The sequence below is a fragment of the Podarcis tiliguerta genome (assembly GCF_965153285.1).
Source record: "Podarcis tiliguerta genome assembly, chromosome: 1".
NCBI lineage: Eukaryota > Metazoa > Chordata > Lepidosauria > Squamata > Lacertidae > Podarcis > Podarcis tiliguerta.
Window position 1 is genome coordinate 120,533,819 of NC_139534.1, and position 71,882 is coordinate 120,605,700.

The 71,882-nt window shown below is 46.1% G+C and overlaps 1 protein-coding gene across 1 annotated transcript; it reads left to right on the top strand.

Moving 5' to 3' along the window:
• The first annotated feature begins 16,066 nt into the window (after positions 1-16,066).
• On the top strand, positions 16,067-45,024 carry TNFAIP2 (TNF alpha induced protein 2). Its single transcript, XM_083436439.1, has 12 exons — positions 16,067-16,192; positions 21,470-21,851; positions 24,578-25,217; positions 28,267-28,381; positions 30,227-30,349; positions 32,938-33,038; positions 33,707-33,805; positions 35,496-35,616; positions 37,732-37,854; positions 39,411-39,566; positions 42,390-42,511; positions 43,701-45,024. The coding sequence occupies exons 2-12, from the start codon at positions 21,479-21,481 to the stop codon at positions 43,837-43,839; spliced, it is 2,112 nt and encodes a 703-aa protein (XP_083292565.1). The 5' UTR covers positions 16,067-16,192; positions 21,470-21,478; the 3' UTR covers positions 43,840-45,024.
• Positions 45,025-71,882: the final 26,858 nt, after the last annotated feature.

Below are 71,882 nucleotides of genomic sequence, written 5' to 3' on the forward strand. Positions count from 1 at the left end.
GGGAGAGGATGTGGGTTCCCTGAATCCAAAGCCATCCTCTTCCCTCAAAATGCTTCCAAAATGGGGGGCAAACTACACTGGCCCTGCAGTAATTGTTTCCCTCCTGCTGGACTCAACAAGATGGAAGGAATTTTAAAAATTCTGAACAGGAACGAAGAAAGGAAACCTGCTGTTGGAGTCAGCCAAACATTGCATAGGTTCTTTTCCCATCCACTTTTGGTTTCGTTTGTTAGGTTTTCTTTCCCATTCTTGTCTTCATTCTGTAAACTGTGGAATATGCTGATCCCATCTTGTTTCTCATTGGCCCTCACCAGCTAAGTTCGCTGTTGGAGGGAGCGAGAATGAGGATTGTATATTTGAACCCATAACCGTTCTTCTCCCTGAATACTCTGAGCAGCTGACACAAAGTCAGGAGGACAGGACAGGAAATGGGTATTACTGACTCCTCAGGAAAATTAGATTAGCCCTGGCAACTACAGGGGAAGCCAACCCATTGACAAAGGGGAACGGAATAAACATAATTCTCCTTCTTGGCTGGCTGTGAGGGAACAGAAATACAAAACAACTAGACTCTGGTTGTCAATTATATTCAAAGGATTTCCAGTGCTGTAAATGTCAGCTTTAAGAATGAGTTTAACTCGTTGCAATACCTTGAATAAATATGGTGGCGCTCCTTATTGCCTGTGCTTGGAGAAATGGCATTTTGTGTAATAAACTTCATTTGTGGTAAGTATTAAACTCCACGTCAAGTGTCAGAAGCTAAGAAGAGATTGCATATTTTTTTGTGATGGCTTTGGCTAAAGAAATAATATTTATATGGTCCATCTAGTCCGGCATCCTGTGGTCAAACAGAGGCCCTTGGGAAACTGGCAAGCAGGATTCTTCCCTCCTGTGGCTTCCAGCAACTGGTTTTTAGACGCATTACTGCCTCTGACCATGGAAGCATGACACAGCCATCAGGGCTAGCAGCCATTGAGAGCCTTATCCTTTATGAATTTGTCCAGTCTTCTGTTAAAGCCTCCCAACTTTATGAGTCGCCCCATGAGGTAGGCTTCTAGGCCTCCACAAGTGACTCCCTGGTCTTGCTTCTGCTAGCAGGCCTTTATCTATCTGTCGCTCTGCTTTCTCCACCCTGCTCTCCATCATGTCGATGCCACCATTATGTCAATGTCTTAGGCCCAGCCCAGACTCCAGAGTGGCCTTCCTGTTGACGTAGGAAGAGAGGAAGCTGCCTTATCCTGGTCCATCTAGCTCAGTAATGAATATCCGCAGTCACTAGTAGAGGCTCTCCATGGTTTCAGAGCAGGAACACTCCCAGCCCTACCTGGAGATGCCAGGATTTCACCCAGGGCCTGTCAGTTTGCATTTCTTAGTACAGAAAGCATTGAACTGATGTGTAGAGATCTTTTCTATTCTACTTAATTCAAGAGGGTTCTGGAAGCTTCTCTGCGTGAAAGAAACAAGCAGAAGGTTCATGATGTTTGGGTTATTCCTTCAGAGAAGCTGAGTACAGCTGGCTTAAACTGGTTCCATTATCTCTTCTGTCAAGGTCATGCTGACTATAATAATAGGCCAGAAGGAGCCTCAGTTTCACATTTTCTGTTTGTATCTCTTTTCGGTCTGGTGTGGTGTTCTGTACAGTGGAACCTTGGGTTGCTAACATGATCCGTGCGGGAGGCACGTTCACAACCCGCAGTGTTCACAACCCACAGCGCGTGTCTGCACACACGCAGGTCGCGATTTGGCGATTCTGCACATGCGCAAAGCGCAATTTATGCTTCTGTGCATGCGCGAGCGCCAAAACCAGGAAGTAACCCGTTCCAGTACTTCTGGGTTTGGCGCGGTGCGCAACCCGAAAACATGTAACCTGAAGCGTCTATAGCCCAAGGTACCACTGTACGTAGTGTTAAGGTTTAGTCTTATTGTAAGTTATTGTAAGTTTAAGTTAAGTCTGCTGCAACCGGATTTCTTATGGACAGTGCCAATCCTGACTGTACTGGACTTGTGACCATCATGCTCATTTGCCTTCAGTAGCAGTAAAGCTCTGCTGGATGAAATATAATTACCCCTGGTCTATTTGGGAGGGGGGGGGAATCCTGCAACGTGTTTAAGTTGTTACTCTGCTAACTATACATTAGAGTTCTGCTCTGAATCAATATTGAGTAGAATTCTGATGACAGGACCTTCTTCGTGAAAGGCCACTTCACCCGACCACTGAGCCCTTCCTCCAGTGTTATATCCAGATCCAGACCCGGTCCAATATGACTGGCGCTTCAACTCCTTTAGATGGTCTGCCGTTTCAGGACCACGGCCAGGTGCATTTTTATTTCCGCAGGGCATGTGATTTCCCACAGTACAAATGCAACACTCTTAATAGAACAAGGGTATTTACAGAGGACTCCACATATGTATATATATATATAGGGACGCGGGTGGCGCTGTGGGTAAAACCTCAGCACCTAGGACTTGCCGTTCGCATGGTCAGCGGTTTGAATCCCCGCGGCGGGGTGCACTCCCGTCGTCCGGTCCCAGCGCCTGCCAACCTAGCAGTTCGAAAGCACCCCCGGGTGCAAGTAGATAAATAGGGACCGCTTACCAGCGGGAAGGTAAACGGCGTTTCCGTGTGCTGCGCTGGCTCGCCAGATGCAGCTTGTTACGCTGGCCACGTGACCCGGACGTGTCTGGGGACAGCGCTGGCTCCTGGCCTATAGAGTGAGATGAGAGCACAACCCTAGAGTCTGTCAAGACTGGCCTGTACGGGCAGGGGTACCTTTACCTTTACCTTACCACAAATGCATGTTATGAAGGAGCCCTCCGCCTCCTGCTCATTGCTAAGCGACTCTCCCATCTTTGCCAACCATCTTTCACCGCTCCCTCGCTGTCTTCCCCCCTCCTCCTTCCCTTTTCCATTGTGATTCTAAATTCTCTAAAGGCCCAACACCTTTCTGCCAGGAATACTTTCTCGTGGATCTGGCGGGATTCCCCAGCCAAAGCTGTGTAGCCCAAACAGGATTCTGTGACCTTTTTGAATCAGCACTTGGTTTTTCTCAGCTCTAAATTTAGGTTTCCCTTACCACCACCATCCTCAGAATGCAGGCCGGACTTTGATAGTTATATAAACAGCAGCATTTCGTCGTACATGTGTTTTGAGTGTTCAAAGACAGCAGGGGAAGTTACTGAGTGAACTATGTCGCAATATTAAAATTAGCATTCAGTATTTAACATTCAAATTTGTTTCCGGCACAGGGGCAGGTGACTTAGGAAAGTTGAAAGTGAAATGGACTTTGCTGCGTAACTATTTTCAGCAGGGTTTCAGGTAACATAGTGTCCTCAGTTGGGAGGGCAAATGCTTTCTAAACAGCAGCCAGAGAGCATAATTCTACTTACCATTTTGAAAGTGCTTTAGAACAGTCAAACTGCATAATCTCAGTGACCATTACAAAAGCCCTGCAAGGTAGTGCAGTATTATATGGCCCTTCTGTAAAACCTACATTAAAATTAACATAACTAACCCCCCCCCCAAAAAAAAACCCAGGACTGGTGTTGACAACATTGTTTTTATTTTATGCATATCAGCATTCATACTCTTGAGTGATACGGCCATGGAGTGTTCAGCTTCTACAGATAGATAGATTACTGGCTTTCTAACTAGCTAGGACAGCTAACAAACATTATATATCTCAGAAAAAACAACTGGATGACTTGTTTATAGAAAAGTGGAGCATCTTGGTGATGTAATAAGACTCAAGAAAATGTCCAACCATTCTACTAAAGAGCAGTATCTGATATGGTTACACTTACTGTAAGTCTATATTTATTTATGCTTACACTTTGTTATGTTTTCCTGCTACGAGATGACTTTTTATGCCTGTGTTTGTTCTATATCTTGCATTTCTATATAAAGAAATAAATTTTAAAAATGAGTGGAGGGGTTGCTTGTTCCACTTGTGTTCATTGCCCACTTAGTTTTTGATTGGATTTGTTTTCAGCGCGAAACCCAGGCTTAAAGGGCTCTCAAAGGCCTACCAAGACGCCTACTTCCTAGTGAGTGGAAGACACTTACACGGTGGTGTTATCACAGGGGCAAGAGTCCATTGCCTCTTCTCCTCAGAGATGTCACAGTGACTAACCAACCGTTGCCAGTACATTCGACACCACATTCCCCATCGGGTTGGGCAGAAGCAAGTGGTTGTGTGCCACATTTGGGGGCGGGGGTGGAGTGCAGCTTGAAAGGTTTCCACAAAACACTCCAGGCATGTACAAATGCCCGAAGGGTGATTAAGATCACAGAACAGTGAGAGGATGGGAAGAGGACCAGGCTAAAGGCCTTATTTAGCACAGCATCCTGATTTCTATAATGACCAAACAAATAAATGCCTGCGGGAAGCCCTCAAGCAGAACTTGCAGCTGGCAATGGCACGCTTCCACCCCTGGCATTCTCTCAGAGTCAGGCTGCCTGCAGTCCTGGAAGCAGCATTTAGCCATCCCCACTAATTATTATTATTATTATTATTATTATTACCCCACCCATCTGGCTGAGTTTCCCCAGCCACTCTGGGCGGCTCCCAATCAAGTGTTAAAAACAATACAGCATTAAATATTAAAAACTTTCCTAAACAGGGCTAGGGCTGCCTTCAGATGTCTTTTAAAGAGAAGTTGGCTGCCTATTTCCTTCACATCTGAAGGGAGGGCGTTCCACAGGGTGGGCGCCACTACCAAGAAGGCCCTCTGTCTGGTTCCCTGTAACCTCACTTCTCGCAATGAGGGAATCACCAGAAGGCCCTCAGCACTGGATCTCAGTGCCCGGGCTGAACTATGGGGGTGGAGACACTCCTTCAGGTATACAGGACCAAGGCCGTTTACAAGCCATTGGCAGTTTTATCCCAAATGGAGTTGTCTCACCACCTCTTGAAATTGTGTAAGTTGGTGGTCATCTTGTGGAAGCAAGTGCTATCATTTGACTATGCAGCAGAGGCCAGCCTGAGGGGGGCAAGTGGGGCTCTGTTTCACCAACCTCAGTTTGCCTGCAGTTATCTCTCTCTCTCTCTCCACACACACACCAAAGGGGTGGCGTTGCCTGTCAGCCTCCTCCACTTTCGTCTCAGTGTTGCCCGTGTAAAACTCAACCAATTGGAGGATGGGGACAAAACCTGAATTTAGTTGGTCTGTGGTCTAAACCGCTGAGCCTAGGATTTGCCAATCGGAAGGTCAGGGGTTCGAATCCCCGTGACGGGCTGAGCTCCTGTTGTTTGGTCCCTGCCCACCTAGCAGTTCGAAAGCACACCAGTGCAAGTAAATAATAATAATAATAATAATAATAATAATAATAATAATAAATTTTATTTATATCCCTCCCCAGCCGAAGCCGGGCTCAGGGCGGCTAACAACACTAAAATAGTGCAACATTATAAAAATAGGTACCGCTCCAGCGGGAAGGTAAACGGCGTTTCCGTGCACTGCTCTGGTTTGCCAGAAGCGGCTTAGTCATGCTGGCCACATGACCCAGAAGCTGTCTGTGGACAATTGCTGGCTCCCTCGGCCTATAGAGCGAGAAGAGTGCCGCAACCCCAGAGGCGTCTGCAACTGGACCTAATGGTCAGGGGTACCTTTACCTTTACCTGTCATAGGGGACACGGGTGGTGCTGTGGGTTAAACCACAGAGCCTAGGACTTGCCGATCAGAAGGTCGGCGGTTCAAATCCCCGCAACTGGGTGAGCTCCTGTTGCTCTGTCCCTGCTCCTGCCAACCTAGCAGTTCAAAAGCACGTCAAAGTGCAAGTAGATAAATAGGTACTGCTCCAGAGGGAAGGTAAACGGTGTTTCCATGCACTGCTCTGGTTCGCCAGAAGAGGCTTAGTCATGCTGGCCAGATGACCTGTACGCCGGCTCCCTCGGCCAATAAAGCGAGATGAGCACCGCAACCCCAGAGTCAGCCACAATTGGACCTAATGGTCAGGGGTCCCTTTTCCTTTACCTACCATAGGCTCTGGTTCCAACTGCAGTTGGGCTCCCTGCCTTCTACCCCACCAGCTCAAGGGGCATCACTTAGTAATGACGATACAGGCAACTCCCTATTTGTATACAGGGCTTGCATTCCGGGTCATTGTGCACTTGCATGAAATTACGTGAAATCAGAAACCCGTTGATAAATCCTGCAAACACCCTGTCCTGCCCTTTTAATGGTGTTTCAGTGATGTCCTTATGAGTCACTTCAGTGTTCGGCACTGCGCTCGTGTGCGCAATCGTGCACATATTGGTTGCACCTAAAATGGGAGTTGCCTGTTATGAAGAAGTGCTTTATTCAGTCTGTCCTGTATCCTCCAATAATCACCTTCATTGAATGATTCCAGGTTCTAGGATAAGAAGAGTCCTTCTTCGTGTTCATAATTTTATTCACTTCCCTGCAGTCACCCTTTACTTGTCTTTCCCTCCTAAACGAAAAAGCAGTATGTGGCCTCGGTTGCTACAACCACATAAAATTATCTTCAAGCAACAAAATATATCTAGACACCCAAAGTTCAAAGCGGACTACCATAAATACCGTGTGTCTCCTATTGTAAGGACTTCCTTGTTTTGTACTGGAAACCTTGCGCACTATTTGGTGACGTTTCGTTTGGCCTAATAAAAGCATTATTGCCGTAATACGCGTTTTGGAATTTTCCTTATTTGAGGGACAAGGGAAGGCTGAGAAATGTCTACCCATTTTCCTGTGATGGGCCTTTGCTCCCTTCCGGATGAAACCGGCATCTGCGTCCCAGATCATTATCAGGCCTCCCAAGGGGGAGGAGAAAAAGCATAAATCCTTTCCTTTGTTAGCAGATATCTACACACCCAAGGTACTCAAGCGCCAGCCTGCTCCACGGCAGCCAAGAAGCTTATTGTCAGATGCAAGGTGACATTTCCAGCACTGAAAGAAATTCTTTGTGCAAGTGTTTGCCGGGGGCTCTGCTGAGAGAGCCAACGCCATTAATCCAAAGCGTTGTGTGTTTCCCCCAGGCAAAATGGGCATGCTTAAGCAGTAGCACTTGGTTCTAGATTATTGACTCACAGTGACGTAACTGTCTGTATACAGCGGGGGGGGGGGGAGGTTAAGAGGGCTACATTGGCAGGCAGCCACCCCTCCAAGGATGGCATGGCAACATTTCCCCCCATGCGTATACACACATGCAGTACTAGACCGTCCAAGTGTCCCTATTTTCCCAGATTTACAAAAGCTATCCTGGTTTCTGATTTGATCCCAGAATCTCCCGTCTCTACAGTGGTACCTCTGTGAAATATACTCGGAGTCGAGAGTGGATTTCATGCTCTTTATTCAGCTCATAGTGGTGAGGAGGAATGGAAGTTCCCCCAGAATTTCTGCTTTATATACATTATTTACACAATGGGCCCCACATGATTGGCTAATTCCGGGATTCTCCTGTAGGCCAATCAGGTTGCGGATTCACTTCCACCTGGAGCTGGATTGGGTGGCTCCTGTGGACCAATCAGACTGCTGCATTCTGAGTACTATTGTTCTAGGACCAATCAGACTGCTGCATTTTGGATCCTATTCAACTCAGTACATAACACTCTGGTTGCGAACGGGATCCATTCCGGAGCCCCGTTCGCAACCTGAAGGGAACGCACCCCGCATCTGCGCACTCAGGGGTCGCGATTCGCCACTTCTGCACATGCATGCGATATCATTTTGTGTGTCTGCGCATGTGCAAGCGGCGAAACCCGAGAGTAACCCGAGCCAGTGTGGTGTAGTGGTTAAGAGCGGTAGTCTCCTAATCTGGGGAACCGGGTTCGCATCTCCGCTCCTCCACATGCAGCTGCTGGGTGACCTTGGGCCAGTCACACTTCTCTGAAGTCTCTCAGCCCCACTCACCTCACAGAGTGTTTGTTGTGGGGGAGGAAGGGAAAGGAGATTGTTAGCCGCTTTGAGACTCCTTAAAGGGAGTGAAAGGCGGGATATCAAATCCAAACTCTTCTTCTTCTTCTTCTTTCTGGTACTTCCGAGTCACTGTGGGACACAACCTGAAAAGATGTAACCTGAAGCGAACATAACAAGAGGTATGACTGTATTTTCATCAGAGAAACGTTGGAGGGCATGCAGCACACATGCAGACCACACCCCTAAACTCATCAGACTCAGAATTTCTCTTTAAGGACATTTATGTGTCTGTGACCATTAATAATATAGATTCCGTATTTTAAGATGTTATTATATGAAGCAGCTTCCTTTAATTGCCCTGAACTCGCCAGAAATTTTACTGAATGAGTCTGATTCTGTTGAAGAAGAATAGCTTCTCTCTTTTTTTACTGTTAATGATTTAATAAATGCCTGTTGTGTCTGTTGTCTTGTCCTGCATAACAAAAAGGGCGGCTGGGAGAAGGGGGCAGGACTCAACTTGTTTAGGGAATGGAAACCCCCTGTTTTTAAAGCCTTTCTTCCAAAGAAAGCTACTCCATTCTTTTGATAATTTTAGGGGTCATTTTGGATACAAGCCCTTGGAATACCCTTTTTTGTGATAGGCAGTGACCAGGAACCCAAAACCACACACAGCATTCCAAATCTGGAAGCAATCACCAATCTATAGAAAGCTACTCTGAGATCCAGTTCTAAGGGCCTTCTGGCAGTTCCCTCATTGTGAGAAGTGAGGTTACAGGGAACCAGACAGAGGGCCTTCTCGGTAGTGGCGCCCGCCCTGTGGAACGCCCTCCCTTCAGATGTGAAGGAAATAAGCAGCTACAGTGGTACCTCAGGTTAAGTACTTAATTCGTTCCGGAGGTCTGTACTTAACCTGAAACTGTTCTTAACCTGAAGCACCACTTTAGCTAATGGGGCCTCCTGCTGCTGCCGTGCCGCCAGAGCATGATTTCTGTTCTCATCCTGAAGCAAATTTCTTAACCTGAAGCACTATTTCTGGGTTAGTGGAGTCTGGAACCTGAAATGTATGTAACCTGAGGTACCACTGTATCTTCTCTTTAAAAGACATCTGAAGGCAGCCCTGTTTAGGGAAGTTTTTAATATTTAATGCTGTATTGTTTTTTAACACTCGATTGGAAGCCGCCCAGAGTGGCCTAGAAATTCAGCCAGATGGGTGGGTATAAATATATTATTATTATTATTATTATTATTATTATTATTATTATTACTCTGATACTTGTTCTTTTATGCCCTCTTCTAATCAATCCTATTCCAGTGTTATTTTTCTAGAAAAAGAAGTGCCGGAACTCACCATGAACACCTCCCTTGTTCTCTTATAATGGCAATGGTGCCCACCTGAGAGGTGCTGGAACTGAGTTTCATCGAGTTGTGGTTGAAGAAAAGCTCTGAACGGTGCCCTTCTCACCAAACTGTAATTTAAAATAAGACTCCATCTATTTAATCTGTCAGATGGGGTTAGGCACAAAGACTTCCAACACAGCTTAAATTGTTTCATAAAAGTAAAAACCGTTTAAATAGATTAGATAAACATATCAAAGATGATGAAGGAGCACGATAAAAACAATAAAACAATAGTAAAACCAACCATTTCAACAGCAGGAAAAACCTCAAACAAGCCATAAAACCAAAAGCAGTAAAACCAGCCAGACGGTTTTCCGTAGCATCCTAGCAGCCTCATACATGCTCAGAAATTCCAAGACGCCCAAAAAATCAATGCGATTTTGAAACTGATGGCTAAAACCGTCAGTTTTGAAAGGTTCGATCCAACTTCTTGATTCAAAATGGTGTCCCACTGTATCCAAACATAGCTGAAAAACTTGCTCAGTGTCAGGAACCGTGATACAAAATCTATTTATAACATCTTAAGAGGTGTCCCAATTGGCTAAGTGTACGCGGGTGGCGCTGTGGGTTAAACCACAGAGCCTAGGACTTGCCGATCAGAAGGTCAGCGGTTTGAATCCCCGCGACGGGGTGAGCTCCCATTGCTCAGTCCCTGCTCCTGCCAACCTAGCAATTCGAAAGCACATCAAAGTGCAAGTAGATAATTAGGTACCGCTCCGGCGGGAAGGTTAACAGCTTTTCCGTGCGCTGCGCTGGTTTGCCAGAAGCGGCTTAGTCATGCTGGCCACACGACCCAGAAGCTGTACGCCGGCTCCCCCGGCCAATAAAGCAAGATGAGCGCCGCAACCCCAGAGTCGGCCACGACTGGACCTAATGGTCAGGGGTCCCTCTACCTTTTTACTTTATTTACAGATGTTTCTGAACCACATTGCCATCATCCTTGGCCTCTGTGCTTCAGCAATGTCTGGGGAGCCAAAGTTTCCCCACTCTTGATTTAAACTGGCTGGCAGCAGTTCCCAATGGTTTCAGGAGGAATCTTCCCCAGCCCTGTCTAGAGATACCCAGGAGTGAAGTCAAGACATTTTGCCATTTGCATGCCAAGAATGTGTTCTACCACTAAGCTATGGCCCTTCCCTTTCTGCAGTTGGCTGGATACCCTCGCCCTGAAATTTGTGTTGAAGGCGGTGCCCATGTTTGTGGTTTAATCTCGTGCCCCTCTGCTATGAGTGTTTGTGAAATGCAAGGATGTGGTATTTGCGGCCAATGCGCAACGAAGGTATGCTATACGGATAAGGCAACCTTTTATGGAAGCCGTCAGCAGAACAACAACTTTTACACCGCGGTTCAAGAGGAGCCATGATTAGTCAAGTTATTCTGGAAGCTCTTTGCAGAGAAAGATTGTGGTTACCTTAAAAAAACAAAAGTTTGCTAATTTCAGTGCTAGAAATAAAAATCACATTTGTTTAGAAGAGAATCGCTGGGTTGTTCTTTTTAAGTGTTTTTTGTTGTTGTTGTCTTGCTAGCTGCCCTGAACGTTTTAGGAAAAGCAGGATATAAATGTTTTAAAATCAATCAGCACATCACACAGTGCGATGTCCCTACAGACCACTTGAAAATGGCTGAGGGTCTTGGCAGGCCACTTCATGGCTTTTTTTTCTGCTCGTTGTAACAATTATAAGGCATTGTGCTAGATGCTGTATGATTTTTAATTAATTTCATAAACTTTATACACTGCTTGATTGTAAAAAAAAAGAAACAGTTTACGAAAAGGTAAAACAATAAAATCAAGAAAAAAATTACAATACTTTAAAACACAAAAAAACCTTAAAATATTAAAAACAGATTAAAATCCACACCAGCATTTCTAAGCATCTGGGTACGCTTGCCTAAACAAGGATGTTTTCAGCAGGCACCAAAAAGAATACAGAGAAAGTGCCTGGTTGATATCAATAGGCTGCGAGTTCAAAAGTGCAGGTGCTGCCACGTTAAACGATCAAGTTCTTGAGATTCCTGCATTGCATTGGGTTGGACTAGATGACCCTTGGGGCACCCTTCCAATTCTACAGTTCCACGGTTTGATTTATTATATGTTGCATTTGATTGCATTGCAGCATGAACTCCATAGAACTGCAATACAAATGCAACACAAGAAAAAAGAATTAGTAATAGAAATACAATTAAAAACCAATAGGAATATTTTATTTATTTATTTGCATTTATATCCTGCCTTTCTTCCCATTTCTCCATATAAATCCTCACAACAACCCTGTGAGGTAGGCTAGGCTGAAAGTTCTTAGACTGGTCCAAAGTCACCAAGACTTCTCGTAATAATGTTCCAGCAACTGCATCACACTGGCTATCACTACACCAGTCCAGGTCTCACACCACACAGGTTGTGCCTGTTGTGTTAAACAAAGTTCTTTGATGTTCAGTGTAATATTTGTCAGTTGGAGTCTGAGGTCAGATTCAGCATTCAAGGCTTCAGAATGTCTTGAGCTCCTTTGGGAGGGAGGCTGATATGTAAATAGACTGAATGAAGAAATGGATGAATGACTTGTGCCTGCCATTCACAGCTGCTGCTCCCACCATTCCTCAGACACGTGCCATGGACCACCTGCATGAAGCTTAAGGACCACAGGCAGCCCACGGACTACAGTTTGGGAACTCAATGCAGAGTACCTATTGTATTTATAATGACTTAAGTAGCAAAAACGAACAACCTTCCTCTGCTGTTGAGCTACAAATTGACCTTGCTCCTGCAGTGAGTCAACCTGCGGATACATTCCATCAAGCTGCTGTAGACAGCAATGTGTCTCATAATAATAATAATAATTTATTATTTATACCCCGCCCATCTGGCTGGGCTTCCCCAGCCACTCTGGGCGGCTTCCAAAAAAATATTTAAATACTTTTAAATATTAAAAGCTTCCCTGAACAGGGCTGCCTTCAGATGTCTTCTAAAAGTCTGGTAGTTGTTCTTCTCTTTGACATCTGGTGAGAGGGCATTCCACAGGGAGGGTGCCACTACCGAGAAGGCCCTCTGCCTGGTTTCCTGTAACTTGGCTTCTCGCAGTGAGGGAACCACCAGAAGGCCCTCGGTGCTGGACCTCCGTGTCCGGGTAGAACGATGGGGGTGGAGACGCTCCTTCAGATATACTGGACTGAGGCCGTTCAGCACCAACACTTTGAATTGTGCTTAGAAACGTACTGGGAGCCAATGTAGGTCTTTCAAGACCAGTGTTATATGGTCTCAGCGACCACTCCCAGTCACCAGTCTAGCTGCTGCGTTCATCAGCAATGTCTGGGAAAACAGGAATGGGTTCTAACAGGCCAAACGTACACATAGAGAAACTGGAATTAAAGACCCATTTGTGATACAGGATCCCAATCTGGAAGCACGCTAGATGAATTTGTAGAGACGTCCTAAGAAGAAGAACCTTGGTGGATCATATCAAAGCATTCTCTTCTCACAGTCGTCCTCCAGAGTCCTATGGGAAGCTCCCAAGCACAGCATGAGCCCAAATCCTTTCCCCTTTCTAGCTTATTTTGAGCTTTGACCTCCCTGGACAAATGTATTTTCCACTTCTGTGTTCCATTGTTGCCCCTTCACTTCTCCATATTTACAGGGGTCAACAGAACTAAAAAGGCATCTATAGTTTTAGCAAAACCAGGATGTTTTTAACTTACTCGTGGAAAACCCCAGACGGAAAAGAATAACCCTTCCTTGGAAAGTCCGAACAGCTAAACTAGTGTTGAAAACGCAGTTAACAAAATCGGTTGAATGAACAGACACTTTGAATGAATGACAACTTGGAAGGAAGCACACCCTGTAACAATAGCACCTACATTACCAGACAACCTCATTTTGCCAAACCTGCTATGGAATTTATTTAAAGGACAATGCTAAATGAGAAAGGGAAGGTGTGCTTATTTCAATGGTGATATTCATCTTATTGTTAAAAAGAAGAAGTCACTTAGACTTTCAAAAAAAGAAGTTCTGGAATATTAAAATGCACTTCCCCATACAGGGCTGAACTTCTTCCACGTGAAGGACCATGGAGATAAGGACACGCTAACAGACCCTTTTTGTTGTTGTTTAGTCGTTTAGTCGTGTCCGACTCATCGTGACCCCATGGACCAGAGCACACCAGGCACTCTTGTCTTCCACTGCCTCCCACAGTTTGGTCAAACTCATGCTGGTAGCTTCGAGAACACTGTCCCACCATCTCGTACTCTGTCGTCCCCTTCTCCTTGTGCCCTCCATCTTTCCCAATATCAGGGTCTTTTCCAGAGAGTCTTCTCTTCTCATGAGGTGGCCAAAGTATTGGAGCCTCAGCTTCAGGATCTGTCCTTGCAGTGAGCACTCAGGGCTGATTTCCTTAAGAATGGATAGGTTTGTTCTTCTAGCAATCCATGGGACTCTCAAGAGTCTCCTCCAGCACCAACAGACCCTAGGCCACAACAAAGGCATGCATCAAGGTGACAAAGGAGATGGTTCCTGGGTACAGTTTCATGTGTGCAAGCTCTCTCCACCCAATTAAGAAACTGCACAATTATAGGTGTCGCCTTTCAGGTTTTGCTGGGAACACCTAGACACCAGATATGGGCAGTGGATGAAGACAGGACTAGCAGGTGAGGCCTCACTGCTCCCAGTACACCTGCGGGGCTGGGAGGTAGACACAGGACTGTTGTTTGAACTCCACCCTTCATGCTGTGCATTTTCAAAAATAGAAAAAGGATTTGGTTTTTGTTGTTGTTGTGATGTCCTCCAGAACTCCTAGGCTCTACCAGCTAATCATCAAACTCTGGACATTCTGTGGCATTATTCTGAAGTACCAATCACAAGAACAGGGTTGCCAACATGAATAAAATATGGGGGGGGGGGGTTAGAAACAGGTGAGCCCTGCCCTGTATAATCAATCACATGACATGGCACACGCACACGCACACCATTTGAATGACAGTAAAGGGACCCCTGACCAGTTGTGACCAACTCTGGGGTTGCGGCGCTCATCTCACTTTATTGGCCGAGGGAGCCGGTGTACAGCTTCCGGGTCATGTGGCCAGCATGACTAAGCTGCTTCTGGCGAACCAGAGCAGTGCACGGAAACGCCGTTTACCTTCCCACCGGAGTGGTACCTATTTATCTACTTGCACTGGTGTGCTTTCGAACTGCTAGGTTGGCAGGAGCAGGGACCGAGCAACGGGAGCTCACCCTATCGAGGGGCTTCGAACCACTGACCTTTTGATTGGCAACTTCTAGGCTCTGTGGTTTAACCCACAGCGCCACCCGCGTCCGTTTTGAATGACAGTGCCCATCCTCAAATATTTTATTGAGGGGGCCGAAGAGACATCAATGGCTTGGATTTGGCTCCTGTGCATAAGAACAGAAGAAGAGCTTGCTGGATCAGGCCCATGGCCCATCTAGTCCAGCATCCTGTTCTCACAGTGGCCAACCAGATGCCTGCCTGAGACTCTCAAGCAAGACCTGAGCGCAAGAGCGACTCTCCACTCCTGTGGTTTCCAGCAACCGCTATTCAGAAGCATTGCATGGCCATTCATGGCCCACTCCTCCATGAATTTGTCCAATCCCCTTTTAAAGCCATCCAAGTCTTGGGCTCCATGTTCACTGCAGATGTGACAGCAGCCACAAAATTAAAAGACGCCTGCTTCTTGGGAGAAAAGCAATGACAAACCTAGACAGCATCTTAAAAAGCAGAGACATCACCCTGCCAACAAAGGTCCGTATAGTTAAAGTCATGGTTTCCCCAGTAGTGATGTATGGAAGTGAGAGCTGGACCATAAAGAAGGCTGATCGCCGAAGAATGGATGCTTTTGAATTATGGTACTGGAGGAGACTCTTGAGAGTCCCATGGACTGCAAGAAGATCAAACCTCTCCATTCTTAAGAAAATCAGCCCTGAGTGCTCACTGGAAGGACAGATCCTGAAGCTGAGGCTCCAATACTTTGGCCACCTCATGAGAAGAGAAGACTCCCTGGAAAGACCCTGATGTTGGGAAAGATGGAGGGCACAAGTAGAAGGGGAAGACAGAGGATGAGATGGTTGGACAGTGTTCTGGAAGCTACCAGCATGAGTTTGACCAAACTGCGGGAGGCAGTGGAAGACAGGAGTGCCTGGCGTGCTCTGGTCCATGGGGTCAGGAAGGGTCGGACACGACTAAACGACTAAACAACAACAACAAAGTTCCTGGGCGTAGCCAAGATTTATGTTAGGGGGTCGCGACAAAATCGAGCTACCTACGAAGCGATTGGTCAGAGAGTTAAGTATTTTTATTCATTTACTTGATTTAGGGGGGCAGCCGTTCCCCACCCCTCCTTGGCTACCCCTTTCTGTTATCTGCCCGGAATCTCTCAGCATTCAGCTTCACTGAGCGCAACGAGAAAGGGACCAAAGCTGTTCATTGCCCACCTTCTCCAATCTGCCACGCATGATTTTTTTACAAACTTCCGTCGTGTCTCCTCTTCCTGGCTTTTTCTCCAAATAAATCCCTCGCTCTGAAAATCATTTGGCGCACACCTCCTGCGATGCCTACCCCAGGCTTTTTGCTGCCACTGAGGAGAGAACAAGTCCTGGTCATTTTCTTGCTCTGCCTTGACTTCTCTCCCTACGCTCCAGAGTAGGAAAACCCGCCTTCTGGAATTTCCTTGCGCATCTCTAAACACCTAACCTGATGCAAGTTAGACGGAGTTTCCAAAGGCGCCCACGCGGGAGCGGGGGAAGGTGGCGGGCGTGGTAACGTCGCCTTTCCCCTCCTCTTCCTCCTCCTCCCTGCTTTATAACCCTGGGTGCTCTCTAGAAAATTAGAAACCGCGCTGCAGCCAGCCCAGGGAGAGGGACGGAGAGAGAGGAAGAGGAACTATCCCGTCATCCCCGATCCAAAGTCAACCAGAATCCGCTGTAAGTCCTTCTTGCCCCGCTCCCCAACTCCTGATCTCAGGGCTGGGCCCTTCTCTCCCTCCACGTGGCTGATCTCAGACCGCCTTAAGGGGGTCGCCAGCCCCTCTTCCCCTCGCTGGTCGACTTCTGGATCCGCCTGCCTTGCGCTCTGCTGGGAGCCCGGGAGCTTGTTGTAAACCGAGCTCTCCGTTTGGTCTTGTGCAACAACAAACTCTCCAAGTTGAGTCCAGCCAGGACTTGTTATTTTTCGCCCCTCTGGCTGATGCCCCCCCGATGAACTGATGCCCTTCTAACTGCAGCCTTCACAGGCTCATCCAAAATTTGCCCCTGGAGCTCCCGGAAGAGGGAAGAGGGTGACTGGTGTAAAGAGTGTTGTGTCACTTCGTTGCAGCAACAATGTGTGAAAATTAAATTAAGCCGGGCAGGGCTGGGTTTGGCAAGGTCTGTGGTGGTTTGCTGTGGAAGCCTAACCGTGTCTGCTCAGAAGTAGAGCCCACTGAATTCAGTGGGGCTTACTCCCAGGTAAGTGAGCTTAGACTTGCAACTGTAGGCAGTGATGGTCACAGCTTTGTTGTTGTTGTTGTTTAGTCATATAGTCGTGTCCGACTCTTTGTGACCCCATGGACCAGAGCATGCCAGGCACTCCTGTCTTCCACTGCCTCCCGCAGTTTGGTCAAACTCATGCTGGTAGCTTCGAGAACACTGTCCAACCATCTCCTCCTCTGTCGTCCCCTTCTCCTTGTGCCCTCCATCTTTCCCAACATCAGGGTCTTTTCCAGGGAGTCTTCTCTTCTCACGAGGTGGCCAAAGTATTGGAGCCTCAGCTTCAGGATCTGTCCTTCCATTGAGCCCTCAGGGCTGATTTCCTTAAGAATGGAGAGGTTTGATCTTCTTGCAGTCCATGGGACTCTCAAGAGTCTCCTCCAGCACAGCTAGATGCTGCTTTTGTATGTGTGACTCGGGCAGCTTGGGGCGGAGGACCTGTGACCCCCTTGATGTTGAACACCCATCAGCCCCAACCAGTGTGGTCAGTGGGGGATGGTGGGAGTTGTAGTCCAGTTACATCAAGCGGGACAGAGGTTTCCTACCCATGGTGTAGCTATTGCACCCTGCAAACCAGATGTTGGTGCATCTGGATCTGGCATACAGCTCCTGATTATGGGACTCTGGTGGGACCTAAACTTTGAGACGCATTGACTAGCATTTCTGGGTTAGACTGTAACTCATGTGAGCAGAGCATGAGACTCTTGATCTCAGGGTCAAAGGTCACTCCACTGCAGGGGGGGTTGGACAAGATGACCCTCGTGGTCCCTTGCAGCTCTACAATTCTCTGATTCTGTGATCCAAATTGGAACTCCTGCTCAACTCAGAATAGGCACAGAATAGACAAGGGCACAGAGAGGTTTCCATGCAGACTTTGAGCTTGTCTCACACTGTTGACGCTAGTTCACAGTAATGTCAAATACCGTACCTCTTTCACATGTGACACGGACAAGCACGTGTGAGACTCTCGCATGCTCTGTGTGTGGATCGTGTGTGTGGAATTCTGTCGTCTCACTGATCCTAAGCATTCTTACTCACAAGCAGACCTGGCCAATGTTTTATGTTTGCATTACTTTATTTAGTATAAGCAAAGAGCAGTTTAAGCTTATCAGGAAAATGACTCAACAACAGGGAGTTTCTTCTATTGCACAGGCTTTAAAAAACATAATCTGCCTCAGCTCTTCCGAGCAAACCCGATGAAAAGACCTTGAGAGTCGTTGTTTTGCACCTGTTGAGAAGAAAGAAAGAAAAAGTTGCACCCTTTGAATCCAGTTTGCTCACAGGAGAAGAGAGTGGGCTGGCATGCTTCTCTCAGTACATGGCCAGGTCTCAGGAGCCTCTGATGCCTTGCTAAAATAAATGCAAAGCACCCAAAAGAAGATGCTGTTAATAGGTTTGGATTTACTAATCCGACAACCTAACCAAAGTAATAAGAGCCAAGCACAGTCTAGTGCCTTTCCTATTCCTAAAAAGCTCTTATGTAAATGGCGCATTCATTTCATGACTTGGAAATCAAAAGTGCTTTATGGCACTCATGTCCTGCTTGTGGATTTCCTACTGTCAACTGGCTAGCCACTGTGAGAGCAGGATGAGGGACTTCTATAGAAGCAATCATATGGGGGTGGGAATCTGGATGGCTGTCTGTCTGGGATTCAGTAGTTGCAAGGTTCCTTTTCTGAGCAGGGATTCTGTGGTTGCAAGAGTCTCACACTAAGCAAGGAGTTTGACTACATGACCCCCTAGATTTGCAGTGTCCAACTGGGTGATCGTGTGTGTGCTCCTACTTTTTATACTCTTTATTGTGCAATCCCATACATATTATATGCTCAGAACCCTTTGAGATCAATGCATCTCACTCCCAAGGAACTGTGAATAAAACTGTATTGCAGCCTGGATTATCTTAAATCTGCAAATGTACAGTGGTACCTCAGGTTACATACGCTTTCAGGTTACAGACTCCGCTAACCCAGAAATAGTGCTTCAGGTTAAGAACTTTGCTTCAGGATAAGAACAGAAATCTTACTCTGGCGGCGTAGTGGCAGCAGGAGGCCCCATTAGCTAAATTGGTGCTTCAGGTTAAGAACAGTTTCAGGTTAAGAACGGATCTCTGGAACGAATTAAGTACTTAACCCGAGGTACCACTGTATAAGCAAAAGGCATTTCCTTTTCAGTTTAGGAAAGTACCGTAAATGCCGCCAGCTGTTTGCCTCAGAAAAGTTCCGTCTGTAATCAAATAAGTTGTCCCTAATCCAAAACAGATGACTCGCATGAGCAAAGGTTTTGGAATGGGAACAATGGTGGGATTGAAAAATGATTTAGGGGAAAACGGAAACCGAAACCGAAAGGAGCAGCACTGGAAAGAGTATACTGTATACTGTTAACATATCATAGCAGGTGCTACGCTGGGCTCCTTTGGGAGGAAGAGCAGTCGACACATGAGATAATGATAATAAATAAATTTAATTGTACACTTAGCATGTGCAATTTAGGAAATCTACGGTGTGCCATTGGGAAACCTGATTTCATTCTGATTCAAATCAACTTCCTTTTTTATAATGATGTGTTTGCAAACTTTAAATCAGTGTGACGTAGTGGTTAAGAGCAGTAGACTTGTAATCTGGTGAACCGGGTTCTCCACATGCAGCTGCTGGGTGACCTTGGGCCAGTCACACTTCTCTGAAGTCTCTCAGCCCCACTCACCTCACAGAGTGTTTGCTGTGGGGGAGGAAGGGAAAGGAGAATGTTAGCCGCTCTGAGACTTCTTCGGATAGTGATAAATCCATATCAAATCCAATTTGATATCAAATCCGAACTCTTCACTTCATCAAGGCAATGCAAAGATTTTTAAACTAACACACTGTACATAATCCTTTAATATAAACATGAAGTTTAATCAAGCAGCAGGTGGTATATTTAGTTGTCCATAGACATGCTTACATGCATCGTTGTTTAGGAAATAGACGGTGTGCCATTGGGGGAACTTGATAATAATCAATTGTTCAAATCTGCTCCCCCCGTTTTTTTTCATGATGGTTTCTTAAAAAATAAATTGCTGTTTTGAATTGCCTTAAAGTTTTCAAGCCAACTCACCCTGCTTTACAAGGTCCCCGTGCATAATCCTCTACTAAAAAACACTGAGATTCCTGCATTGCAGGGGGTGAAGCTAGATGATCCTGCGAGTCCCTTCCAACTCTACAATCATATTATTCTGTGATTCTACCAAGTAATAATAAATATCATGTGAAAAGGGAATTCTGGAGTGCAGTTTAACAAAGGGAGAATTGCATGGTTTCCGCTATCCTTCTTGGGCAACATAAACTTGGAAAATTATACAGCCATTGTTTCTGAAATATAATTAGTGCTGCATCAAAGATGTATGCCTCCCTAGAGACGGCTGTCTAGCTTCCGTGTCACCACTAAAATAAACAGGAGAGTTTGCCTGTTTAAAAACACATTATTCCAGAAACCGTGCCATGTGACCGTTCCAGTGGCAAGGCTGCTGTCACTCACATGTCCCTGAATCATTTCTTCTTCTTCTTCTTCAAGTAATTGAACACTTTTTCCACTTCACTGGAAAATCTCAAAAGAGTAAAATAAAAAAAAGAAAAACAAACTCTGCTGAAGTCAGTGACAAATGTTCCATTGGGACCAATGAAATCAGTTGGCGCTCACTGTGATTTTTCCATGAATTAGTGTGGGGGAGATTATGGCCACTGCACAGATGGACTTTCCCTTCCTCTCCCCCCCCCCCATGCAGCCCCCACTCTCAAAGTGTTCCAGAGCATTATTATTTTTTTAGGGGACACGGGAGCTGCAGAGAAGGGGAAACCCATTCTGATAATAATGGTGTCCATTCCACTGGCAGACCCAAAAGTATTTTGCACAAAAAACTCAAGTGGAAAGGGTAGCCTTGTCTCACACTTCACAGTCCTCTCTATCTGAAGGGCCACCTGGTCCATGTGCGGTTTAAAGATAAAGAATTGTGGGGAGGGAGAGCAGATGGGCTTTGGAGTTGGGTACCAGACTGGGCACGTACACAGCTCACTTGGCCACACTCTTCTCCAATATGGTAAGATGTGTTCCTATTTCCATGATAATAATTACTTCAAAATTTACATCTATATACAGTGGTACGTCTGGTTAAGAACTTAATTCGCTGTGGGTTAAACCCCATCACAGGGATTCAAACCACCGACCTTCTGCTCGACAAGCCCTAGGCTCTGTGGTTTAACCCACAGCGCCACCCACGTCCCATCTGAAAACATAACAAACCATTAAACATTAAAAATACCGTTCAGATGTCTGCTAAAGGTTGAATAGTGACTTATCTCCTTGGCTCGGGGGTTGCATAACTCCATACCCTCCAACATCTCTCCAATGAAAATAGGGACATCTTAAGGAAAAGCAGGACATTCCAGGATCAAATCAGAAACTTTGACGGCATCTATAAATCCGGGACTGTCCCTGGAAAATAGGGACACTTGGAGGGAATGAGAACATCACTCAGATAAGTGAACTTGTATGTGTCGCAAATGACACGGTGTCCACTAAAAGTGCTGTTGTGCTACTAAATATTTAAATAAGTATCAGCTTTTTTCACTGTTTTATTAAACACAGGAGCTGGTCACTGAACTCTTCTTCCTCTGTCTAACCTTTGACCATTGGATGGTTTTCCTTTTTGGCTTCTTGAATGCAAATCCTTCAACCTGACAACTTCTTAATTGTCATTTGCAGGCTTAGAAGATGATGGGAATGAAAATGTTCACCATATTCTCTAGCGCTCCTGTAAAAGCTGAGGATTCAAAATCTAAGGTCAAAAGTGAGGACCCCAAGCCTTCAACGTCTTCCGAATCAGAATTTGACTCCACGTCAATCGAATCCTCGACAGAAGAAGCTCCGCCGAAGGACAAGGTGAAAACTGAAAGTCAAGGGTTGCCTTCGAAAAACAATGCCACATGCCATTGTACTCCTGAGCAAAATAACAAGAAGAAAAAGAAGAAAATGAAGAGGGGACTCCTTGATGGTCTGAAGTACTTTGCACTTGGGGAAAACAGAATAAAACCCTCAAGACCAGAGAAGGACCCTCCAAATGAAAAGGAAAGCAAACCAGTTACAGGTACACTATGACCACCCCGAAGGACCACCTGCCCCCAACATAAATTTGTCCATCAATTAAGATTCTCTTCTGACCAAATTTATTGGTCTCTTAGAGCAGGGGCTTCCAACATGGTCTCATGGGCGCAACGGTGCCCTTTTACATATGTTTCCAAATGTATAAAATACATTTAGAAATGCATACTCAGAGAAAAGAATGTTTTATAAAAATGTTTTCTCGTATAATAAAGAAAATGCATTCAAAAGCATGTACAGTGGACGCTGGGGTTATGAATGTGATCCGTGCAGGATGCACATTCACAACCCGTGTCTGCGCGTGTGCACATGAGTGGGTTGCAACTCAGCGCTTCTGCGCATGCGCAACCGCCGAAACCCGGAAGTAACCCATTCTGGTACTTCCAGGTTTTGGGGGTCCGCAACCCAAAAAAATACAACCTGAAGCGGCTGTAACCCGAGGTATGACTGTACTTATATACGTATTTAAATACAGATTTTTCTGCAATTTTTTTAAAACCTAAGACTGATGCGGAAAGAGGATAGGACAGAGTTATGAATGAACACACGTGAACTTGGCATGGGCTGATCCCTCCATCCCTGGGTATCAAGAGTATTGATCCTTCCTGTGTCACTGATCTAAAAATGCAAGAGGAGAAAGCAATAGAGCCCATGCATGGCAAAAAGAAAGCTAGAACATTAGGGGAAATCTGCCAGCTCAACCCTTTGCTTGCTTTGCTCATTTTCTACTTGCAGGGAATCATAGACTCAAGGGGAGTGAGGACTCATTAGGACCCACAGCTCCAGGTGTTGAAGCTAGAGGCAGGAAGCAGTTTAGGTGTTTATGTGAACACCCCCTCCAAGATCTTGCAGCCTGCCACATTGAGCGTTTTTAAGTGCTTTACATAAATAAGCAAGGAACCACAAATGCGTTCGCCAGTGGTGAACACCACTTTTGCTCTGGGAGAGCTCAAAGAGCGACTCTTCCCTTCTCCCAGACCTGGAGAAGAGTGAGGGCTCTCCATGATGCCAAGCTCTCAGAAGCATAAGAGAATGGCACTACCAATTCTGCTCTGAAGGCACTTAGAAAACTGTGAGATTCCTTGTTTTTGTTTAGTCGTGTCTGACTCTTGGTCCGTGACCCCATGGACCAGAGCACGCCAGGCACTTCTGTCTTCCACTGCCTCCCGCAGTTTCGTCAAATTCATGTTGGTAGTTTCTAGGACACTGTCCAACCATCTCATCCTCTGTCGTCCCCTTCTCCTTGTGCCTTCCATCTTTCCCAACATCAGGGTCTTTTCCCAGGGAGTCTTCTCTTCTCATGAGGTGGCCAAAGTATTGGAGCCTCAGCTTCACGATCTGCCCTTCCAGTGAGCACTCAGGGCTGATTTCCTTCAGAATGGATGCGTTTGATCTTCTTGCAGTCCATGGGACTCTCAAGAGTCTCCTCCAGCACCATAATTCAAAAGCATCAATTCTTTGGCAATCAGTGAGACTCCTTGCTCTCCTGTATATATACCCAGGGCACTCCCATTGCTGGTTTGTAAAGGCATGTGCTCATGACATGAGCTACAAGCCGCCTCTGTCGTGTAGTTTCTTGAGAAATAGTGTGTTTTGATGCATTCCGCCTAAAATCAGCTTCTATCCCATATGAAAACATAAGGCATATGAAGCCATCCATGCCCTCTATCTGCCCACTGGTGTGGACGAAGAGTAGGCAACTTGTAAATACATCCAGCCACACTGAACATTATAATGATAAGCAGAAGTGATTTGAAATGCTGCAGCAGCATCGACTTTGCTGTGTTTTAAGCTAGTGATGTGTACACATCCCCAGTGTACACCAGGGTTTCCCATACTTGGGCCTCCAGCTGTTTTTGGACTACAACTCCCATCATCCCTAGCTAGGAGGTCCAGTGGTCAGGGATGATGGGAGCTGTAGTCCCAAAACAGCTGGAGACCCAGGTTTTGGAAACTCTGGTGTACGCTAAGGCAGGAACTCAAACACCCACCCCAACTCAGGCATGACAGTCCCGCGTTCACTGTCTTGAGCTCATTGTAATGTCTGAAGACTCCCTTGGCAGAGGAAGAGTCCTGGCAAGATCACATTCTCTCTGGCTACCAGTTACTGGAAACAATAACATAATTTGCTGGAAACAGGGACAAGACATCTATCGTTTCTACTCTCAAATTATGAGCTGTGCATACGTCTATGGCCTAGGACCCTCGTACCTACGGGTGCGCCTCTCCCAGTATGCCCCACGGAGAGCCTCAAGTGGTCCCAGGTCCTAAGGAAGTTAGATTAGCTTCAACCAGAGCCAGGGCCTTTTCAACTCTGGCTCCGGCCTGGTGGAATGCTCTGCCCCATGAGACCAGGGCCCTGCAGGATCTGATTTCTTTCCGCAGGGCCTGTAAGACAAAGTTGTTCCGCCTGGCCTTTGGCTTGGAGCCAATTTGATTCCCTCCCCCTCTTTCTTTTTCTTTTATCCTCCTGTGATGAGGCTTTTAATATTTTAATGTTTCAATATTTTAATGTATTTTAATCTTGTTTTTAAGTTGTATTCATTCAACTTGTTTTATTATTGCTTGTTGGCCAGGGTATAAATTATTATTATTATTATTATTATTATTATTATTATTATTACTGCGGGGTGTAAGTTAAATTCATGGACATATGAAATTTGAATCTCCATGTTATTGGGTACCAAGTTAGTCTTCCTTTTGTTTTGCCAGCTGACCAAATCAGGGAGCTGATTAAAGATCAAAGATTCTTCGAAGCCAGCCAACATCTCCTGGCCATGGAGAGGGACTGCAGCAGTGACTCTGGCAGCAAGCGCAAAGAGGACCATGTCGACCATCAGAGTGAAATTGAAGATCTCTTTGGGCTTTTGAAGCAAGAGGTCCTCAGGATCATCCGTTCGTCCGTTAGCATCGCAAAGGCTGAGCCAGAACTCCTGAGGGATGCAGTGAGGACAGTAGCAGAACAGGTGGAGGAGGACAGGAGATGCACGTTGGAAGAAAAGGCATCTGGGAAAGCTGCGCATTGCCGGCCCAGAAGATGGAAGGACGAGTGGAGGAGTACGGTCCAGGAGTCCGTAACCGACAGAATGAAGGAGCCTCCGTTTGACAGCAACGAGGGCCTCTCGACAACCGCCCACAGCTTCCTGCACATGGGGAAGGCTATGAAAGATGACCTGATCACTGTGGTGAAATACATCAAGGGCCATTACCCGGAGGACTTCCAAGTGTGCAGCACCTATGCGCAGTTCTACCACAAGTGCTTCTCTTCTCAGATCGAGATGGTTGCCCAGTTCGAACTGGGCAGGAAGGACACTTATCTCCTCCTCACCTGGGTGCAGAATATCTATCCAAAGTAAGTAGCAGTTTTGCCCTGTGTCCAGGTTACGCTGCAAGTCTGGCCAGCCCAAAAGCAGATAGTGTGCCTCTCTGTTCACTGGCTGAACCGTTTCCTCTTTCCCACATCTCAAATTCTGCATCGAACACCACAGGCAGCTGGTTCATAAAGAGTCAGACCATTAGTGCATCTAACTGTCAGTTGCTCTCAGGGCTTCAGACAGAGATATTACTCAGGTCTACCTTTTGCATAGGGACGTGGGTGGCACTGTGGGTTAAACCACAGAGCCTAGGATTGCCAATCAGAAGGTCGGCGGTTCGAATCCCCGCGACGGGGTGAGCTCCCGTTGCTCGGTCCCTGCTCCTGCCAACCTAGCAGTTTGAAAGCACGTCAAAGTGCAAGTAGATAAATAGGTACCACTCCAGCGGGAAGGTAAACGCCGTTTCCATGCGCTGCTCTGGTTTGCCAGAAGCAGCTTAGTCATGCTGGCCACATGACCCGGAAGCTGTACGCCGGCTCCCTTGGCCAATAAAGCGAGATGAGCGCCGCAACCCCAGAGTCGGCCACGACTGGACCTAATGGTCAGGGATCCCTTTACCTTTACCTTTTGCATGAGAAGAGTGTGCTCTACTACCGAGCTATTCTGGACCTTCCCCTTTACACTCTGCACTCAAAATGAGTTGTGCTGTTGACTAGGCTGTGGCTCAGAGCATCTGCTTTGCATGCAAAAGCCTCTGCTTCAACCCCCAAGCTCTCCAGGCAGGGCTGGGAATGTGCCCTGTCAGAAATCCTGGAGAGGCTCTGTCAGTCAGCATAGACAGAACTGAGCCAGATGCCCCAATGGTCTGACTCAGCAAAAGGCAGCTTCCTATGTTCCTCGAACCAATAAAAGAGATGGAGAGTTGCTTGCTTGTGCTCAGTTCACATCCTTTAATGCTGAAGGAACACTGCAGAAAATGGAATTGAGGAATGAGATTCGAAAACATGTTTCGCATGTTTACTAGGGCTTTCAGGCCTTCTTTTCCCCACACCCTTAAAAAATGCTGGTTCTGAAGGTTAAGGAACTGCAGAAGCAGAATTTCAACAATCCAGGCATCCAATGAAATGTAGGCATGTTTGGGGGGGCGGTGTACAATGCAGGAGAGGCTGAGCCAGGGCAAACAGGAACTGAGCAGAACAACTTCCTGTGCATAGTCTGATCTAGTATATGGATCATTCCATTGATCAGAATGGGGAGACAGGGCTCAAGTGACTGTGGCACGTTCTGCTGCCGCATATTTGGATGCTTTTGATGGTGATGATGAAGGAAGGTGAGGACAGGTAACCTCACCTAGGCCCCAGGTCACCCCCCACCAAAGCAGGCTCAAAGCTTCTCAAAATCATTTTCTCAGCAGCTAAGCATCAGAAACATTCCGCTCTGCTGTAACAAAGGTAGAGAACAGTCCATTGTTTCTCAGGCCTTTCTCATGTCTTCTGGCCTTGCTAAAGAACCACATTGCAACTTACTTTCTGTCCAGGAACCATGCCAGAACAAGAGATTGAAACATATCTGAACATGCTGAAAACCCCTTGGCTTCTCACCCGCCCCCCCTTGCCTGGGAAGGGTGCAAAGAGTCCACAATAGTCCCAAGACAGCTTTCTGTTCATGCTCAGAGGAACTCCTGAGGGAGGAGAAAGGGGGAGGGAACTGGAAAGGGGTATATATGCTTGTGCACATGATTGTGAACTCATGCATGCTTTTTGTGACTTATCACACTTGCTCCTTCTACCAGTTCATGGATGTTAGAAATAAAAGCCTTTCCTCCGAAACTATTCCTTGAGTGTCTGTTGACTCCCACTTCCCTTTCCCAGGCGCAATATTTTTCCCACCCGAGGGCAAAGCCTCATAAGGCTACAATGACAAAATATATACCGTGTTTTTCCTTGTATAACATGCCACCGTGTATAACATGCCCCCTATTTTTGGGGAACCAAATAAAGAAATCCCCCATATGCACTATCCATGTATAAGACGACCCCCTAATTTTAAACTTGAAAAAATAGGGGGGGGGGAATATTGTCTTATACACGGGGAAAATACGGTGGGTGGGTGTGTGTGACACCCATTTTGATTCTAATGGGAGTCATTAAGCAACGGTTTGCAGCGGCATGGGGGTGTGGCTAAACATTTCAAATATTTCTGGTAACCCAATTGCCACCAGGTCAGGTTCGAAATCCTTGTGTTAATTCGCAAAGCCCTATATAACTTGGACCCAAAGCTCCTTACAGACTGCCTGATTCCTTGTGTTCCAACTTGACCACAGGGGTCTTTCCATGGGGCACTTTTGGGGATCTCACATGCCCCTGAGATTTGGCTTCAGTGTGACAGGCCCTGTTTCCCACAGGCATCAGGTTGGCCACTGTGAGAACAGGATGCTGGACTAGATGGGCCCTTGGCCTGATCCAGAATGTCCTTATGTCCTTATGACTACAGTGGTACCTCGGGTTATGTACTTAATTCGTTCCAGAGGTCCGTACTTAACCTGAAACTGTTCTTAACCTGAGGTACCACTTTAGCTAATGGGGCCTTCTGCTGCTGCCGCGCCGCAGGAGCACAATTTCTGTTCTCATCCTGAAGCAAAGTTCTTAACCCGAGGAACTATTTCTGGGTTAGCGGAGTCTGTAACCTAAAGCATCTGTAACCTGAAGCATCTGTAATCTGAGGTACCACTGTATTTCACTTGAACTCCAATTCCCTTTCAGGTTTCTTGTGTGTTGAAAAGCAGTTCCATTCTTAACGAGTCCTTTAAAATCCTTTCCCCACCACTGTTTCAGTGCCTCATGCAAAGTACTGTGCTTGAGTCCCCAATAAAGAATTTGCTGGGATCAACTGTTTGCTCAAGGCTGTGAACAAGTCAGAAATGTAAAAACACTGGCTATACAACGTAGACCGGCTTCACATTGGAGCCAAGTATTCTGTGGCTATTCAGTCAAGTCTGCTTTCATATCTGTTGTTCTTTGGGAATCGGAATAAGCAGCTGCCATGAACTGCAAGGGATGTGAATGTGATCTTCTTTTGTCATTTCAGTGAAATCAGAAACCACCCCATTTTAGTGAAAGACTTAGACCAAGCCCATCTCGGAAGCCTTTTGCCACTCAGGCAGATCAAACAGTTTGAAGCGGCGTACCTGACTAACGAAGTGGTAAGAGGCCTGTTTGTTTTTTATTCGTAATCTGTCCAGGCACTGTTACAAAACGGTTTTTGTAGTCTACCCAATTTGTGTTTGAGGAAATAAGAGTGCCTTTTCACTTTCTGCTATGTTTATCATGGCCCCTATTGTGTTGTAATAGGAGATCCCGAAGTAAGAGGGTGTGTCATACTATATAGGAGTTGGCCCGGCCTTGTTCAAGGCAGGCACAATTGTCCGCTGATGTGAGTCCAATCATAGCTGGTGCTCAGGGTAGGCTCAGATTCTCTGCGCTAAAATAATGTGACCGCCTAGTACCCACATTCCTACGGGACCACCTCTCCTGGTATGCCCCACCTTAAAGTCCACAAATGACAACATTTTGGAGGTCCCAGGTTTCAAGGTGGTTAGATTGGTCTCACCTAGGGCCAGAGCCTTTTCAGTACTGGCCCCGACTTGGTGGAACGCTCTGTCACAAGAGACTAGGGCCCTGAAGGACTTGACATCTTTCTGCAGGGCCTGCAAGACAGAGCTGTTCTGCCTGGCCTTTGGTTTGGACTTAGTCTGACCCTTATGTTTCCCTCTCCTTATGGTTTTGATCTATGGGCTACTTTTAAAATGAGGCTGCATTTTAAATTGCATTTTAACCTGTATTTTAAATTGGTGGTTTTTTCCCCTATTATGTTTTTAATGTAATTTTAATGGTGTTAGCCACCCTGAGCCTGGCTCTGGCCGGGGAGGGCGGGGTATAAATAAAATTTATTATTATTATCATCATCATCTTGTATGTGAAATGAACGTATGTGTTGCGGGGGGGGGAGGGGGGAGAGAAAGAATTGTGAGATGGACCATTTTGCAAAATGCCTTGCAAACCTTCTCCCAAGCACACAGGAGCTTAATTTGAAGCAAATCTCTCTCTCTCTTTCTTCTTTTTCCCAACTATCCATGTTCTATTTTTGTTAGTGGTTGTGGAAGCAGGGATTATTTTTTATTCTTCTTCTTTTTCTATGCCACTTTTTGTTCCAAAGCGGCTTACAAACAAAAGATAAAAATAACATAAATCGTATGAAATACTTAACAAATCATCAGTAAAACAATCCCAAATCCCAAATAAAACAATTACCATCTATGTAACACTATTAACAAAACAACTAAAAAATAAGCTAAACATCACAGTTACACCAAAAATCATATTATAGGATACACAAAGTACAACAGCATTCATATCTATAAAACAATATTAACAACATTAACAAAATAGCAACAAAACAAAGTGTTGAATTTGTACATGTGCTCTCCCCTCCGCCATGACTCATAAACTTTCATTCTATTCAATGCATCAAAATACACCTGCATACAAATGCCACCTTTCTATGTGAGAATTTGTGGTTATTCTTGGAAGAATTTTTTTAAATGGGGTTTATAATCTGCCCTTCACCATATATAGTTCCAGGCTAGGGAAACACACAATAAAACAGGAAATAACAACACTCTAAAATCAGTATTCCGAACATTAAATGATAATCATACAATCACAAACAACATTCCATGTGAGCAGGCAAACAAAAGACAGGTGAAACAGCTCATAGAGGCAAATCTCATTCCTTCCCAAAGGGGACAGCTGAACAGGTGAAGAGAAGGACAGGGCTCCTGGCCCTTTAATAGTTGTGTAGAAGCTACTTGTACTGAAATGTCCCTTTCTATGCAACTAAATGTGTAGGAGTCCTGCCCTTTTTTGCATCTGGCCAACTTAAAGTTGAATTCTGGACCTTAAGACCCTTCAGACACTTTTGATTGGCCCTGCAATTGGTGACACTGCTGCTAATCTGTGTTTTGGTGTTTTCTTCTTTCCTTATATAGGATGCTGCTAAACGCTCCCTGGCTAACTGTCTGCAACTGGAAGTCAAGAAATGGGCAGAGGGAAACGAACCACCAAAACTAGCTGGTCACTATCACAGTGAACTTCATATAGATGCCATCCAGGTAATAAAATATGTGCATACGTGTGTGTGTGTGTGGTATATATGAAATACACACAGAGAGAGAAATACACAGAGTTACACCATCAGCTGTTTGAAATAAATGCTTTCCTTCTGCATAGGGAACTTATCTCACTTGCCCTTGCCTGAATTAAAATTTGGATTTAGTATTATGTCAATCAATCTCAACAGGGACACGGGTGGCGCTGTGGGTTAAACCACAGAGGCTAGGACTTGCTGATCAGAAGGTCGGCGGTTCAAATCCCTGTGACGGGGTGAGCTCCCGTTGCTCGGTCCCTGCTCCTGCCAACCTAGCAGTTCGAAAGCATGTCAAAGTGCAAGTAGATAAATAGGTACCACTCCGGCGGGAAAGTAAACAGCTTTTCTGTGTGCTTCTCTGGTTCGTCAGAAGCGGCTTAGTCATGCTGGCCACATGACCCGGAAGCTGTACGCCGGCTCCCTCGGCCAATAAAGTAAGATGAGCACCCCAACCCCAGAGTCGTTTGCAACTGGACCTAATGGTCAGGCGTCCCTTTACTTTTAATCAATCTCAACAGATCCTGGAAGTCAATAAAATTTGTCCCCTGAGATAGGGAAGGCCTCCCCCAAAAAACCCTCATCTTAGAAGGCCATATTCTACAGATTTTCTGCAACAGGAATAAATGCTATTTGACTGTGCCACCTTAAATTTATCTGATTAATCTCTGTTACATTTGCCAGTGATCAGCTGAGGATATAAACTGCATGGTCAGGCCAGAGAGGTGACATATCTAGAACGAAGTGAAACAGAGTCCCACCTTTGATGGAAAATAGCAGTGAAGCAGGGGGCAGGAGTTCCCATCCTCTTCCCTTTTTGTCCCTCCCTCCTTCCTGTCGCCATTTTCCTTTATCCCCTATGTGCTTCTTATACTGCACAGCCACATTCCCTGATCCAATGCATAGCTGGATGCACTTGAGGAACGCTGGAATAGTGGATTGAGGACCTAGGATGTCACTTCCAACTCTTACGATTCTAAATCCTGTTAAAATCAGTGGGAAGTGAAGCACAATTCTGTGTATGTTGAACGGGACTTACTGCTTGCCATTCAACCATCTGAGTTTGCGCTTAGAGGGAATGAGAAGGATAGCCGACCTAAGACCTTCGGATGAAGGGTGTTGCGTGTTGAGGTCCCCAAGCCACCCCAATAACTCACACATCACACATAATTTCTGTTTAAGGTTTTTGGCATAATTTTGGCCACAACTTTATTAAAATGCAAGCAATGTGAGTGGTTGCTTAGGCATTGGTTGCGACTATATGACCCCGCAGGACGCGGGTGGCACTGTGGCACTCAGTCCCTGCTCCTGCCAACCTAGCAGTTCGAAAGCACGTCAAAGTGCAAGTAGATAAAGAGGTACCGCTCTGGCGGGAAGGTAAATGGCGTTTCTGTGCACTGCTCTGGTTCGCCAGAAGCAGCTTTGTCATGCTGGCCACATGACCCGGAAGCTGTAACGCCGGCTCCCTCGGCCAATAAAGCGAGATGAGCGCCGCAACCCCAGAGTCGGTCACGACCGGACCTAATGGTCAGGGGTCCCTTTACCTTTATCTGACCCCGCACGGGTACAGACTGACATTTGCACACCCGCAAAGTCAGAAAGGGAAAACATTTTGGGGAGAAATGAAGCTGGGCACCAGACCCTCACCTCTCCCCGCATGCTCCCAGAGGCTTGTGCGGCCCAAGCCCAATGCCAGGGTTCTTGGACGAAAGCATGGCCCTGGATTCCTCTAACGGAATTCCCTTGCAGCACCACCATTGGAGGGGTAGGCACTTACCCCTCCACCAACCAATTTTTTAACCAATGCCTAACTGCAAACCTTACAAGTTGTGACGATTTGCTAGGCAGTAGGCAAAAACCAAATGGCTCCTGCCAATCAGCCAAATGGACAAAATTCCTACCAAGCCCCTGCCCCAAAAGCAGGCGACCCCATGACAGGCATAGCAAGGTCAAGCGCAAAATCCCCAGTTCAGGGAGAGTGGGCGGGTGATCCGGTGCACGCAGCAAAAGAGAAAGCCCAAAGCTGCGTGCCTGATATTTAAAACCTTTGAGCCCAACCCACAAATTGGTAACATCGAAATCCTCCCAGAAACACAAGTACCCAATCACAGCCTGTGGCCATCCAAACAGATCTGCCCAGCAACAGGGGGGTGGCCTGCTAGACCCCACCGCAACACGTGCTCTCTATTAAGGAGAACACACTGTATACAAATTTAATAAATAAAGAATGATCATAGAATCTGAGCAACTGAACACATGTTGCTTGAAACCACAGGAGGGGAGGCTGCCACCGGTCCATCCATGCCTCTGTCTGTAGAGCATGTGGCTCTCAATCTCAGGTTCATGGGTTTGAGCCCCATGTTGGGCAAAAAGATTCCTGCATTGAAGGGGGTTGGACTAGATGACCCTCAGGGTCCCTTCCCAGCGCTGCAAGTCTGTGGAATCTTTGGAATCCAGGCCACCACTGTTCTTATGTTCTTAACTACGGATTGCCGGATATTAAAGTAGGAGCTGCAGTGCTGACTCTTGGAATTTTGTGTGTGTGTGTTTTTTTAGATTATCCACAACAAACAGAAAGAAGCTGAAGGCATTTCCGCAGAGCTTGGCAAGCAAATGTCAACGCTGGTTTTGGAAGAGCTCCTGGCCTTTCTGCAAAGGTAGGGTAGCAAGGTCACGAAGGAATGCGTTTCAGATCATGTCAGCGCAGGCTCTGAATCAGATAATAATAAATAATAATAATTTTTATTTATACCCTACCCTCCCCAGCCAAGGCCGGGCTCAGGGCGGCTAACAAGCAATAATAAAAACAAGTTGAATGAATACAACTTAAAAACAAAATTAAAATACCACATTAAATATGGAAACATTAAAATATTAAAATGTAGCCTCGTCACAGGAGGAGAAAGGAAAAGAAAAAAGAGGGGGAGGGAATCAAATTACAGACAGAAAGAAATCAGATCCTGCAGGGCCCTGGTCTCATGAGGCAGAGCGTTCCACCAGGCCGGAGCCAGTGTTGAAAAGGCCCTGGGCCCTGGTTGGGGCTAATCTGACTTCCTTAGGGCCCGGGACCACTAGGGTGTTGCTATTTATGGACCTTGAGGCTCTCCGTGGGGCATACTGGGAGAGGCGGTCCCGTAGGTATGAGGGTCCTAGGCCGTGAAGGGCTTTAATGGTCAAAACCAGCACCAGATGCCAGCTTTCTCGATAATAAATTTTATTAGTTTTCGATTACCATAATCCAATAATAGCCGAATTATATCAATGCCGAATTATATACAGATGCCAACTTTCTAACCCTTATCTCAATCCCCCACTGGCTCTCTAGCTACAAGAAGGCACTGGACATTTTCATGAGGGAGAAGAAGAACAACCAATACTTTGAAGCAACAGTAGTTACAAACATGAACAGTTGCTTGGGTTTTCGGTAAGTAATGAATGGCAACGCTATCGTTTTGCAATACACATAGTGGGAGGGTCAAGTACATGGGAGCTGTGAGAATTGGGACTGATGGGAATCGAAGTCCAAAACATCTGGTGGGCACCAGCTTAGCAAAGGCTGTCACAGGGGGTCAGCCAGACTTAATTTAGGCCGGAATCCCATGTTTCCCCATGGCCGGTACTGGGTGCCTCTGCAGACATATCAGTGACTAGCATCTATAAAATGATTCATACTTCAGTTGTCCAACCCAATTCCAGAAGACGGAAGCTTTGTTTATGTAATGAATATGGTCAAACGGATGAACGTCACCAATGCTACAGTGCCATACTACATCCCTGCAGGGTGGGTTGCAGTGTTTCAGTGGAGACCCAATTATATGTAGTTTTTTAATTCCTATTTTGAATGCAAATAAACATGCAGCTTCCAAGTACCATCTGAAAAAAGGCACAACCTTCCTTTCATAAATAGGAAGGAACACTTTCCCTAATATGGTTTTCCACACCAGGCATTTTAAGGGTGCCCCTGAGCACATGCAGAGTGGTTTTGTGTTGTTACATAAGTTACAGGGAACCAGGCAGAGGGCCTTCTCGGTGGAGGCGCCCACCCTGTGGAACGCCCTCCCACCAGATGTCAAAGAGAAAAACAACTACCAGACTTTTAGAAGACATCTGAAGGCAGCCCTGTTTAGGGAAGCTTTTAATGTTTGATGGACTACTGTATTTTAATATTTTGTTGGAAGCTGCCCAGAGTGGCTGGGGAGACCCAGCCAGATGGGTGAGATATAAATAAATCATTATTATTATTATTATTATTATCATTATTATTATTATTATTATTATTATTATTATTATTATTATTTGATGTTGTATATTGGCTAAGAGGAAAGCTCCACCTCTGTCATAAATCCATTAATTTAGTTTGCTAGGCTTACATGACAAGGTAAGGGGCCCTGTGGCACTTTACAGGCAAGCAAACATAATTTGTTAATGATTGGGGGGGGGGTTGCACCATTGCTTAGGAATTTGATGGCACTGGGTTTATCTGCATTCTACCAGTATGGCTCATGGGACGCAGATGGCGCTGTGGGTTAAATCACAGAGCCTAGGACTTGCTGACTCTCAAAAGATCGGCGGTTCGAATCCCTGCGACGGGGTGAGCTCCCATTGCTCGGTCCCTGCTCCTGCCAACCTAGCAGTTTGAAAGCACGTCAAAGTGCAAGTAGATAAATAGGTACTGCTCTGGCGGGAAGGTAAACAGCGTTTCCGTGCACTGCGCTGGTTCGCCAGAAGCAGCTTAGTCATGCTGGCCACATGACCTGGAAGCTGTACGCCGGCTCCCTTGGCCAATAAAGCGAGATGAGCGCCACAACCCCAGAGTCGGTCACGACTGGACCTAATGGTCAGGGGTCCCTTTACCTTTACCTTTACCAGGATAGCTCAGTTGGTAGAGCAGGGACTCTTCATCTCAGGGTTGTGTGTTCGAGCCCCGTGTTGGGCAAAATATTCCTGCATTGCAGGAGGTTGGACTAGATGACCCTTGGTGTCCCTTCCGACTCTACAATTCTATCATTCTATGAGTTCATCAACTGCCGCTGCAAGAGCAGAGTTAAAGGCAGCAGGTGACACCATGAAACAATGGCAGGACAAACCACAGCTTCTTTCTTTCTTCCCTCCAGGTCCCACGCTGAAAAAACATCAGGACAGGACTATATCCGAGTGAAAATTGTTAATGCCCTTAGTGACATTGAGACCGCTGGCTGTGATGTGCTCGTTCAATGTGTGGTTCAGGAACTGCAGGTAACCCTACAGCTGCGTGATACACCTCTGGGTTTGCCCTGTGGATAGCTCAATCAGCAGAGCATGAGACTCTTAATCTCAAGGTTGTGAGTTCGAGCCCCACGTTGGGCAAAAAACACCTACAAGGCAGGGGGTTGGACTAGATGACCCTTGAGGTCCCTTCCGACTCTACAATTCTGTGATTCTACTACAGTATATTGAAGGTGGCAGAACTGCCGCTCCTAGGACAACACCACTCAGCCAGTTAAAGGGTGTGCATTGAAAGAGGATTAAAAGAAATAACTCACCACTCTGGAAACTTATACAGAGGGCAGTATAATAAAATTACAAAACAAATTATAACGAATAAGGCGTCCAAAAAGGGCAGTAAGAACTTGGTTCTTGCTTTTCTCCTCCCTTCTGCCATTCATGCATCAGGGCCGGAGCATCAACCATTGGCCAATATTTTTTATTGTCTGAGGCAAAGGGCATTGAAATATACTCGGAGTCGAGTGCGGATTTCATGTTCTTTATTCAGCTCATAGTGGTGAGGAGGAATGGAAGTTCCCCCAAAACGTCTGCTTTATATACCTTATTTACACAATGGGCCCCACGTGATTGGCTAATTCCGGGATTCTCCTGTAGGCCAATCAGGTTGCGGATTCACTTCCACCTGGAGCTGGATTGGGTGGCTCCTGTGGACCAATCAGACTGCGGCATTCTGAGTACTATTGTTCTAGGACTAATCAGACTGCTGCATTTTGGATCCTATTCAACTCAGTACATAACAGGCAAGATGGCACCCTCTCCTTATTCCCACTGTACCAGTGGCTAAATCTCACTTCAGCCCTGACAGCACTTCAGAATATCATCCTCCACTCTACTGACAGGCAGCTTAGTCTCTGTCCTCCAACAGAGAGGAGCAGCCCTGGGGCTTAGGAGGAATAGCGGGGAGGCTGCTATTGCTGCCGTCCCCCAGCATCTGCCGCCTAAGGCAGCTGCTTCACTTTGCCTAATGATGGGGCCGGCACTGCCCACAAGCCTGGAGAAGGTCAGCCTGTTCTTGCCGTTCCTCTTCGCCACTGCAGCCGGCTTGCTCTGCTGCCTCTTGATCTGGTGAGGAAATGGGATGAGCAAGGAAACAACCTTACTGGATGGAAGTGAGACGGAGCTTCCACTGCCTGCTTGCTCATTGTCTCTGTCTGGGAAGCAAGTTGTCGCAAGGTGAGGCAGAGGAGGAGGAGCTGGCAACAACAGACTGATGGGGAATAAGACGGAGGGTGAGGACCTTCTTGCCCAAGGCCTCCACCCCAAATCTGGAGCCAGCATCACCAGGTGAAAAAGAGGAAGGGGTTCCTGGACCTTTAATAGCACCTGCTAAAATTCCCTCTTCTGCACAACTCTTAACAGTGCAGGAGTCCTGTCCCCTGTTTGCATCTGGCCACCCTTGTTGCATAGAATCATAGAATCATAGAGTTGGAAGAGACCACAAGGGCCATCGAGTCCAACCCCCTGCCAAGCAGGAAACACCATCAGAGCACTCTTGAAATATGGTTGTCAAGCCTCTGCTTAAAGACCTCCAAAGAAGGAGACTCCACCACACTCCTTGGCAGCAAATTCCACTGTCAAACAGCTCTTACTGTCAGGAAGTTCTTCCTAATGTTTAGGTGGAATCTTCTTTCTTGTAGTTTGGATCCATTGCTCCGTGTCCGCTTCTCTGGAGCAGCAGAAAACAACCTTTCTCCCTCCTCTATGTGACATCCTTTTATATATTTGAACATGGCTATCATACCTTAACCTCCTCTTCTCCAGGCTAAACATGCCCAGCTCCCTTAGCCGTTCCCCATAAGGCATCGTTTCCAGGCCTTTGATCATTTTGGTTGCCCTCCTCTGGACACGTTCCAGTTTGTCAGTGTCCTTCTTGCGATGGACCCAGCCTGGAAGGAGAAGGATCAGTGAGAATTGTCTGAGGTTACTGGTTGCCCTCACTGGTCACCAATCTTAGTAATGTAGCTTACCATATTTTGAAAGACTTTTCAGCTCCTTTTTCCTAATGTGCAAAAGTAGCAAATTGCAAATGTAGGAAATTCTGTTCCAAAACCTGAACTGTTGCTCTTGTGTTGAACTTTCCCCCAGCCTATTTTTAGAAAGTTTACCCAGAGAAAATGGGCTTCCTGCACTGATATTATTGATGAAATCATAGCAACCGCCATACATCATGTTTCTACGCTGAGAGCTCTCAAAGACCCTCTTCGCCAGGTAAGCTAATGAAAAGGAGGAAGTTTTATGTTTTTTCAAAGACCGGCACTTGGATTAATCAGTTCCTGTAGCCTAAGGCTGAAAATGGGCCGTACAGTGGTACCTTGGTTTAAGAACAGCTTAGTTTATGAACAACTTGGATTAAGAACGTTGCAAATCCGGAAGTAGGTGTTTTGGTTTGTGAACTTTGCCTTGGAAGCAGAACATGTTCCGCTTCCTGTTGAGTGTGTTCCATTTGCAAATTGAGTCCCCCACTGCTATGGGAAAGCACGCCTTGATTTGAGAACGCCTTGGTTTAAGAGTGGACTTCTGGAATGGATTAAGTTTGTAAACAAAGTTCCAAGTTAAAACACTTGGAACTGTTTAAATTGTATTGTTTATGGATAAATTTTGATGTATTGTTTTCGATATGGGCCAATGGCCGCAAATTAAAGAATTTCAGAATTTCATTTGTAAACAAAGGTACCACTGTAGTTTATAAGAGAGTTTAAAACTGAGAAAGGCTTTGTTTTTGATGCTGTACGCACACAGTTCCCTTATGTATGAGTGTAGTGCACCGTGTAGTGTTGGAGAAATTTAAAAAGGCTTCCTAGACTGGAGGTATTGCTCCCAGAAACCCAAAAGAAAAGGGTGGAGAAATATATTGAAATTCAGGGGAGAACTGAAAGGCTGAGGAAAGGGTTTAAACCACCCTTTGTTGATGTTCTGCAGGGATCCAGCATTCACAGTTCTAGACCTTCTGCCGAGCATCTTAAGTTTGGTTCAAAGAAGAGACCTCCTCCGTTTCAATTCCTTGGCCTACCAAACCAGCTGCGCTCACTTATCATTCTCTACTGCTTGTTGTCCTTGACCTTTTTTCAGTTTCAGAAGCTCAAGGGCTTGACCAAACCACAAGAGCCCTTTTCCTTTGAAAGCTTGCTTTTCGTTCCAAAAAGCCAATGTAAACTCACAAGGGAAGGGTCATGCATTCAAATTTCCTACTTTTGTCTTCTTAAAATAATCTACCCAGCTAATCGAGTTAATTATGAGAGCCAACAGTCAACGTGCAGCAGGAACTCTTGAGGGGGGGGGGAGTTTATGGTTCCCATCTGATAGTTCTTATGCTTTGTACATTGTTCGCGGTCATAACTCACTCGATGTTTATTTTTTCTGAAGTCTTTTTGGAACAAATTATGGCCTATTAAGAGAGCCCATAAGCTAACATGGTTACAGTTCAATAACACCCCCCCCCCAAAAAAAAGGTTTTCTGCATTTCAGCTATATAATTTAGAGAGGAGATGTTTCGTTGCTGCTATCATTAAACAAATGGGAACAAAAATTCTTTGCAATCCAGTACAGATCACTCAGATCATCTTCCAGTAAACCCCAATCTGCCTTTTACCCATTCCTGCTCTAGATAATTATAAAAACCAGTTTGTTTTCAGAATAACCAGTTGGACAAGTTTGGAAAGTCTTTCTCTTGGTATTTTTAGAATTCAAGCTATATTGATTTGTGTGTGTCTTCTCTATCCTTCGTCTGATCGCAAAGGACTAACTACTTGCTTCTTTTGCTGTAGGCTGTCGTTGAGAAAATCCACTTCTTTCTGGTCCAAGAGTACATTTCAAGGCTTATGAAGAAGAAGGTTAGCTTGAGGACCCCAGAACTGCAAAAGAACTTGTCTGAGCTTGTCCAACAGCATGCCTCCATTCTGTGCACGTTTTGCTTAGAGAATGTAAGTCTTGTTTTTCACCATGGGCTTTTCGGTCTCAACATGCAGCCCCTGACATTTAGAAGCTACCGCTGCATGCTGTTAGGGATAAGGGAGAAATGTGATTCAGTTTGCATTTAAAGATGAACCCACCTAATTTTCACTTTCTGAAACAATGCACAAAATGAAGCACAGCCATCCTTCGGTGTATGGTTGGGAATAAGCCTTGTTTGACATCCTGACTACTGTAATTCGCTCTACGCGGGGCTGCCCTTGAAGCTGTCCCAGAAACTCCAGCGGGTGCAGAATGCTGCAGCGAGGCTCCTCACGGGGTCTCTGCCATGGGAGCATATTCACCCAGTGCTTTTCAAGCTGCACTGGCTCCCGGTGGAGTACAGGGTCAGATTTAAGGTGCTGCTTTTGACCTTTAAAGCCCTTCATGGCCTAGGACCCTCGTACCTACGGGACCGCCTCTCCTGGTATGTCCCACGGACGACCTTAAGGTCCATATTTAGCAACACCCTAGAGGTCCCGGGCCCTAAGGAAGTTAGATTAGCCTCAACCAGAGCCAGGGCCTTCTCAACCCTGGCTCCGGTCTGGTGGAATGCTCTGTCTCATGAGACCAGGGCCCTGCAGGATCTGATTTCTTTCCACAGGGCCTGTAAGACAGAGTTGTTCCACCTGGCCTTTGGCTTAGAATCAGTTTGATTCCCTCCCCCTCTTTCTTTTTCCTTTCTACTCCTATGAAGAGATTGCACCCTAATGTTTTAATGTTGTATCTTAATCTTTTAAATTGTATTTTAATCAATTTGTTTTTATTATTGGTTGTTAGCCACCCTGAGCCCGGTCTTGGCTGGGGAGGGCGGGGTATAAATAAAATTTATTTTTATTATTATTTATTATTATTATCCTCATTTCTAAAGAAGGGCAGGTCCAAATCATACATTTAAAGCACATGCCTTCTCCAAAAGAATCCTGGGAACTGTCGTTCTCTGTACTCTTAACAAACTACAGTTCCCAGCATTCTTTGGGGAAGCCATTTGCTTTAAATGTGTGGTGTGGATCATCCCGACACATGCACAGGCTGCAGCAAGAGAGTTGACAAACAAAAATGGTGGGAAAGGTGAGGTTAGCTGGACTTGAACCTGCAGTCCAAGTTTAAGGAATCCAAGATCAGGGCAAGGAAGAGGTCAGAACTGCATGAAAGCCACACAGTTGTCCCAACAAGTTGGCATGCCCACCCACCAAGCTTTGAAGGTGAGCTTCCTCGTGAGGCTCCTGGGCCTTGCAAGGCTGTTGAGTGTGCAGACTGAACTGAGGTGGGTGCATCTGTTCCCAGTGACAGATGCGCCACCAGGTCCTGGGCAACCAGGCTGTGCCCCCACTTCTGACCCTGGTTCCTCTACCTCTAATGTTGGGCTGGTGCTCTCCCTCTGTTGCTGTGCTGGTCCCAGGGGCTAACCAAGAGGCGAGGTCCGAGTCCAGTCCGAGGTTGATGGTGTGGTATGGAGGCTGTCCGTCAAAGCTGTAGCTGGGTCCAAGGCGGGGAATCGGGTGGGGTCAGGAACTCTGGCAGAAGAGCAGGACAGGGTGCAGGCAGGAACAGGCTAGCAACAACGTTGCTCCTGCAACCTAGGACTGGGGCTGACTGGCTTTTATCTGCCCCAAGGCGTAGGGTAGCCCCAGATCACAGGTGACTCGCCTCTCCTAGTCTGGAGGCGAGCACTCCTCCTGCAGGAACTTAGTTCCCTCCGCCTCTCTGCCCTGAGCCTCTGCAGCTCAGGAGAGGCTGGAGGGTTACCGAACTCAGAGGCAACCTCAGCTTCCCCTGACGGGGCTGAGAGTGGAGCACCTGCAGGCAATGGGTCCTCCATCACCTCAGGGGCCAGAGCAGACTCAGCTGGTGCCTGCACCTGAGGATCCAGCACAGGTGAGGACCCTTCAGGCTCAGGCCCCAGCCCTGGCTCAGCTGGTTCTGGAGGCGGGGACTCCTGTGCAGGCTGGGATTCCTCAGGTGCAGCCTCTGAGTCGGAATCCCAGGCCATCACAGTTGCTGTGCTCCAGTCTCCAGGGCTGAAGAAGGGAAATGGGATGCCTGTTTCCCCAGCCAGGGCTGCCACACCCTGTTTCTTCCAGCCTCTGTGCCCTGGCCTCAACCCCCTCAGGTCATTCTCTGATTCCTCCTCCTCCATCTCAGCCTTCTGCTTCATCCTTGAGCCCAGCAATGTCTCGGGACTCACAACTCTTGGCTTCCAGTGAACAAATTTTAGCAAAACATATCTTTGGCAAGATATATACCACATCACAGCTGTATATTAAGCTGTTAAAATATTATTTAAGATGTATAATCTGGTAACAAGTATCATGGTTATAACGGAGCCAGATGTCTGTCTTCATATCCACATGTCTTCGGTGTGAAATGTAGACAAGTTAAGCTGGAGTGCCGCAGTGTAGAATTTCTGTGTACTTTTATAGGGCAGAGTATTGAGATGCAAGAAACATGAGCTGAAGAGGTGGGGACATTTTGAGGGTGCCAGATATTCGACATCTGGCAAAAGTTGAAGTGTGTGTTTTGAAATGTTCTTTAGCAGAATAAATAAATAGCAACGTAGTTTTCAACCTGTTTGCCTTCATGGAACATGTTTCCAATATGGCTTGTCTGCCAAGAACCTCCTGAGCAGATTTCTTTGAATATGGTGGGGACTCTGCCTTGAGGGTCTCAGGGTCTCCAGAGCAGTCTAGCCCTTTCCAGCCTTGTGATTCTATATTTTGAGTATATGGGTGGCCTAATTTTTATCTGGGAATCTGCATGTTGACTGACTCAATGTGGTCTTTTTAACTTGATAGGGGTCCACTGCCAAATGGCTGGGTTATGCTCTCCCAAGCCTGGCTGAAATCATCAAACTCCAAGGTACAGATACCGTCATGGTTGAAGTCGGAATGCTTGCCAGTAAATATCCAGATATCAGGTAAGAGGAAAATAATTTATGACCTCACTTCTCGGGTTGCCAAAAGAGAGCCACCCTATGTAGGTCTCCTCAGACGTAATTTGGGCTTGCATAGAATTGCAGCCATTCATTCGGTTTCTTGGACAGGCTCCTCATCCCTGAGCCTCACCAGTTTGCCTTCTGTGAAATGGGTATTAATGTCTATTTAAAGTGGTATCACAGTGCTTTAGCTGCAGGTTGGGAATCTATTCCCACTTCAATGAAACACTTCCACACCTGGCATTTTGCTGGCGAATTGATACTCTAAATTAGAGTGCCAATCCCTCCCATCCCATACATTAAAAGGGTGCTTGTCATTCTGATTGCTGCTAGTCCTCAGGAGTACAGGAGCACAGGAGGCAGAGTTACTGAAATGTTGGCTGTAAACTCCCCGACAGGAAATACCTGTTGAACAACAAGGTCCTTCCTCTTTTAGTCACATCCCGTCACTTGCTGCCTTTCCTGCTAGGAAAGACATGTAGAAACACTATTCGATACGTGTATCTTTTAATATTCTCATCTGCAGGGCAACCAAATTGATCAAGGGGGTAGATTAACTTCCCTATGAGGAAAAGTTGCAGAGTTCTGGTTTCCCCAGCCACTCTGGGCGGCTCCCAACAGAATATTAAAAACATGATGAAACATCACACATTAAAAACTTCCCTAAACAGGGCTGCCTTCAGATATCTACTCAAAGTCAGATAGTTGTTTTTCCTTGACATCTGAAGATGGGGTGCCACTACCGAGAAGGCCCTCTGCCTAGTTCCCTGCAACTGCACTTGACGATGGGGGTGGAGACGCTCCTTCTGGTATATTGGGCTGAGGCCGTTTAGGGCTTTAAAGGTCAGCACCAACACTTTGAATTGTGCTCGGAAACGTGCTGGGAGCCAATGTAGGTCTTTCAGGACCCGGTATTACATGGTCTCGGCGGCCTACTTGCAAACTTACCACAGGTATCTTGGTCAGGCCCTGTAAAAACAGGATGCTGAACTAGATTGGCCATTGGCCTGATTCCTGCAGGCTCTTCTTAGTTTCTTAGATAAATCAGGGACAGTAGTTGAGTTCAGAGAGTTTGGAGTCCCAGATTTGCTCTCTTTCGTTGAATATTTCTACTGCCTCTGTGTTGCTGTATCCTTTCAAATTCTGACACTCTGTGTTTCCTCTTTGACAGCAAGGAGCACCTGTCCGCCATCTTGTACATCAAAGGAAACTTGTCCCGCAATGAAACCAGAAGCATCCTGAGTGTGCTGGACATTGGCGTAACATCTACCTTGCCCCACAAACACTTGTTTTCGACAATCAGGGTGTGATGAGCTTGCCTGTTGCCTCTTGCTTGACTCAAACAGCTGCCATTCATGGGAGACCTGAATTCAGCTCCAGCCTCCTTCCAGACTCAGCCACTTAGTTCAAAAACCAACCCCGGGTCCTAGTTTTGGAAAAAGCGGCTTGATCTTTACTCCGCTACCAGAATGCCAGGATAAAATGGAAGTTGGCTTAGAGGTCCCACCAGATTCAAGGGCCTGTGAAGTCTCCAACATTTCCTCTGCTGCCTCGGTTTTCCCCATCTCGAAAATGGGATGGAATCTCTGTCAGGCTACCTCACCTGGGTGGTGCTGGTGTGATGCTAAAGGGAAGCCTTCGCTTACTGTTCCTTGTTAAAGCACTTGACAGAAAAGCGCAGTAGCTCTTTGCACATGTTTCTTCCTTGAAGGGGAATAGAAAGAATCCTTTGTAAAATGGATGGAGGAAAAGTCCTCAAAATGTAAATAGCACTTGGAATGTGCTCTTGGTTTTTTTTATTAAAAACAAAATGAAGTAGAAACTCCCAGAAGCTTCTTCTTCTGTGAAAAGCCCTTTGGGGCTCTAGACAGATGGCTGTGAAAACCACATGTAAAATTGTGATGTTTCGCTCTATAGTATGTATTGATAAAGTACTAGCATCTTGATGACAGTCTGTGTGATATCAGGATTGCTGTTGGTGTGGCTTAGGGATTAGGTGCTACACTTGGACCTGGGTTCAAGTTTCTGCTTCGGCCACAAACGATGGTTTTCAGGCAAGACGCTCTGTCCCAGCCTCTCTCGTTTTTCTTTTTCTTTTTGTATTTCATTTCTCTTTTTTTAACCTTTCTGTATACCACTTTGATGGCGTCAGTCTATGGAGCAGTTTGTATATAAGATAAACAACCAGCCTCACAAGGTTATTGTGATAAAATCAATGAAGTATTTTCATGTACGCTGCCTTGAGCTGCTTGGAACAAGCAGGATACAAATGTTAATAATAATAATATTAATAATAATATTGTTAATGTATCTATAAAACGATTGTAAATATGCCCCTGTACAGATGTTGCTTCAGTGTTTGCTTGCCAGTCTCCTGGTCCGTAGTGATTGTTTTGCTATCCAGTGGTTGTTGGGGGTTTTTAGTTAAAGCATCCCAAGTTGTCATTGTATACCAAGTTGTACAAAATAAAGATGCACTTACAATATTTAGTAAAGGTGTCGTTGATCTCTTCCCATCCTCCAGCTTTTAGGAGCATGTTTTGAAAGCCAAGGCTTAGAATTTGCCCCCTAGAGAAAGTGGGAAGCAAGAACAGATACGTGGTTAATGCTGGAAGTAAGACAGGAGAGGGAAAAAGTCTGGAAGCTAGAATTTGAAGACAGGGCAGGTCCTACTGTTGGGTAACATGGGACCAAAATTTTTGGGATGCCACTAATCATGGATTTTTACATTTTAGGGAGACCAGAGTATTTGCTACCCACCAACCTCAAGGGGATTTCTTTCTCTTTAATGCTGCCCACCAGATCACAGTTCAAGCCTGGCCCAAAACCCAGGTCAGCACCTGTCTGTGCTGAATTGTTTGTTTGTTTGTTTGTTTGTTTGTTTGTTTGTTGCTTATACCCTGCCCATCTGGCCGGGCCTCCCCAGCCATTCTAGGTGGCTTCCAACAGGATATTAAAAACACAATAAAACATCAAACATTAAAAACTTCCCTAAACAGGGCTGCCTTCAGATGTCTTCTAAAAGTCAGAGAGTTGCTTATTTCCTTGACATCTGATGGGAGGCCGTTCCACAGGGCGGGCGCCACCACTGAGAAGGCCCTCTGCCTGGTTTCCTGTAACCTCACTTCTCACAGGGGGGGAACCGCCAGAAGGCCCTCAGCGCTGGACCTCAGTGTTCGGGCTGAACGATGGGGGTGGAAATGCTCCTTTAGGTATACTGGACCGAGGCCATTTTGGGCTTTAAATGCCAGCACCAACACTATGAATTGTGCTCGGAAACGTATCGGGAGCCAATGTAAGTCTTTCAGGACTGGTGTTCTATGGTCTCGGTGGCCTCAGTGTAACCTGACCCTCAAAGCTGCCACCACTGTTAGATTCACCAAATCCAAGATTCTCACTTTGCACACTGGACATCCCCAATATGCCAAGGAGCATAAGTTAAAGAACCCACTCTGCTTCCTGAAGCCTCAGCAGAGGAAACCAAATATACAGTCACCAGAGAGGTCTGAGACACTGATTTTAGGACCAAGGCTTTAACCATGCAAAAGTGAAGAATGTATGTTTTATTGATTGATAATACTAAAATAGCATCATGGCATGAATCCTGTTGCCAAACAGGAATAAAAGATTTAAGAATCATAATAGTTAAGAATTTAGGAACATCTAGAAAAATGCAAACGCACACAAAAATGGCAAGCCTAACTTAAGGTAAAGGTAAAGGGACCCCTGCCCATTAGGTCCAGTCGTGACCGACTCTGGGGTTGTGGCGCTCATCTCGCTTTATTGGCCGAGGGAGCCGGCGTACAGCTTCTGGGTCATGTGGCCAGCATGACTAAGCCTCTTCTGGCGAACCAGAACAGCGCACAGAAACGCTGTTTACCTTCCCACCGGAGTGGTACCTATTTATCTACTTGCACTTTGACGTGCTTTCAAACTGCTAGGTTGGCAGGAGCAGGGACCGAGCAACGGGAGCTCACCCCATCGTGGGGATTTGAACCGCCAACCTTCTGATCAGCAAGTCCTAGGCGCTGTGGTTTAACCCACAGCACCACCCTCATCCCTTCAAGCCTAACTTAGCCTAAGCTAATACGTTACCAGAAGAGTCTCTTGTAGCAACACATGCCTCTCTCCTCAGCCTACCAGAAGACACCTCAGCTGTATCATTCTGGAACCCTGAGTCCAGTCATGAACCCGTGACAGCACAGCTGAAAAATGTTGTTGCAATTAACAAAGTGGTCAGTACAACCTTGAAACCCAGGAACCAAATAACACGGGTGCAGTAAATTTGATGTCTGTTAGCAAATAGCTGACAGAGAAAGATATCTGCTTTTTCATGATTCCAGATCTTACCTGGAAGTCTAAGCTGCTTTGCTGAACCAAAGTTTTAAACACAGAACTAAAGTTTGAGCACAGATCTCTCTCTCTCTCTCTCTCTCTCTCTCTCTCTCTATATATATATATATATATACATAGATGATAGATGATAGATAGATAGATGATAGATGATAGATAGATAGATAGATAGATAGATAGATAGATAGATAGATGATAGATAGATAAGGTTCTTGCTGTTATCAATGTGTCTTGCCTCGTGGGAACCCACCTACACTTAGACAATTAAGTGATTTCTCATACACAGGAATTCTGCATATAAAAAATATGAACAGAAGAGGGGCTTTCTTGGATCCAGCCAATGGCCTTTCTAGTCCCACATCCTGTTGTCATCATGGCCAATCAGATGCCAAGTGTGGGAACCTGCAAAAAGTACTTGAGTGCAGGAGCACTTCCCCCACTTTTGATTCCCTATAAGTGGCCATCAGAGACATCCTGCTTCTGACAGGTGTGTTGTCTAGCGATAGAGAACACCTGCGAAGTTGTGTTCTCTAGCAATCCTTCCTGTCCGCTGCTCTTCCTGGGCTTTTCACATCCCTCTTGCAACGACTGCCTGTTGTGGCTCCAGTGAAAGAAATGTGTCAGGCGACAGAGTTGTTATGTACTAAGTTGAATAGGATCCAAAACGCAGCAGTCGGATTGGTCCTAGAACAATAGGATTCAGAATGCAGCAGTCTGATTGGTCCTAGAACAGTGCAGCAGTATGATTGGTCCGCAGGAGCCACCCAATCCAGCTCCAGGTGGAAGTGAATCCGCAATCTGATTGGCCTACAGGAGAATCCTGGAATTAGCCAATCACATGTGGCCCATTGTGTAAATAATGTATATAAAGCAGATATTTGGGGGGAATTTTCATTCCTCACTACTATGAGCTGAATAAAGAGCATGAAATCCACACTCGACTCCGAGTATATTTCAAGAGTGAAAAGCATAACTGTAGAAGAAGAACACATACTGTTGGGCCAGATAATATTTGTGTAACAGAGCCAGAGAGCTAACGAATGCCTTGTGCCAGGGTCTATCATAGCAGCCGGCCTTAAGTGAGAAGAAAATGGACTTCCTGTAGAACGGCTGAGCTTTCAAAAGTGCTTCTGAGATGCCGAAAGCCATTTGGTGAGAAAGGATGGGGGTGGCTACTTTCCCCAAGCATGAAAATATTGCTTCTGGAGCGTCTTGAGAATACCTTGGAGATGGCATGCAAACCCCAAATATGTGGATAAGCTGGATCAACTATGGAAAGACACAACCAGGGTTTTTCAGATCCAGAGAAGGGCTGTTATGTCTAGGAGGGTCCTGTGGAAGAGAACATCGCACCAGCAACATCTTCTCCCACCGCTGCTGCTCATGGTTGGTGGATGAAGAAAGAATGAGGAGTCACATGATCCAGCTTTAGGATATAAAATAAACAAGAGTGGTGTGTGTCTGTTTACTTGCTTGTTTCTGTGTGTGTGTGTGATATCTTTTAGCTGTTTCTGTGTTTCCTATAAGGTAACTCAAGTCCCTGTCTGGGGGAAAAGCAGAATATGAGAGAGAGAAAGAGAGAGAGAGAGAGAGAGAGAGAGAGAGAGAGAGAGAGAGTTTACAGGCCACAGTGCATGACTAATGTGCTATATGTAGGAATGGGCAAATCAGTTGCTCTCTGTTTCTCATTTTTCGTGTCTTAAGTTCTCCAACTTTCCACATCAGTTAGTGATTCATTTATTTCTTAAGTTCTCGTGAAAGTTCACCAGCATTTTAGTGAGAATTTCTCATAACAGACACATTTCTGAATGCATTTTTTCCTAATGTATTACATTTTTGAAAAGCATATCTCCTTCTACAGTCCATTTCCCTACACAAATTTCACTTCACAACTATATACGTTTTTATCAACACTTTAATACATTAGTACCTCAGGTTAAGTACTTAATTCGTTCTGGAGCTCTGTTCTTAACCTGAAACTGTTCTTAACCTGAAGCACCACTTTAGCTAATGGGGCCTCCTGCTGCTGCTGCACCGCCAGAGCAAGCACGATTTCTGTTCTCATCCTGAAGCAAAGTTCTTAACCCGAGGTACCATTTCTGGTTTAGCAAAGTCTGTAACCTGAAGCGTATGTAACCTGAGGTACCACTGTATATGCATTTATTTGTGTGGGGGTTTTTTGTTTTGTTTTTACAAATTACTTGGCTGGAGAGCTGCATTGCAGAATTCAGAGAAGTGGGACTTTTGAATAATGGCTGTGTTCTCATTCATTCATTGTTTCGGGAAATGTGAATTAGGTCAGTTTGCCTTTGAATGCAAATTGAAATCCTTCACTTACCCATTCCTAGTTGGAGATTTTTGGGGCAGTAAGGACCTGTTTGGTTAGCTCTGTGGACAATTCCTTCTTGACCTCCATCCAAGTCCATGGTCTTATCCTCTGAAGATGAGGAATTGGACCCCATGATCATAAAAGGTGCACCATGTGGAATACTACTGAACTAAAATAAAAATGAGAATAACTGCAAGTAGATGACCTGGCTACTTACAAAAATAAATTAGACCAAAAGGAGAACTGTTTGCCTATGACTGAAGCATGATCTGGCCAGTCCTAAACAGAGGAAGCACAAGTTAGTTCCACTCCACCATGGTGCCCGTGACCTCGGTGGGAACCATATCGATGTCAGCAGAACATTGGATGGTAAATCTGGCATTTAGCATGCTAAAAAGCAGAGACATCACCTTGCCAACAAAGGTTCATATAGTAAAAGCTATGGTTTTCCCAGTAGTGATGTATGGAAGTGAGAGCTGGACCATAAAGAAGGCTGATCGCCGAAGAATTAATGCTTTTCAATTATGGTGCTGGAGGAGACTCTTGAGAGTCCCATGGACTGCAAGAAGATCAAACCGATCCATTCTTAAGGAGATCAGCCCTGAGTGCTCACAGGAAGGACAGATCCTGAAGCCGAGGCTCCAATACTTTGGCCACCCCATGAGAAGAGAAGACTCCCTGGAAAAGACCCTGATGTTGAAAGATGGAGGGCACAAGGAGAAGGGGATGGCAGAGGACGAGATGGTTGGACAGTGTTCTCGAAGCTACCAGCATGAGTTTGACCAAACTGCGGGAGGCAGTGGAAGACAGGAGTGCCTGGCGTGCTCTGATCCAGGGGGTCACGAAGAGTCGGACACGACTAAACGACTAAACAACAACAACAAAGTACTTGCGGAGAAGTCTTAGCTAGCGTGAACAAACAGAGGAGTTGCCCTACAGAAACAGGCCTGTGTAAGCGAATACCATATCACAGGAAGTGCTGCCTTCAGAGCGTGTTTATTGTGTTTATTGCAGATTTTAAAACCTGTCTTTGTTCAGCTGCCTGATGGAGGCTCATTCATACATCCACTTAATCTAAAACAGCAAATTAACACTGGGGAATGCATGAATCATGTAGCCCCATTTCCTCGCATCAGATGCTGATCTTAGATTTTAGCCCCTCCACCACTCCCCCTTTGTCTTTGCACAGGAAATTCCACTTCTCCACCCTGGATCACTGAATAAAGATCCATTTGTATACTGTGTTAGTTTAAGGCAAATTGACTTGGCATTTAGGAGCAGAAAGAAATTGCTGCTCTCAGCTCTCAACAGGTCTGGAACTTGGAGTTCAAGGACGTCAAGACGCCAGTCCCAACACAAGCAAGCCTTGCAGACAAAACCCACGCAAGGGAGTGCCCATTTGCTTGCCCAGTCCTGGGACTCTGGCTGCTTGCCGCACTGTGCCCACCCCACTCTTCAGAAGGAAGGGGCAAGGAGCATGTTGCCTGTTGGATCAACATTTTAGCTTGTGTTTTTGCCCTGGGTCTATAACTCTTTAAGTACTCGCTGCACCTTGCAACCTGTAAATATGGGACCACCTTTGGGCTGCTATACGTGTCCTAGAATTGAGCTGTGAAAAGAAGAAGAATAAGAGTTTGGATTTGATATCTCGCTTTATCACTACCCTAAGGAGTCTCCAAGCGGCTAACATTCTCCTTTCCCTTCCTCCCCCACAACAAACACTCTGTGAGGTGACTGGGGCTGAGAAACTTCAGAGAAGTGTGATTGGCCCAAAGGTCACCCAGCAGCTGCATGTGGAGAAGCGGAGACGCGAACCCGGTTCACCAGTCTACCACTTTTCAAAATAAATTTGAAAAAAGAGCAGGTGAAAGGAACCCAAAGCTTCTGGAGCGGGAACTCCCGCCACGCTCCGGAGGCTTCAGGCTGCCTTCACTGAAGCCTGAAGAGCGAGAGGGGTCGGTGCGCACCGACCCCTCTCGCTCTCCAGGCTTCCAAGGTAGCCGCCTGAAGGCGACTGAATGCACCTTGAACGGCACCTTGTTTCAGAGGGGGAGAACAAGAAAAAAAATTCTCTCCCTCTCTGCTCAGCACCTCCTGCCGCTTCGCTGAAGGGGTGCTGGGCAGAGTGGGGGAGATTTTTTTTTCTTGTTCTCCCCCTCTAAAACAAGGTGCGTCCTATGGTCGGGTGCATCTTACAGAGCGAAAAATACGGTAACATGAGTTTTCCTATCTAACAAGACTATTGATCCATAAAATGAAAGCAATAAACAATGCACTGAAGTCACACAATCAATCGATCAGTAGCTGAACCGGGTTCCACACAGTCACAAAAACAAAACAAAAAAAGAGTCGCAAAAACCAAATCCAAAAGAAAAAGCCAAAACAGACAGACCTCAGCGTAACACTCAAAACGGAGCACATTCGGCTTCCGAAAAAAGTTCCAAACCAGAATACTTACTTCTGGGTTTGCAGTGTTTGGGTTCCAAGTTGTTTGAGTACCAAGGCGTTTGAGAAACAAGCTACCACTATATTATTACATCCAAAGAGAAGCAAATACGAGCACACACATCAAGAGAAAGAAAAACGTACAGTGGTGCCCCGCAAGACGAATGCCTCGCAAGACGGAAAACCCGCTAGACGAAAGGGTTTTCCGTTTTCGAGGTGCTTCGCAGGACGAATTTCCTATGGGCTTGCTTCGCAAGACGAAAATGTCTTGCGATTCCTGGGGGTTTTTTTTCACTCCCCACCCCCTTTTTCTAAGGCACTAAGCTGCTAATAGCCTTTTAGCAGCTAATCCGCTAATCCCTTAAGCCTTTAATAGCCGCTAATAGCCGCTAAACCGCTAATAGCGCTAATCCGCTAATGGGCTTGCTTCGCAAGACGAAAAAACCGCTAGACGAAGAGACTCGCGGAACGGATTCTTTTCGTCTTGCGAGGCACCACTGTACTTGGCTGATCAAATACCTTTCTCCTATGCTGGCAAGCAGTTCATTGACTGTAAAGGGTCATTGCATGTTGCCTATGTGCCAACCTGATTTGTGCATTAAAGTCTTTGGTAGATAGGGACCTAGGAATCTGCATTCCTCAGCAGAGGAGCAGGACAGACATGGGAGGCATGCAGAAGGAAAGAGTGAGGAAGCCCCATTGCACTAGAAAAAGCCCTTGCATGGGCTTCTGCTAGCAGGACTGGTTAGCTGAACCCTGCCCACATGGCTTTTCCATCTAGCTGAATATTGTCTACAATGACTGTCAAGGGGACATCCCGCTTGAGATGCTGGGGACCCAACCAGGGACCATCTGTGGGCCAAACAGGTGCTCAGCCCATGGATTCATTCTGGCTTTATGCTACCTCCAGCAAAGCTCAGAAAAGCAGCCTCTGAAAAACTAACAATGAGAGGGGGGCTGCTGTTAAGTTGTGGGTGAACATATCAGACGACACAGTGATTCTTCAAACAGCTCTTGTTTATTCACAGGCCAGGACAGAACTGAACTGAAGGGCTCAGTCAGCCTGCTTATATAGAGCTCCAGTACAACGTAACTGTAACAATTTTCTAAAACTATCCAATCACTGAACCTCACTTTCGATCCTTCATTTGCATAACTATCTACAGTATCCCCCTGCTAGCCCAGGGTGAGAACTTCAGTACATAACAGCTACTGTGGTCATGCCCTGCTTGTGAGCTTTGTGGAGGCATCTGACTGGCCAGAGTGACAAACAGGAAGCTGGATAGATAGATCTTCGGATAGAGTCAGGGTGGTGTAGTGGTTAAGAGCGGTGGACTCGTAATCTGGTGAACTGGGTTCGCGTCTCCACTCCTCCACATGCAGCTGCTGGGTGACCTTGGCCTAGTCACTCTTCTCTGAAGTCTCTCAGCCTCACTCACCTCACAGAGTGTTTGTTGTAGGGGAGGAAGAGAAAAGGAGAATGTTAGCTGCTTTGAGACTCCTTCGGGTAGTGATAAAGCGGGATATCAAATCCAAACTCTTCTTCTTCTGATCTGGCAGAACTGTCTTAATTTGCAAGGAAAGCGCAGAATGAAGCATCTGGGCCACAGAAATTCATTTGCGAGAATAAGAGAGCTTTTACGAGCCAAAAGGCATTCTCTAAAATGGCACGTTATTCTTGCAAACCAGAACACAAAACTCTTGCAGAAGAGTGGAATTTCCAAACTCGATGAAAAAAAGCAGCAGAGATACTAAGCGGGGGAAAGAACAAATTGCATTCTAAAGAGGCAAGGCCTCTTTATTTACTCTTGGCAACAGTCAGTTTGCTTTGTTTATTCAGTGAGAATCACAAACCATCCTATGTATTCATCTGGCTTAACCAGTGTCATTTGGGAATTTGGGTTTTCCCCCGTTGGGTGGGCGGGCCAGGTTGTGTAAAGTTCGCCAGTGCAACTTACATTAAGGGATTTTTCTTTCCCTTTCTTTCGGAGTGACTCTTACACCGCTCAGATGCTCAGGCATGACCCCAAATCCATCAGCCGCAAATTATAGCATGTCCAGATGAGGATTTCAACATTCCATCTACTTGGGTTTCCTGGGATTAGTTTCTGTTGATGCTGCCCAGGGACATGGGCAGTACCGGATTTACGTATAAGCTAAACAAGCTATAGCTTAGGGACCCACTCTCTTGGGGGCCCCAAAAAAATTTAAAGGAAAAGACACCTGGATGTACATTTCCAAAATATAAGATAAAAAAACAAATAAAACCTACATACAGCAACAGTGTTTTGTGTTGTGTGGGCTCCTATGATGTAAGTAATGGGCCCCACCTGCTAGCCTGCTCCCTAAAATATCACTGCTTTTCTCATTTCTATATATAGAAAGCCTACATTCTGCATGGACTGGTTGCATGGCCACATGTGCAAATGGCTTTAAATACCTATTAGGTCCATAAATTACCATATAGCATATATTCAACACAAAAAACAGTGACAATTTGTTGTTGACAAAGGACAGCTGGACATATATAAAGGACCCCATTACCTTCATTAGCTTAGGGCCTTATCAAACCTAAATCCGGCCCTGGACCTGGAGAAGGTGCTTCTCAGTATGCAGCTGTCTGCATGCACTCTCAAACCCTTGCCCTTCTTGACTGACACAGGTATATGGCTTGGGAATATGATAAAGTTATATGACTTGGGAATATTCCTAGGTCTATCCTTGTGACTGCAGGCACAGATTTGCTCAGTGGCCAAGAGAACTTTTCTCCAGCTTCATAGCTGCTCCTGGACAAGAATAGCTTGACTGGACTACTGCAGTGCATTCTACATTGGGCTACCCTTGAGGTCGGTTCAGACACTGCAGCTAGTGTAGGGTTGCCATATGTCTGGGAATTCCCAGATACATCCTCTTTTGGGGATCCTACAGGTATCTTTTAACAACTCTCAGCACCCTTAAGAATCTACAGTTCCCAGGATTCTTTGAGGGAAGCCATAATGGCTTAAAAGTGGGAACACGTTGCTTTCAGTGATGGTACTCCAGTCTTGACCTGAACTGAAGCACTGTTTAACCCCATAAAGGTAAAGAAAACCCCTTATGAGGTGAAATAGGAGGCTATTTCACCTCATAATATCTATGTGGGGCAGCAGTTCTCAAGCACTTCAGTCTGTAACATGGGGATTTTACCTGCGTGCAAAGCCTGAAGGTCCAGAATGACAGCTGCAGAGATGCAAATGCTCTCTAGGGAAAAACCCATCTCTGCCAAGTGCGTGACTCAGAACTAGCTCTTGCCTCTATATTTTTGTCTGTGTGCATTTGTAATTTGCAGCCTGCCTCACAGCTAAGAAAGGCAACAGCTTTCAAGAAACCATGTGATTTCCTAGAATGTTTTTCTTGAATTTCGGGTGTGTTTCAAACGTTTAACCACATTTCTGCTGACTGCAGACCCCAACTAGGGGGCACTCTGAGCTCATCCGCACGTATCTTTTGCCCCACCCTTTCCAGGCACTTTGAAGTTCTGTGTCTAAGCGCTCTTTGCAGAAACACACACACTTTCCCCAGGAATACATTGATGCTGAATTAGAACAAATTTGGGTTTTTTGCAGGTTGCCATTTGCTCCAATTCGGTTTTTTGTTGTTTTGTGCAGGTAATGTGCCAGGGCAAAAAACAAACAAACCAAAAGTGCCTAGAAACATGGCACAAAAGGAAGTCCAGGTGAGTGCCCGCCCCCCTTGACCACCAAGTATGTTGTTAAGTCATTGCGCTTCATTGGCATTTTAACTTTTTATTACCTAAAGGTTATCTGACGGCAATGCTAGAGCGGTACTTATTTATTTATACAATCAATAGGCCACCCCAGGGAGCCACACGGAGATGAAAACCAAACAAACAAAATCACAATAAAATAGCATCGCAACATCCAAAATCACTCTGAGACAGAGGCAAAGAAGCCACACAAGAGCAGGGTAAAGACGGAGAGCGGAAAATTCAAGCTGAAAGAGTTTTGCCTGCATCCTGGAGCACCACCTAGTGGGAAACGTGTCATTTCATTTGTCTGTGTAGTCAACTGCATTGAGAGAAGAGTCACTTTGCAAGCCCACACAGGTAGCAGCAGGTAAGGGTAAAGGGACCCCTGACCATAAGGTCCAGTCACGGACGACTCGGGTTGCAGTGCTCATCTCGCTTTACTGGCCGAGGGAGCCGGCGTACAGCTTCCGGGTCATGTGGCCAGTATGACTAAGCTGCTTCTGGTGAACCAGAGCAGCACACGGAACACCGTTTACCTTCCCGCCAGAGCGGTACCTATTTATCTACTTGCACTGTGGCATGCTTTCAAACTGCTAGGCTGGCAGGAGCAGGGACCGAGCAACGGGAGCTCACCCCGTTGCCGGGATTCGAACCACCAACCTTCTGATCGGCAAGTCCTAGGCTCAGTGGTTTAGACCACAGCACCACCCACGTGCTCAAAGGTGCAGGAAAGAGGGGCACTTTTAACTCTGGAGATAGCAGACCACCCAAGTGGAAAATCTTTCCTGTCCTGGCATGTGCCTTTGACGCTGGAATTTGACACTGCAGAAAATGCAGGGCTATTGCAAAACAACAACAGATCTGCATCATTCACGTCTCCACAAACACACAAACACACACACAATCTATTGCATAGGTGATCGCTAAGCTGGATCCTTATCTCCCCCACAACTGCCAAGTCAGGTCTGGCATGAGGGGAGGGCTATCCGCCCCCCTGTCAATCACCAGACATCACAACTGCATCAAGTGATTCATTTTTTGCCTGCACAGCCGTTCCTGTAATTATGCAAACACCAAAGGCCGGCTGAGTGCCCAGGGCTTTTCTAGCAGTGCCTCCAAATTCCCTTTAGCCCAGCTGCAGGGGTGGGGGTCATGTTCAGGCCTGTCAGCTAGATCTACCCTGCCCCCCAGTCTTGTACTATGGGTCAAGGGTCTGAAGATGCTAATGCAACATTTTCAGGGTGACATTGAGGTATTGCCTGGTGCTGGAACTTCTAAGAAGGTCTCCTCCTGGACCGAGATTGAATCCATAGCCTTTCCTTGACAGAGATGCAGGAGCCGGAGCCTGTTAGCCTTTGTACTGTATTTGTTAGAAAATGTATTTTACAAAGAATAAATTGTACTGGGGGGTGGGGAGAAGAATGTCATCTTGGTCGTCACCTCAGACAGCAAAATGGCTTCTGGGGGCCAGACGTCTGTATAAAATGGGGGTTCGCACATATGAATTGACATACTTCCTGTCCCTGGAGCACGGTGAAATTCTCTTTGAGCCCACCAAACTGTTCGCTCACTTTGCATATACAATGGTACCTCAGGTTACAGATGCTTCAGGTTACAGACTCCACTAACCCAGAAATAGTACCTCAGGTTAAAAACTTTGCTTCAGGATGAGAACAGAAATCGCACGACGGCGGCGCGACGGCAGCGGGAGGCCCCATTAGCTAAAGTGGTACCTCAGGTTAAGAACAGTTTCAGGTTAAGAACGGACCTCCAGAACGAATTAAGTTCTTAACCTGAGGTACCACTGTATGGCCTCCCTTCCGACAACCAAAACTGAAACCAGCCAGCTCTGGAAAGTACAGATGTTACCCTTTGCTAAATTTGGGGAAAGTCCTACGGAGAGTTAAAGGGCGTCGTTCTTACGAAGCATCTTATAATCATCTCTTTAAAGAGCTGCAGATGTCTGTGAAAGGCAACATCAGTCTTTCTTCTACTCGAACCATGACATAACCTCGGGGTCTTGTTCTTTTTTTAAGTAAATAAGCCAAGTGCTGTCATGGTTGACCTTTTATTTGCAGCACGAGGGATTATCTTTCACTGTTGTTCATGAAGTCAGCCACTCTTTTTCCATGCTTTCGGTTTCAAATGTGCTCACACTGCAGCACGGCTGGGCAACGCTGAGCAAAGTGTTTGGAAATGGTCCGATGCGCTGTATTCAGGAGACAGGAGTTCATGCAGTGCCCTTGGTATAAGGCAGTTTGCTAGGTTTCTATAGCAGCATAAAGTTGAGAGCAGGATCTGAGGCCCCTTTGCGCAGGAACACAGGAAATTCCTTATGCGGAGTCAGAAGATTGATCCATCTGGTTCATTATCTGTGTCGTCGCTCAGCAGGGCAGCCTGCCTTTGAAACAGGTCCCAGGCACTTCGGCTTTATTTAAGTCCAGTAGCCAGGGATCCCTGCTTACTCATAGAAGGATAGAATCATAAAACTGCAGAGTTGGAAGGGACCCCGAGGGCCATCTAGTCCAACCCCCTGCGATGCAGGAATCTCAGCTAAAGCATCCATGACAGATGGCCATCCAACCTCTGCTTGAAAACCTCCAAGGAAGGAGAGTCCACCACCTTCAGAGGGAGACCATTCTACTGTCGAACGGTTCTTCCTGTCAGAAAGTTCTTCCTGATGTTTAGTCGGAATCTCCTTCCTTGTAACTTGAAGCCATGAGTTCGAGTCCTACTGTCCAGAGCAGGAGATAACAAGCTTGCTCTCTCTTCCAAGTGACAGCCCTTGAGATATTTGAAGATGCCTATCAAATCTCCTTTCAGTCTGCTCTTTACCAGGCTAAACATACACAGCTCCTCATAAGGCTTGGCTTCCAGACCCTTGTTCTTTTTTTTAATAATAATTTTTATTGAGTTTAAAGGTAAAGGGACCCCTGACCATTAGGTCGAGTCATGACTGACTCTAGCGTACAGCTTCCAGGTCATGTGGCCAGCATGACTAAGCCACTTCTGGTGAACCAGAGCAGCGCATGGAAACGCTGTTTACCTTCCCGCTGGAGCGGTACCTATTTATCTACTTGCACTTTGAGGTGCTTTCAAACTGCTAGGTGGGCAGGAGCTGGGACCGAGCAACAGGAGCTCACCCCGTTGCTGGGATTCGAACCGCCGACCTTCTGATCGGCAAGCCCTAGGCTCTGTGGTTTAACCCACAGCGCCACCTGTGTCCCTTTATTGAGTTTACATTTACTGAGTTACATTTACTCAATGTAAATGTAAACTTTATTGAGTTTACATTTTACCATAATCACATTCCATTCCATAATCTCATAACCAAAAAACAATGCTCAAACTGAGCTTCGACTTCCCCCCATCCCACTCTCTGGCTTTCATAAATAATCCCTTACATCTTAGCATTTCTATAACCACTTATTTACCTTCTTTCTTTCTTAATAAAATTCACCTCATTAAATGTAAACCAGCTCCCAATATTAACATTACAAAATATTTCAACTCAGACCTACAAACATTTTCAAATGTTGCTACCAGACCCTTGTTCATCTTGGTTGCCCTCCTCTGAACACAGTCCAAATTGCCAATATCCTTCTTAACTTGTGATGCCCAGAACTGGGCATAGGATGGTGTGGTCCTCGGCCTACGGAAGCCACATTTGGTTCCTCCTCCCACACACTCCAAGAGGAAGTTCCCTCTTCAGGTATTTGCCCCTTGACCCAGGAATTTGCTATATACATTTGGTTGTCTACCCAGCATTTCTTGAACAGTGGGTCCAACAGACAGTCCATTATTCAATTACTGGCTCAACAGGAAGTGATCTGACCATGACAAGGGACTGGTGTCAATTTCAGATCATCCTCTTCCTGCTCAGTTGAGAATGCAAGGTCCAGGATGTATTGGGAAATAATTTATGATGAATTGGGGGGGGGGGATTTAAAAGTACTAGAATACAAAAGAGGAAGGTGTGAGGAGGTCAAGGAAATAAGTTAACGAAAATAAGAATATGGAATTATTGGATTTGTTTTTAAATTTATTCTTTTGTTTTTGTTTTTGATGTTGGTGTATTGTATTCTCTTTTTTATTCTTTTTTGTTGATTTGTATTGTTAATTCTGCTCTTTCGCTTTTCTTGTTTTTCTTTCTTTCTTTTCTCTTGTAACTTTAAATTCCCAATAAATATTATTTTTTTTAAAAAAAAAGTTTAAAAGTACTTAAAAAAAAAATCCCGAGTCCATTTTGTTGGGGATAATTCAGATGGAAATTCCCAAGCATCAGAAAAGGTTATTTATGTATGCCACCACTGCAGCCTGTGTTTTGTTAGCCCAAAAATGGAAAACAAGCGAGGTCCCAACCAAAGAAGAATGGCAACTTAAACTGATGGAATATGTGCAGCTTGCAAATTTAACATATAGAATAAGAGAACATGGAGAGCATACGTTTAAAGAAGATTGGAAAATGTTTATTGAATATATAGGTGGACATATGTACATTTAAAAACCCTGGCAGCATTAAGATCAATTCAACAGTGTAGATAAGTTTTGGCTAAGATCAAGTGTAGTATCTGTTCTTATCAGTTTAATATCTGATATGTCCTCGCTTGAGGACTATATATTAAATGAATTTTTAGAGCTGGGAGATGGAATAGGGGCTTACTATATCCACTCCATGCATCAACCTGATATTGCAGTATCTCCAGAAACGGTGCACAAAAAACAAAAAAAAAACAGTGTAGATAAGTTTTGATGGATGTAATAATGGAATACTGAATGGTTTAGCTTGTGTAAAATATGCAGAGGTTTATGGTATGTAAACTGATCCACGGAAAGCGAAGAAGGGAAGTCATTGATTGAATGTTGTTTAAATGAATATTCTAAAATGTAAAATAGAAAAACTTACTAAAATTATACAAAAAAAAGAGAGAGAAAGCAAGGTCCAGAGTGTGGTCAATGATGTGTTGAGACAGTCCAATAGTTGTCATGGTAGCCATGAAGTCCTGAGCTACCCCAAAGCCAGTCACTTTGGCATAGATGTTGAAGTCCCCCAGAACCAGCAGTCTGGGAGTCATCCATATCTCCTCTGAGACCAGCTCTGTCAGCTGAGCCAGGGAGACTGCTGGGCAGCAAGACCGGTGGTAAACCAGCAGAATACTTAATGTGTCCCCATTGCCCAGTGCCAGGAACACTGCAGAACATAGTCCACAATGTCAGGAAGGCTACCCCTGCAATACAGAAATGAAAGCACCAACTTTTCAGTTTCTTTCCTTCATCCTTGTATGCCTTTGTATCCCCACTAGATGGCACTTGGTGCATTTTCTCTGGATGTTTTCGCCCTCCTGCAGCTGACAGGATCCCGGTAAATACAACCAAATTTCATAGAATCATAGAACTGAGTTGGAAGGGACCCCAAGAGCCATCTAGTCCACCCCCCTGCAATGCAGGAATCTCAACTAAAGCATCCATCAGAGGTGGCCACCTCTGCTAAGAACCCTCCAAGGAAGGAGAGTCCACTTTAAACAGCCACGGCTTCCTGGGAACTCTAGTTTATTAAGGGTGCTGAGAGTTGTTAGGAGATCCCTGTTCTGCTCACAGAGCTACAGTTCCCTGATTGGTTTTTCAAACAATCCCTCTTCCCAGGGAAATCTGGAAAATGTAGCTCTGCGAGGGGAAAAGGCATCTCCTAACAACTCTCAGCGACCGGAACAAGGTAGAGTTATCATTTATTTTATGGCAGTTGTAGGAAACTGTAGCCTGTGAGACAGAGGCTACTCTGTCTTCTCCTCACGCCGTGTCCCTCACCAGTCTTTCCTCCTTGGAGGTGCAAAGTTCCAGGACCATGGACCTGAAAAGCTGTAACGTTGTGATGTCTAACGTGTTTTTCATTCCAGGTCGAGAAGCCCAGCTGATGCAGCGTGGCTGTTCTGTTTCAGGCTGTAAACAGAGTGGAACCATCCGGAAGAACAAAAGCAACATTATAAATGACTTCTTCTTCTTCTTACTCTGTTGTGATGTTAACATAGGGGGTGGTGGGAAGGTTGGAGGGACGTGTGATGTTATGTCTGATAACCATTCTTTTCATGCAGGATGTGTGCATGGGTCTCCCAGTACCTGACACGAAGATGGTCAGGTGTACCAGTGCTCAGGACAATGAAAAAGGGGGAGGCAATATGGGTATCTTGCAAAGGCACCCTGTTGGTGATGATGACAATGACAAGGCAAACCCAGAAAAAACCAAGATGCTAATGATTGGATTGGACATGTGGGTTCCAAAGTCACAGAGCAATACGCTCAGCAAACATAGTTTCAGATTCAGACAGAGTTTCTGATGGGAACTATGACATGATAAACCTGGGAAAAGCCAGGATGCCAATGGATGGGCCTGACATGTGGGTTGAGACATCACGAGGCAGGAAGCATAGATTCTTCCTTGGGTATGGTGATGCCTGCTTGGAAAGTTCCTTCAACTGTGATAATGTGAAATATATTCGGGGTCGAGAGTGTATTTCATGCTCTTTATTCAGCTCATAGTGGTGAGGATGAATGGAAGTTCCCCCACAGTATCTGCTTTATATACATTATTTACACAATGGGCTGCACATGATTGGCTAATTCCGGGATTCTCCTCTAGGCCAATCAGGTTGTGGATTCAATTCCATCTGGAGCTGGATTGGGTAGCTCCTGTGGACCAGTCATACTGCTGCATTTTTCTAGGACCAATCAGACTGCTGCATTCTGAATCCTATTGTTCTAGGACCAATCAGACTGCTGCATTTTGGATCCTATTGTTCTAGGACCAATCAGACTGCTGCATTTTGGATCCTATTCAGCTCAGTACATAACATGATGCTTCTTGCTTAACTGGATTGAGAGATTATAGGGGGCATGGAAACCTCTGGCTTCTGCAGAGCTGGAATGACACCCACTCTATATGTCATTGCATATGGCCCCTGGAAAGTTCCCTGCAAAGGAATGTGGCCCTTGTGCTGGAAAGCATTCCCTGCCCCAGTTTTATGATGTCCCCCAGCCCATTATCAGGGTAGATGAAGAGTGGACTGTAATTTCTTTCCATAATAAACAAGCAGACAGTTAAATCACTACTGAGATGCTCCCATAACTGCGAGGCCCAAAGAGATGAAGGCCCAGCTGCTGCCACTGCACTTGGCAGCTGAGTTGATAAGAAGGCAGGCCAAGGAGAAAGACATTTTTCTCCCTCCCCAGCAGGACAAAGCTGGCAACGACTGTGACAATCAGCTGGGCCCAATTTCCTTCCACTTGGAAGAGGTGAACCTGCGAATGGAAGGAGGTGATCATCCGGCAATGGGATGCTGTGGCGCGATAATAAGGCAAGTTTGCTTGCTGAGTGGGAGATTGTGGCTTGAAGGCTGCTGATAACCTTCGTCAGAAGCTGGCTGGTGCCTAGCGATGGACCTCATGGAAGCAGGCAGGAGGTGGTGGGTGGAAGCTGGTGGCATTTGCATTTGGAAGCCAGTGAATGCTGCAAAGCTGAAGCAAACTGATGTTTGCGGATCTCAACAGTGCCACTGTATTCTGCTCTGGTCAGACCTCACCTGGAGTACTGTGTCCAGTTCTGGGCACCACAGTTCAAGAAGGACACTGACAAACTGGAACGTGTCCAGAGGAGGGCAACCAAAATGGTCAAAGGCCTGGAAACGATGCCTTATGAGGAACGGCTAAGGGAGCTGGGCGTGTTTAGCCTGGAGAAGAGGAGGTTAAGGGGTGATATGATAGCCATGTTCAAATATATAAAAGGATGTCACATAGAGGAGGGAGAAAGGTTGTTTTCTGCTGCTCCAGAGAAGCGGACACGGAGCAATGGATCCAAACTGCAAGAAAGAAGATTCCACCTAAACATTAGGAAGAACTTCCTGACAGTAAGAGCTGTTCGACAGTGGAATTTGCTGCCAAAGAGTGTGGTGGAGTCTCCTTCTTTGGAGGTCTTTAAGCAGAGGCTTGACAACCATATGTCAGGAGTGCTCTGATGGTGTTTCCTGCTTGGCAGGGGGTTGGACTCGATGGCCCTTGTGGTCTCTTCCAACTCTATGATTCTATGAACTGGCTGAAGTTCAGAAGCCAGTCAACAGATGCCGGTGGCTATATTTGTGGATTGAAGCCACAGACCCTCCTAGTGTCCCTGTTTTCTAAGGACGATCCCGGATTTACAGAAGCTGTCACAGTTTCTGATTTGATCCCACTTTTCCTTAGGATGTCCCCATTTTCATTGGAGCATATGGAGTCATCTGACCCCCTGAGACATGGAGATAACTAACTATACAAGTAACTTTAGAAGACATCTGAAGGCAGCCCTCTATAGGGAAGTTTTTTTTAATGGTGTATGTGTGAGGGCATGGGAGGTTTTGAGGTGACTGGTGTTTGCTGATGTGATATGTGAAAGACAAAACAGGGTGTTTGTGAAAGGAAACTGGTGAATATTCATGAATGGATGAACTTAGCAGATGAAGTCACCAGGAAGAAGCCAAATGAGGTGTCTGAGTAATGCTGCCAGATGGTAGTTATCCCACTAATTGTCCCTGGGTTTTTTCCCCCTTCCAGGTATGTCTGAAGCTGGAGAGATGTTCTGAAGACGACCAGTGACAGCAATAAAGAGAACAGCAGGGCTTAAAGCAAGCCAGTTTACATTTTTAGATAAATGTCCCCCCCAAAAAACAAAAAAAATATGTCGTTTTTAATTTACAACATGTTATTCCTGGGCCTGTTGTCTTTGTCCATGGAGTTTTCTTGGCAGGGATACTGGAGTGGCTTTCCGGTTCCTGCTCCAGGTGGATCACGTTTGGTCAAAACTCTCCACTACGAGCTGTCCATCTTGGGTGGTCCTGCACAGCATAGCTCATAGCTTCTCTGAGTTATTCAAGCCCCTTCGCCACGGCAAGGCAGTGATCCATGAAGGTGTTGGAAGAGACTCTTGAGAGTCCCATGGACTGCAAGAAGATCAAACCTCTCCATTCTTAAGGAAATCAGCCCTGAGTGCTCACTGGAAGGACAGGTCCTGAAGCTGAGGCTCCAAGACTTTGGCCACCTCATGAGAAGAGACGACTCCCTGGAAAAGACCCTGATGTTGGGAAAGATGGAAGGCACAAGGAGAAGGGGACAACAGAGGACGAGAAGGTTGGACAGTGTTCTCGAAGCTACCAGCATGAGTCTGACCAAACTTCGGGAGGCAGTGGAAAACAGGAGTGCCTGGCGTGCTCTGGTCCTTGGAGTCACAAAGAGTCATACATTACTAAACAACTAAACAACAACAAATTCCTGGGCCCTTCTGTCTGAGATCCTTTCAACAGGCAATACTGAGCTGGCTGTGTTTCAGCTGAGAAAATATATATGCCCAAAAGCAATATATACAAGTAATAGATCTACCACAACATTTTCAAATTTTTCATAGATGCCGGCTGGCATGTGTTTGTGTGAGTGAAAGGCACCAGGTTGGGGAGGACTGCTCTGCTCTGCATGCTGTGAGTTATGTTGCTTTCCTTTCATCTTTGCTGCTGGGTTTGCAAGAGATCCCAGTTGCACAACCCTGACCTTCATTCATTCATTCATTCAATTTCCAGGCTGCTGTTCATTTTAAAAATCCAAAAGGTCCAGCTCCGAGGGCCTTCTGGCAGTTCCCTCACTGCGAGAATTGAGGTTCCAGGGAACCAGGTAGAGGGCCTCCTCGGTAGTGGCGTCCACCCTGGAACTTAATTCATTCCGGAGGTCCGTTCTTAACCCGAAACCATTCTTAACCTGAGGCGCGCTCTCACTAATGGGGCCTTCTGCTGCCGGCACACTGCCAGTGCACAATTTCTGTTCTCATCCTGAGGCAAAGTTCATAACCCAAGGTACTACTTCCGGGTTAGGGGAGTTTGTAACCTGAAGCTTTTGTAACCCAAGGTACTACTGTATCTGACTTTTAGAAGACACCTGAAGGCAGCCCTGTTTAGGGAAGCTATTAATGCCTGATGTTTTAACGTGTTTTTAATATTCTGTTGGGAGCCGCCCAGAGTGGCTGGGGAAACCCAGCCAGATGGGCGAGGTATAAATAAATTATTATTATTATTATTATTATTATTATTATTATTATTATTATTTGCAGTTTACAGCGGAGAGCTACACTTCTCAGAGTGGTTTAACAGTCAGTCCCTCACCCACAAAACTGTAGGCCTGCCACAAAGGAAGTGGCGAAAGTAGCAGCGCAGAGCTGACAAAAAGTTGTGGGGCAGATCAAAATGGTGTCACCTTATTGGTGGTAGGGCAGAGTTGGCTAGAAATGGCCTGGCGGGGCCAGGCAGGCTGGATTAGACCAGAGGTTCTCCACTGACAGGGCAAAACAGTATTGCAGGCACACTGTGTGGGCAGTGGATAAAGAGCCACATCAGTCGTGCCAATGCCTATTTGCCAGAGCACTGGTGTGTACACTGTGTGTGTGCAGAAGGCTCTCTTCTGCAAAGTCCTTTGGGGGATAAATCTTTTGTGACAAGCAGCCCTATGTAAATAAGTGTACAGTAGTCTGTCAGCAAATCCGTTGAGGCAATAACGTTGTTGGCTGTTTTTTTTTTTACAAAAATAAAAATTCAGCAAACTCCTGACAACCGTTCCAAAGTTTTGCCGCACAATATGACTGCTGCTATCATTAGGCATTAGCTTTGTTTTCTCTTGCTTTTCGGTTGCCCCAGTAAGCATCTTGTGACTGCTGGATGGAAAATCCCATCCGTGCATCTGTCTCCCTCTGAGATTATCTGCCTGCAAACCCAACTCCCTGCTGTGCTGCCTCAAAGGGTGGCTGTGCTTCAGTTCACATATCTATTTCAGAAATTTGGTGGGTTCACCTTCTTCCCCCATACTTCCTTAACCCTGAAGCTTATGGGTTGAGCCTATGTATCTCAATAGCCAAAGAGGGTTCGGACTCATCTGTCAAGCAACTGGTCTCTATGGTTTTGTAAGGTATGGGCTCATACTTACTTCTGCCAGTCGCAGCCAGAAAACTTATTCTCTGTGCCAACTGAACAACTGAATGAACTGGTGGGTCTGAGCTTTGTTGCTCCACAGTGCCCTCTTGCCAGTGGCAAGGGGGGAAAAACCTCATTGGTCAACCAAGGAGGAACCATGTGACTTGTGGAGCCAATAGGGGTTTTCTTCTTTTTTCGTTAGCAGGTAAATCTTTATTTTAAGTTACAGTGTCTCCGGGTGAGGAGTAGGGGGTGTGGGGAGAGAAAAAGGAGCTGGAATGTAAACACAAGCTGGGAGCAGAGGCTCCCCTTGGAGAGCAAGGCCTGGGGTGGGTGCAAGCTATTGGGAGCAGTGGAAAAGGCTGAGGAGGGGCTCGTGCAGCCGCAAACAAACCCCTTTTCAGGAACTGGAGCAAGTACTTCTCTGCCGGATCTCTGAGCCTGGCGTGAGGGTCCCGGCCCCTGGGGCAGCCGGCTTGAGGGGTCCCCCTCCCGGGAAGTGACTAGGAAGTTGGCCTCTGCAAGCAGCGTGGAATTGTCCACAGACTCAAATTCTGTCTCTTCGCTCATCCCACTGTCCAGACTGGACCTTGTCCCAGAACCAAGTTTCTCCAGATTGCTCTTTGGGGCCTGCATCTCAGCAACTGCTCTTGACAATTCCTCCTCTTCATCAGCCCCCACATCCTCTGGTTGACGTGAGGCAGTCTCTATTTCCTCAGGGCCTTCTTTAGGGACCACAATCCGTCGGCGGACGTCTTCCGAATGTTGAAGCATTCCGGATCTTTCCCAGCCAGATAACTGCATTGATAAGGACTCTCTGGGCCACACGCTGCCCCAGATCCACTGCAAGTACAATAGGGGTCTTGCTGGCCTATTATAGGTTTCCGAGGAATGGCTCCCCAGTATGGGCTGGGTGTCCCATTTCGCCACTTCAGGTTAAATGAGGAGTGCCGCCTTGCCCTACCATTCATGCCACCGCCATACTTGCTGCCACTGCTGCTCCCTGCGCCACATGCTCTGCCACTGCCGCATGCCCTACCGCAACTGTTGCTGGCAGAGAAGCACCACCGCAGCTCTCCATCCCTGAACTCGACTTCCCACTTATCCAAAGGCTCTCCGCAGTCTTTCCCCAGCAGTCTTCCAAATGGTAGGCTGTTTCCCCATACCATCTTGCTTTGGGGATATAAGAACATAAGAAGAGCTTCCTGGATCAGGCCAGTGCCCCATCTAGGGCAGATGTCTGTTCTTAGCAGTGGATAAACGGGTGCCTTTCGCAAGGTTGCAAGTGGGACCAGATTGAAACAGCACTCTGCCCACCTGCAATTCCCAGCAGCTGGCATTCAGAGGCAGAACTGAGCCATCGAGGCAAGTAGCCACCCATTGCTTACATCCAGTTCGTGAGCGGAAAGTATTGCTTTCAGACAGAAATAATAATATTTATTTATTTATTTATTTATTTATTTATTCATACCCCGCCCATCTGGCTGGGTTTCCCCAGCCACTCTGGGTGGCTTCCAACAAAAGATTAAAAATACATTAAAACATCAGTCATTAAAAACTTCCCTAAACGGGGCTGCCTTCAGGTGTCTTCTAAACGTCAGGTAGTTGTTTATTTCTTTAACATCTGATGGGAGGGCGTTGCACAGAGCAGGTGCCACTACCAAGAAGGTCCTCTGCCTGGTTCCCTGCAACCTTACTTCTCGCAGTGAGGGAATCGCCTGAAACCCCTCAGTGTTCGACCTCAGTCTCCGGGCAGAACGATAGGGCTGGAGATGCTCCTTCAGGTATACGGTGGAACCTCGGATTAAGTACTTAATTCATTCCAGAGGTCCGTTCTTAACCTGAAACTGTTCTTAACCTGAAGCACCACTTTAGCTAATGGGGCCTCCTGCTGCTGCCGCGCCACAGGAGCACGATTTCTGTTCTCATCCTGAAGCAAAGTTCTTAACCCGAGATACTATTTCTGGGTTAGCAGAGTCTGTAACCTGAAGCGTATGTAACCCGAGGTACCACTGTATTGAGCTGAGGCTGTTTAGGACTTTAAAGGTCAGCACCAACACTTTGAATTGTGCTCGGAAATGTACTGGGAGCCAATGTAGGTCTTTAAGGACTGGTTTTATAGGGTCTCGGCGGCCGCTCCCAGTCACCAGTCTAGCTGCCGCATTCTGGATTAGTTGTAGTTTCCAGGTCACTTTCAACGGTAGCCCCACATAGAGTGCATTGCAGTAGTCCAAGCGGGAGATAACCAGAGCATGCACCACAGTGGTGAGATAGTCTGCGGGCAGATAGGGTCTCAGCCTGCGTACCAGATGGGGCACACATTCCAGTGATTTATAACTAATCGCCAACCACCAAATTCCATGCTGGCCACATGACCCAGAAGCTTTACGCCAGCTCCCTCGGCCAATCAAGTGAGATGAGCACCGCAACCCCAGAGTCGGCCACGACTGGACCTAATGGTCAGGGGTCCCTTTACCATTACCTTTTAATGACTTCCCTTGATCTCGCTGACAATGCCAGGCTGTGGAGTAATGCTGGCCTATAGAATAGTCTAGAGGCATGGTGTCATTTTGCATAACAAAAGAGCCCAAAAAATTACAATGCTTGTTTGGGCTGCATGCCGAGTGGGAAAATTCATGCCAAGGTCCGGTCACATGACCCCTCTCATGCGATGAAACATATGCTGCGTGAGTCCCAGCTGCAGCTGACAAGGGTGGTCAAATGGTACCCACTTGCTCAGCTCACCCCAAGCCATGTGCTGCAATTTGCAAACTTTTTCGCGTACCTTTAGAAAAGAATCAAACAACATCTTTGCGCCACGTGACAGCTTCCATGTGGATTTCTGCAACCCATGTGCCAAGTGTAGTTCAGGATCACAGAGTGAATAAGGGTCAGGGAAGATATTGCTATCAATGGCTACTAACCCTAACAACAACAACAACAACAACAACAACAACAACAACAACAACAACATTTTATTTATATCCCGCCCTCCCCAGCCGAAGCCGGGCTCAGAGCGGCTAACAACAGTAAAAATAACACAGTTTACATAAAATCACAATCAATTAATTGAAATACATTCTAAAATCAATTCAGAGTCAAATTAATGGCAAGCATTGGGCTAGAGTTCTACGAGGATTACCGAAGGAGGGGATCAGACTGTGCCTTGGCCAAAGGTCTGGCGGAACAGCTCTGTCTTGCAGGCCCTGCAGAAAGATGTCAAGTCCCGCAGGGCCCTAGTCTCTTGCGACAGAGCGTTCCACCAGATCGGGGCCACGTCCGAAAAAGCCCTGGCTCTGGTTGAGGCGAGCCTAACCTCCCTGTGGCCCGGGACCTCCAAGATGTTTTTATTTGAAGACCGTAAGGCCCTCTGTGGGGCATACCAGGAGAGGCGGTCCTGTATGTACAAGGGTCCTAGGCCGTATAGGGCTTTAAAGGTTAAAACCAGCACCTTAAACCTGATCCTGTACTCCACCAGGAGCCAGTGCAGCTGGTATAAGGTAAAGGTAAAGGTACCCTTGCCCTTTCGGGCCAGTCTTGACAGACTCTAGGGTTGTGCGCCCATCTCACTCAAAGAGGCCTGGGGCCAGCGCTGTCCAAAGACACTTCCGGGTCACGTGGCCAGCATGACATCGCTGCTCGGGCGAGCCAGAGCCGCACACGGAAACGCCGTTTCCCTTCCCGCTAGTAAGCGGTCCCTATTTATCTACTTGCACCTGAGAGTGCTTTCGAACTGCTAGGTTGGCAGGCGCTGGGACCGAACAACGGGAGCGCACCCCGCCGCGGGGATTCGAACTGCCGACCTTTCGATCGGCAAGTCCTAGGCACTGAGGCTTTAACCCACAGCGCCACCCGCATCCCTTTTGCAGCTGGTATAGCACTGGGTAAATATGATCCCACAGCAAGGACCCCGTAAGGAGTCTTGCTGCGGCATTCTGCACCTGCTGGAGTTTCTGGGTCAGTCTCAAGGGCAGCCCCACATAGATGGCTATGCTCTGCCTCCACAGTCAGAGGTAGTGTGCAAGGGAATTCCAGACAGCAGTGGCTGAAGACAAGACAGTCAGGCTGTGTATCCACAGCAGTGGCCAGAGAAGGAATGACTTCTGGAAGGAGCACAGAGAGAAGAAATGCCATGTTGCATCTGCAGCAGCCCAACTGGACGCCTTCATTTGTCCCAGCTGCAACAAAACATGTCTCTCCCAGATCATTCTCTACTGCCACAGTCCCGCCTACCTCACAGGGTTGTTGTGAGGATAAAATGGAAAGGAAATACCCATGTACACCAACTCCTGGGAGGAAAGGTGAGAAATAAATGATGTGATGATAATAATAATATATAATAATAATAATAATACTCTCTCCTCATTAGGGAATGGGTCCTATTAAAAACTGCTTTGGACATTGCTACCGTTTGCAGGAAGTGACAAATGGAATAACGACACACTTGGAATTAATTAATTTTAGAATTCTGTTTTTATAATTCACCAAATATTGATACTTTTGCTGAAAAGCATTTCAGCTAATAAGAGAGTTTGAGGTGGTGTAGTCCCATATATATATATATATATATATATATATATATATATATATCGGAGAAACGGAGGTTGTATTTTGTTTGTTTGTTTGTTTGTTTTGGCCTGCCCATTTTATAGAACACAATGCAGTCATTGTAGCACATGACAGAGGGAAGGGATTACCAACTCAGGGCTGATTTCATTCTGCCAGTGCCCAGCAGTAACAAAAGACTCTTTTTAACATTTGCTTCCTCCCAATATCCGCCTAAAAGACAAACCACTTTATGTTTAAGCCTGATTAAAACAAAAGCAAAAAAAAAAGGATAGCAAATACCGGAACTATAAACGCCATATGATTCCTCATCCTTTGAGCAATGATATCCAACAAACTTGTTCCCCATCAGTACAAGGATTTCTGGTGGAAAGAATCCCTGGAACCGATATGGGCCAAGTTTAGGGGGTGGAGAGAGATGAAGTTCCATTGTACAAGCAGAAATCCTTGTGCTGATGGAACAAATTATTCAAATACTGCCTTGTATTTTTAAAATGTGGTTCCTCTTTTGAGCTACACATTTACAAATCATGCACAGTGTAGTTTATGGTAATACAGTGGTACCTCTGGTTACTAACTTAATTTGTTCCGGAGGTCCGTTCTTAACCTGAAACCGTTCTTATCCTGAGGTACCACTTTAGCTAATGGGGCCTCCTGCTGCCGCCGCACCGCCAGCACGTGATTTCTGTTTCATCCTGAGGTAAAGTTTTTAACCCGAGGTACTACTTCCGGGTTAGCAGAGTCTGTAACCCAAAGTGTTTGTAACCCGAGGTACCACTGTAAAGGTAACTTATCCCTCGCAGTGAAAGCAAAGCTACACAGCCCTGGTCTCCTGAAGTTCTAGCTCTGCTTCTCGGAAGGAATATTTTGGCGAAAGATGGCAAAAAAATAAATAAATGACAGAATAGGGATAGAAATTTGAGTCAGCTTGCATATAAAGAC

What these genes read in the sequence shown, in the direction of transcription:
- TNFAIP2 (XM_083436439.1), top strand. Translation starts at nt 21,479, where the DNA reads ATGATGGGAATGAAAATGTTCACCATATTCTCTAGCGCTCCTGTAAAA. An exon ending in GTGCAGAATATCTATCCAAA is followed by an intron (nt 25,218 to 28,266) that starts GTAAGTAGCAGT and finishes TTGTCATTTCAG; the next exon opens with TGAAATCAGAAACCACCCCA. An exon ending in TTCATATAGATGCCATCCAG is followed by an intron (nt 30,350 to 32,937) that starts GTAATAAAATAT and finishes GTGTTTTTTTAG; the next exon opens with ATTATCCACAACAAACAGAA.